Raw genomic sequence first — 72,089 nt, forward strand, 5'->3', positions numbered from 1 at the left:
GCAGTCACCTCTCCAGTCATCACCCAGACACATCCCCTGGTGTTACTGTATAATGTCTCATTCCCAGCAGTCACCTCTCCAGTCATCACCCAGACACGTCCCCCGGTGTTACTGTATAATGCCCTATTCCCAGCAGTCACCTCTCTAGTCATCACCCAGACACGTCCCCTGGTGTTACTGTATAATTCCCCATTCCCAGCAGTCACCTCTCCAGTCATCACCCAGACACGTCCCCTGGTGTTACTGTAAAATGTCCCATTCCCAGCAGTCACCTCTCCAGTCATCACCCAGACACATCCCCTGGTGATACTGTATAATGTCCCATTCCCAGCAGTCACCTCTCCAGTCATCACCCAGACACATCCCCCGGAGTTACTGTATAATGCCCCATTCCCAGCAGTCACCTCTCCAGTCATCACCCGGACACGTCCCCTGGTGTTACTGTATAATGTCCCAATCCCAGCAGTCACCTCTCCAGTCATTACCCAGACACGTCCCCCGGTGTTACTGTATAATGTCCCAATCCCAGCAGTCACCTCTCCAGTCATCACCCAGACACGTCCCCTCATGTTACTGTATAATGTTCCATTCCCAGCAGTCACCTCTCCAGTCATCACCCAGACACGTCCCCTGGTGTTACTGTATAATGTCCCAATCCCAGCAGTCACCTCTCCAGTCTACACCCAGACACGTCCCCTCGTGTTACTGTATAATGTTCCATTCCCAGCAGTCACCTCTCCAGTCATCACCCAGACACATCCCCTCGTGTTACTGTATAATCTTCCATTCCCAGCAGTCACCTCTCCAGTCATCACCCAGACACGTCCCTGTGTTACTTTATAATGCCCCATTCCCAGCAGTCACCTCTCCAGTCATCACCCACACAAATCCCCTGGTGTTACTGTATAATGTCCCATTCCCGGCAGTCACCTCTCCAGTAATCACAGACACATCCCCTGGTGTTACTGTATAATGCCCCCTTCCCGGCAGTCACCTCTCCAGTCATCACCCGGACACATCCCCTGGTGTTACTGTATGATGCCCCATTCCCAGCAGTCCCCTCTCCAGTCATCACCCAGACACTTCCCCTGGTGTTACTGTATAATGTCCCATTCCCAGCAGTCACCTCTCCAGTCATCACCCAGACACTTCCCCTGGTGTTACCGTATAATGCCCCATTCTCAGCAGTCACCTCTACAGTCATCACTCAGACATGCCCCCTGGTGTTACTGTATAATGTCCCATTCCCAGCAGTCACCTCTCCAGTCATCACCCAGACACGTCCCCTGTGTTACTGTATAATGCCCCATTCCCAGCAGTCACCTCTCCAGTCATCACCCAGACACGTCCCCTGGTGTTACTGTGTAATGCCCCATTCCCAGCAGTCACCTCTCCAGTCATCACCCAGACACGTCCCCCGGTGTTACTGTATAATGTCCCATTCCCAGCAGTCACGTCTCCAGTCATCACCCAGACACGTCCCCTGGTGTTACTGTGTAATGCCCCATTCCCAGCAGTCACCTCTCCAGTCATCACCCAGACACGTCCCCCGGTGTTACTGTATAATGTCCCATTCCCAGCAGTCACGTCTCCAGTCATCACCCAGACACGTCCCCCGATGTTACTGTATAATGCCCCATTCCCAGAAGTCACCTCTCCAGTCATCACCCATACAAATCCCCTGGTGTTACTGTATAATGTCCCATTCCCGGCAGTCACCTCTCCAGTAATCACAGACACATCCCCTGGTGTTACTGTATAATGCCCCCTTCCCGGCAGTCACCTCTCCAGTCATCACCCGGACACATCCCCTGGTGTTACTGTATGATGCCCCATTCCCAGCAGTCCCCTCTCCAGTCATCACCCAGACACTTCCCCTGGTGTTACTGTATAATGTCCCATTCCCAGCAGTCACCTCTCCAGTCATCACCCAGACACTTCCCCTGGTGTTACCGTATAATGCCCCATTCTCAGCAGTCACCTCTACAGTCATCACTCAGACATGCCCCCTGGTGTTACTGTATAATGTCCCATTCCCAGCAGTCACCTCTCCAGTCATCACCCAGACACGTCCCCTGTGTTACTGTATAATGCCCCATTCCCAGCAGTCACCTCTCCAGTCATCACCCAGACACATCCCCTGGTGTTACTGTATAATGTCCCATTCCCAGCAGTCACCTCTCCAGTCATCACCCAGACACATCCCCTGGTGTTACTGTATAGTGTCCCATACCCAGCAGTCACCTCTCCAGTCATCACCCAGACACATTCCCTGGTGTTACTGTATAATGTCCCATACCCAGCAGTCACCTCTCCAGTCATCACCCAGACACATCCCCTGGTGTTACTGTATAATGTCCCATTCCCATCAGTCACCTCTCCAGTCATTACCCAGACACGTCCCCTGGTGTTACTGTATAATGCCCCATTCCCAGCAGTCACCTCTCCAGTCATCACCCAGACACATCCCCTCGTGTTACGGTATAATGTTCCATTCCCAGCAGTCACCTCTCCAGTAATCACCCAGACACGTCCCCGTGTTACTTTATAATGTCTGATTCCCAGCAGTCACCTCTCCAGTCATCACCCAGACAAATCCCCTGGTGTTACTGTATAATGTCCCATTCCCAGCAGTCACCTCTCCAGTCATCACCCAGACACGTCCCCTGGTGTTACTGTATAATGTCCCATTCCCAGCAGTCACCTCTCCAGTCATCACCCAGACACATCCCCTGGTGTTACTGTATAATGTCCCATTCCCAGCAGTCACCTCTCCAGTCATCACCCAGACACATCCCCTGGTGTTACTGTATAATGTCCCATTCCCAGCAGTCACCTCTCCAGTCAGCAGCTGAATGATCTTGGTGGTGAGTTCCAGGATCTTCTCATCATTGTGCCTCTTATGGGCCGGAACGACCCATTTGGCTTCTGAACAGGTTGGAATGAGGTAGAGGCACTGTGATGGGGCTCTGGGTCCTGCTCAGCCCTCCAGACACACGGGAATGGCTTCTGGGTGTCTCACACTCACCGGATGTGTTCACTACTGTGTTACCCTGCGAAATGGGGGAGACATCAATATTACTGTAAATACTCCCAGATCCCCTCACCTCCCCAGTCATGTCCCTGTATTATTACTATAGATATAAGTGATGTAACGGTGACACTCCCAGACCCCATCACCTCCCTAATCATGTATCTGTATTACTGTAGAAATAAGTGATGTCACTGTGACGCTCCCAGATCCCCTCACCTCCCCAGTCATGTCCCTGTATTATTACTATAGATATAAGTGATGTCACTGTGACACTCCCAGATCTCCTCACCTCCCCAGTCATGTCCCTGTATTATTACTATAGATATAAGTGATGTCACTGTGACACTCCCAGATCCCCTCACCTCCCCAGTCATGTCCCTGTATTATTACTATATATATAAGTGATGTCACTGTGACACTCCCAGATCCCCTCACCTCCCCAGTCATGTCCCTGTATTATTATGATAGATATTAGTGATGTCACTGTGACACTCCCAGATCCCCTCACCTCCCCAGTCATGTCCCTGTATTATTACTATAGATATTAGTGATGTCACTGTGACACTCCCTGATCCCCTCACCTCCCCAGTCATGTCCCTGTATTATTTCTATAGATATAGGTGATGACTTTGTGATGCTCCCAGACACCCTCCCCAGTCATGTCCCTGTATTATTACTATAGATATTAGTGATGTCACTGTGATGCTCCCAGATCCCCTCTCCTCCCCAGTCATGTCCCTGTATTATTACTATAGTTATAAGTGACGTGACTGTGATACTCCCAGATCCGCTCACCTCCCCAGTCATGTCCCTGTATTATTACTATAGATATAAGTGATGTCACTGTAACACTCCCAGATCCCCTCACCTCCCCAGTCATGTCCCTGTATTATTACTATAGATATAAGTGATGTCCCTGTGACACTCCCAGATCTCCTCACCTCCCCAGTCATGTCCCTGTATTATTACTATAGATATAAGTGATGTCACCGTGACACTCCAAGATCCCCTCACCTCCCCAGTCATGTCCCTGTATTATTACTATAGATATAAGTGATGTCACTGTGACACTCCCAGATCCCCTCACCTCCCCAGTCATGTCCCTGTATTATTACTATAGATATAAGTGATGTCACTGTGACACTCCCAGATCCCCTCACCTCCCCAGTCATGTCCCTGTATTATTATGATAGATATGTGATGTCACTGTGACACTCCCAGATCCCCTCACCTCCCCAGTCATGTTCCTGTATTATTACTATAGATATAAGTGATGTCACTGTGACACTCCCAGATCCCCTCATCACTTATATTTATAGAAATTACACACCCCTCTCCTGGCAAAAGATAAGACACACGTCATTTCCTTTGTAGGAGACAAAAGACACAGCCCTCCAGGCAGGAGAAACACGTCACAAATCCCTCCCTCAGTAGTGAACAAATAGACATCTCACCCAATAAGAGACAGACAGGTCAAATGCCTTGAGATAGGCAGGATACAGCAGGGCAGGGAGGTATGGAAGGCAGGGGGCAGCAGGGAAGAGGGAATGGGAGGCAGGGGCAGCAGGCGGAGAACAGCGGGGTATGGGAGGCTGGCAGAGGGCAGCAGGGGAGGGGGGTATGGGAGGCAGGGGCATCAGGGATGGGGGTTTGGAGGCAGGCAGGGGGCAACAAGGGAGGGGCGTTATTGGAGACAGGCAGAGGACAGCAAGGGAGGGGGGATATTGGAGGCAGAGGGCAGCAGGGGAGGGGAGATATTGGAGGCAGGGAAGGGGTGTATGGGAGGCAAGCAGGGGGCAGCGGAGGAGGAGGTTTGGGAGGCAGGGGGCAGCAGGGGAGGGTGGTATGGGAGGCAAGGGCAGCAGGGGAGGGGGGTGAGAGAGGCAGGCAGGGCGCAGCAGGTGAGGGGGGTGTGGGAGGCAGGGGAGGAGGTTATGGGAGGCAGGGGGCAGCAGGTGAGGGGGGTATGGGAGGCAGGGGGCAGCAGGGGAGGGGGTATGGGAGGCAGGCAGGGGCAGCAGGGGAGGGGGGTATGGGAGGCAGGCAGGGGCAACAGGGGAGGGGGGTATGGGAAGCAGGGGCAGCAAGGGTGGAGGGTATGGGAGGCAGGGGCAGCAGGTGTGGGTGGTATGGGAGGCAGGGGCAGCAGGTGAGGGGGTATGGGAGGCAGGGGCAGCAGGGGGGAATTACCTGTGTAGACCGCCCCCCGATGTGTATACTGCCACCCTATGTGTGTATACCACACACTGTGTGTGTATAGCGCCCCGTGTGTGTATACCACCCCCCTATGTGTATACCGCCCCCTATGTGTGTATACCCCAAATGTGTGTATACCGCCCCCTATGAGTATATACCGCCCCCTATGTGTGTATAGCGCCCCCCTATGTGTGTATAGCGCCCCCCTATGTGTGTATACCTCCCCCCTATGACGATGCTGAAGTTAGCTTCTTATTCGGCCAGCTTCTTATTCACTTCTTATTCAAGCTCTAGCTTCTTATTCACTTCTTATTCGAACTCCAGCTTCTTATTCAGATCATTCAGTTTTGCAAGGGTTAATGAGTCTTGGGCCACAAATTTGACACCTGAAGTCAGTGCCTCATACATCTAGCCTCAATACACCATGCAGCACGAGATGCCTATTACTTCCAGCCTCAATACGTCATGCAGTGTGAGATGCCTCATACATCATGCAGTGTGAGATGCCTCATACATCCATCCTCAATACGTCATGCAGCACGAGATGCCTTATACATCTAGCCTCAATACATCTTGCAGTGTGGGATGCCTCATACAACTAGCCTAAATACACCTTGCTGTGTGAGATGCCTCATACATCTATCCTTAATACACCTTGCAGTGGGAGATGCCTCATCCATCTAGCTTCAATACAACTTGCAGTGTGAGATGCCTCAATACACCATATAGTGCGAGATGCATCATACATCCAGCCTCAATACACCATGCAGTGTAATATGCCTCATATATCCAACCTCAATACACCATGCAGTGTGAGATGCCTCAATACACCACGCAGTGGAAGATGCCTCATACATCCAGCCTCAATAAGTCATGCAGCGTGAGATGCCTCATACATCCAGCCTCAACACACCTTGAAGTTTGAGATGCCTCATACATCTAGCCTCAATACACCATGCAGTGTGAGATGCCTCAATACACCATGCAGTGCGAGATGCATCATACATCCAGCCTCAATACACCATGCAGTGTGAGATGCCTCATTTATCCAACCTTAATACACCATGCCATGTAAGATGCCTCAATACACCATGCAGTGTGAGATGCCTCATACATCCAGCATCAATACACCATGTAGTTTGAGATGCCTTAATACACCATGCAGCGCAAGACGCCTCATACATCTGGCCTCAATATGTCATGCAGCACGATATTCCTCATACATCCAGCCTCAATACACCTTGCAGTGTGAGATGCCTCATACAGCTAGCCTCAATACACCTTGCAGTGTGAGATGCCTTATACATCTAGCCTCAATACACCCTGCAGTGTGAGATGCCTCATATATCTAGCCTCAATAAACCTTGCAGTGTGAGATGCTCCATACATCTAGCCTCAATACACCTTGCAGTATGAGATGCCTCATAGATCTAGCCACAATACACCTTGCAGTGTGAGATGCCTCATACATCCAGCCTCAATACACCATGCAGCGCAAGATGCCTCATACATCCAGCCTCAATACATCATGCAGCACGAGATGCCTTATACATCCATCCTCAATACACCATGCAGTGTGAGGTGCCTCATACATCTAGCCTCAATACACCTTGCATTGTGAGATGCCTCATACATCCAGCCTCAATAAACCATGCAGTGTAATATGCCTCATATATCCAACCTTAATACACCATGCAGTGTGAGATGCCTCAATACACCACGCAGTGGAAGATGTCTCATACATCCAGCCTCAAAAAGTCATGCAGCGCGAGATGCCTCATACATCCAGCCTCAATACACCTTGCAGTGTGAGATGCCTCATACATCTAGCCTCAATACACCTTGCAGTGTGAGATGCCTCATATATCTAGCCTCAATACACCATGCAGTGTGAGATGCCTCATACATCTAGCCTCAATACACCTTGTAGTGTGAGATGCCTCATACATCTAGCCGCTATACACCATGCAGTGTGAAATGCCTCATACATCTAGCCTCAATACACCATGCAGCACGAGATGCCTCTTACTTCCAGCCTCAATACGACATGCAGTGTGAGATGCCTCATACATACATCCTCAATACGTCATGCAGCACGAGATGCCTTATACATCTAGCAGTGTGGGATGCCTCATACAACTAGCCTCAATACACCTTGCTGTGTGAGATGCCTCATACATCTATCCTTAATACACCTTGCAGTGGGAGATGCCTCATCCATCTAGCTTCAATACAACTTGCAGTGTGAGATGCCTCAATACACCATATAGTGCGAGATGCATCATACATCCAGCCTCAATACACCATGCAGTGTAATATGCCTCATAAATCCAACCTTAATACACCATGCAGTGTGAGATGCCTCAATACACCACGCAGTGGAAGATGCCTCATACATCCTGCCTCAATAAGTCATGAAGCGTGAGATGCCTCATATATATGTGGCACACAACCAAGTTTCAGTTAAAGAGAGGAAGAAACAGAGAGGCAGAGGATGTAGAGGAGGAAGACGAAAACAGAATAAAAACACCACGCAAAAAATAACATCTCATAAAACAGGTAAAGGCATATTTAATCTATCCAAAAGGACATTAACGGAAGAAGAAATATTATTGCTTGAAAAGGGACTAAATTATGCTCCGGTGGCCAAACCAAATCTTTTCCAGTTATTCGTGGATCTCAATCGTTACACTCGCACACTCAGTAGGAAACGATATTTTGCACTCAAAGCTCTAAAAAGGAGCCGAAGTGACGAGGTACCTATAATATTAGATGCAGATGATGATAAAGCGAGAGAGATCCTAGAATGTCTGGAACAAGAAGGGGCCACGGATACATCCAAGTTAGAAACAGAGATTCCACTTTTTGATATAAAAACAAATCCATTTAGGAAAACAGAATTCTATCCCCTGACATACAAGGGTCCATATGTAGATAGCTTTTATAAATCCACATTAGCCAGTTTTAGAGAGATATGTGAGAAATCAGAAGAGTCTAGGTATTGGGATAATTTGACCCCTGGGGAACGTAAGGCCCTGAAAACATTGCAAAGGGATACATCAATTGTAATAAAATCGGCAGATAAGGGTGGTGGGGTTGTGGTCTTAGATACGGAGCAATACACTTCGGAGTGTTATAGACAACTGCAGGATGAGAAATTCTATCGGAGAATAGGCTCTAACCCCACCACCCTGTTTCAGAAACAATTAACTGAATTATTAGATTTGGCTCAGGAAGATGGCTCTATATCTCGAGAGACTTTCAATTTTTTATTTTGTGCACACCCTATTACACCCACATTTTATGTTTTACCCAAAATTCACAAATTTATTAATCCACCGGGGCGACCTATAATTTCGGGGGTGGGATCACTCACTAATAATTTGTCTTTTTTTGTTGATCACTATTTGCAGGTACACGTGGAGGGTCTGAAATCATATATAAAAGATACACAGCAATTTTTAAATATCATAGATAAAATTATATGGAAAAATAAATATTATTTATTAACTTGTGATGTGGAGGCATTATACTCCAATATACCTCATGACAAAGGTATTTTGGCAGTGGATTATTATTTGAAACAGGGCAATCTTTCGGACTCTCTACGTGGCTTTGTGTTAAAAGCTATCCAATTTATTTTGTCACATAATTATTTTACATTTGACACTAATTTTTATTTACAGACACGAGGTGCGGCTATGGGGGCCAGATTCGCTCCGAGTTTCGCTAACCTATACATGGGACTATATGAGGAGGAGCATGTGTGGGGGGGCGAGCTCGGGGCGGATCTGGTCTACTATGGCCGATATATAGATGACTTATTTATTATTTGGGGGGGCACTTTAGAATCATTGCACACATTCACGAATGGACTTAATCAAAATGATTATGGATTGAAATTTACGTTTAATCACAGTAATACGAATATCAGTTTTCTGGATATAGAGCTATCTGTAGAGCAGGAGAAGCTGGTCACTAAAACATATATTAAGGAAGTGGACCAAAATCGATATTTGAATTATAGGAGTACTCACAAACAATGTTGGAAGGACAATATCCCCAGGGGACAGTTTGTCAGATTAAGACGTAATTGTACTTCTGTCACTACATATCAGGTACAAGCCAAATTATTGATGGAATCATTTTTGGAACAAGGATATCCTCAGGATTTATTGGATAAAGCATTCTTAGAAGTTGTGGATATGGATAGAGAACAATTGTTAATTCCAAAAAACAAGAATAGTTATGGAGTAAGTAGTGGTAAAAACGATAGGAGCACAGCTTTTGTTACACAATACAACAGTTGTGCACATAAAATTAGCCAAGTTGTTAAGAAAAATACATCATTATTACTTTTGGATGAGTTGTTAAAGCCGCATGTAAATCCTAAAGGAGCGGTGATCTTTAGGAAAGCAGATAATCTGCGTAAAAAATTAGTGCCCAGTCATTTTGTGAAGGAAAAGAAATCCCTTCACATTATACAAAACACATGGCTTCCTGTGAGGCCAATTGGATATCATAGATGTGGAAAAAATAATTGCCAATCCTGTAATATTGCGCCTAGGAAAAGTGTAAATTTTAAGTCCTTTGTAACAGGTGAAATATATCCGATCAAAGATTTCATTAACTGCCTCTCTACATATATCATATACTTAATTTCTTGTCAATGTGGGAAGCAATATGTGGGGCGTACTACGAGAACCCTGCATATCAGATGTATGGAACATAGGAGAAACATATTGAGAGGAGCAAAACACCTATTATCGGATCATGTGATACAGTGTCAAAATTCAAGATGGGAAAATATCACCATGATTGGAATTGAACATATAAAAACAACCAACAGAGGGGGGGACCGTTTCAATAGACTTCGCAGACGCGAAGCATATTGGATTTTTTTATTAGATAGTATGGTCCCACTGGGATTGAATGACACTGTAGAACTTAACGAAGTATAGATAGACAGTATCTGGGTATTTTTATTTGTATATGTTTAATTCCATAAATGCTAGTATTATCAGTATTTACATATTAATTTATTCAGAATTTATTTATATAGAAATATAATTCCTTGCGCCCCCGATAGAGGGAGGGGGGGTGAGGGAATGTGATGGTAAACATATGTATATCGATATATCTGTACATATGTATAGGTATAGTGAATAAAGAAAAAATACATCTACATGTTGACAGAAAAAGGTATCGGGTGAATCTGGATATTAAGGATATGATGATAAAAATTTTCTAAACATATTCTTTAGGATATGACTATGAACTGTGTTATAGTCTATAAGAGGTAGTATAGTCCTTTTAATGTATTTATATGTATACAAGAAACACTAAAGCAATAAATATTAGGGATGACCAGTAGGTGGTGCCATATAGATAGTATCCTTATTTAATGGATACTTATGTGTGTGTCCTTTTATATATGAAGTACATAGTAATAGTTTAAATATTTATATTTTATGTTTAAGATATTGATAATTTGTGTAAATGGATCATAATAATGGAGGGTTAAGCTGTATGGAAGTTTTTAGGTTTTACTTTTATAAATTAAGCTTTTGATCAATACGGTGCTATATATAAAGCAAAGTGAGATGAAAGTGAGGCTTGAGCAGCAATAAGATTGTGCCTATATCAGCTGTGCAATGAGACCTATATAAGGAGGCAAAAAGAAGGAGAGGCTATGACACTGAGGAAGCCGCCGATACTTGCGAGTAGGCGGAGAAACGCGTCTGTCACTAATTTGCTTATACATCACAGTGGACGAACTCTTATCAGCTGGTCGGTATAACCACTCTCCCGTAGAAGGGAACGTCTAAATCATCTTACATCCATGGACTCCGGATAAGGCCGTAAGTGTGAGCATCGGCCGGGAGGACGAGCAATTTCACAGTGGTTTAAAGTAAAGACATATGTTCCACTTCTAACAGGTGATTTGTGGGTTAATTAACCAGGAGGAGTATCACACGCACTGTGATTGATTAGAGACTTTTGCATGGTACAAAACGAATGATTGCTTACCATCAATTGCTTGCTATTGACTTTTGCTTCTAAATCAGAGTTTGCATGAACTGTCATAACAACATATCAAGCTACAAGTAAGGTGCTGCTTTTTAAAATATTTTTTGGTAGCTGCCAATCCCAGCTTATAAGAATTGTTATTACTAAGCTACAAGCGAGTTACTGCTTCCAATAATTCTTCTAAAAAACTGCTACAAATACTTGTGACGGTAATCAAATCAATTGACACATGGACATCTACATTGTAGCAAGATTTTGAAAGGATATTTAATACAGGTGTTACCATTCCGGATAGGAGACACTGTGTATAATATGTGCCTTGTGGGAAATATCGGATCCGTGTGAAATTAAATACATCTACAGTCTATGAATAAATTGGGAAATATATTTTATCATAGTAGAAGCAGACATATATATATATGTCCATGCAAATTCGTGTTCAAAAGTATTATCTTGTTTTAGTGTGATTGTGATTTTATGGTGTAAATTTGTTATTATCGGCCGGCATTAAGTACAAATGTGTTGAACTATTGCTATTATTATATATGCAAAAAAAAAATCCACATCAAATGTGAATAGCGCTCTCTTGGTTGTTTTTTATTGTGTTTTGTTTATAGGGGCATATGTACCAATAGCCCCTGAGAGAGCTGCATACACATTTGCATAAATCACAGCGCTAGGAATTGGTTGTTTTATGCAGTGTAATATGCCTTATAAATCCAACCTTAATACACCATGCAGTGTGAGATGCCTCAATACACCACGCAGTGGAAGATGCCTCATACATCCTGCCTCAATAAGTCATGAAGCGTGAGATGCCTCATACAGCCAGTCTCAATACACCATGCAGCACGAGATGCCTCTTACTTCCAGCCTCAATACGTCATGCAGCGAGATGCCTTATACATCCATCCTCAATACACCTTACAGTGTGAGATGCCTCATACATCTAGCCTCAATACACCTTGCAGTGTGAGATGCCTCATACATCTATCCTCAATACACCTTGCAGTGTGAGATGCCTCATACATCTAGCTTCAATACACCATGCAGTGTGAGATGCCTCAATACACCATGCAGTGTGAGATGCCTTATACATCCAGCCTCAATGCGTCATGCAGTACAATATGCCTCATATATCCAACCTTAATACACCATGCAGTGTGTGATGCCTCAATACAACATGCAGTGTGAGATGCCTCAAACATCAAACCTCTATACACCATGCAGTGTGAGATGCCTCATACATCCAGCCTCAATACACCATGCAGAGTGAAATGCCTCATACATCTAGCCTCAATACACCTTGCAGTGTGAGATGCCTCATACATCCAGCCTCAATACGCCACACAGCAGGAGATGCCTCATACATCCAGCCTCAATACACCATGCAGCGCGAGATGCCTCATACATCTAGCCTCAATACACCTTGTAGTGTGATATGCCTCATACATCTAGCCTCAATACACCTTGCAGCGCGAGATGCCTCATGCATACATACATACATACATACATACATACACTTGTACTTTGTAGTTAAATTGTGTTTTTCCCACAGATATGTCAGCAGAGGAAAATCACAAATTCTGGTCTGGGTTCATTGAATTGTATCACGAGAATGAGTGCCTGTGGTGTGGAAATAGTGTGGACTATGCCAACAAGACAAAGAGGAATCGAGCGTATGAGCAGCTGATCAGATACAGTAGAGCCAGGAACAGCGCTGCAGACCTAGATTGGGTAAAGACCAAAAATTTCCGAACAGTGTTTTTGTAGGAGCACAGTAAGTACATGGAATCGCAACGTTCAGGAGCCGGGACGGATGAGGTTTACAAGCCAACGCTGTGATATTATGACCTCATGAAATTCACTTTGGAGCAAGAGCCAAGGATAAGGTCACAGTGTAATCTGGATTCTCCCACTCTTGTGGAAGAGAAGGCATCGGAGAGTCTGGATCTGGTAAGTACACACACGTTTGTATTGTATTGTACCCACACATTTTTACATGGAGTTAATTTTTGTTTTATATTGCAGGATATTACAACAGAGCTGGAAGTGGAGCCTTCCATGAGCGAGGCAACTGAAGTGGATGACCCAACCCCACAGCCATGGCCCCTGAAACAGCGGAGGTCATCCAGAAACTTGCTTCTGCCCCGCCCATCTCACAACAGTTTTTACTCACGCGGAGGTTCTTAGTAGGCCCCTGAACTTGGAGCAATTTGTTGGCAATTACATTGTGGTGGAGATGCGACTGATGAAGAAGGGTCAAAAGAAGATCTACAAGCGTCTGGTTCTTGATGCAACCTCATGCACAATGAATCTCTTGTTGAGGCGTGTGAGATAACACCACCTGCCAGGCGCTGTCTCCCAAATGTGCTCCCAACTACCCACATCACCAACCCATGCATTATGTGTCGGGAAACCCTCCTCAAAAGATGAGCTATTTTCCGCCGGGGCCCACCCCCTCCTCCCATTCCAGCGCGTCGTCCAGTGGAATGTACTTAGACATGCTGAGTACACATCTGTCTGTTTGTCTGTGACCCCTCCCCCTTTCCAGCACCTGATACATAATTATCTTGAGGAATGACTGAGCAACTACCATTGTTTGTCTACTTGTCTGCGCAATGCATTGAATGGGAGCAGCATTTGGAAGGCATGCGGTTCCTTGTAGTGTCAATGGGAGATCCTGGGGGTGGCTCCTGGGTAAGTTTGCTCTCTGTCTGGATGTGTTTTAGTAATAGCCGTTATCATGAGGCCTACTGTGACAAATTATATGGCCCTATGTGGGCACTGCTATTATGTAGTGTTAGGACTACTGATATCGGAGAAGCCGTGAAGTGGCTCAGCAGCTTAAACATGTGTTTGCATATTTTTAGTGTGCTGAAGGGAAATGTAGGGGTGGGATTTGCAACTCCCCCCCCCCTCTGTCTGTGTGACTGAAATCTCTTAAATGGGCTCCCACCTGCCTGTCTTCCAGGCAGTGTGGTCCACCGTCATGCTGAAGGCTTAGAGGAAGCAGAACCTGAGTGCTGTTCCTGTGAACCTGCAGTTGCTGGTTTCTTGGGTTTACTTCTACAACCTTTGAAGGTTGTAGAAGAACCTTTGGTCTTATTTTTACATTTTGCTGTCCAAAGGGATTGCAGAGTAGGAGCAGAGTAGGTCTTCCCAGGTGGAGGAGCTGCGGAAGGTATGTAGACTTACCCGCCATAGCCTTGGATATCCACGTATCCAGGTCATCTCCAAACAGGGCCTCACCTGTGAATGGTAGGCTTTCCACACCTTTTCTGGAATCCGTATCCACAGTCCACTGACGTAGCCATAAGCCCCTGCGTGCTGACACTGCCATGGCCGTGGTGTGTGCATTTAGCAAGCCTATCTATTTTATGGTCTCAACCATAAAACTTGCAGAGTCATGTATACAGTGTAAGAGTAAAAGAATCTCACCCTTGGGTAAAACATTTAAACCCTTCAGTAGGTTACCTGACCATTTTGCAATGGCTCTTGTGATCCAAGCACAAGCTATAGTAGGTCTCTGGGCTACTCCTGTAGCTGTGTACATAGATTTGAGAGTGCTCTCAATCTTGCGGTCAGCCGCGTCTTTTAAGGAGGCGCTTTTGTGGACAAATGGCAGGGGTATGAGACGCTGGCATGGGACTTGAATCTCTATTCATCAGGTCATTCATAGACTGTCTTAATTGTTGCGTCTCTTTCTCAGTATGGGACAATTTATAAGAAATATCTGAGATCATCCCTTTTAGAGAATCCAACCATGCTGACTCGGATCCACTAGTCAGAGAATGTGTACTACCCTGAGTACATTTTAGTGATCCCCCTGAAGAAAACACTCTGTAGTACATGAAACACACTCCTTGCCTGCCACTGTAATGTTTAAGTATACACACACACAGAAGAAAAGTTAAGCCCAGTTAACCCAAACAGAGCCCTTCTAGAGGGACAGAGTATGATGGAGCCAGCCACACACGCCCTTTTTGCTAAAGCTGAGCTTAGCTGGGTCGCAGACTAAATACCCTTAATAGGGTACTAGTAATCTTATACTGCGCCCCCCTGCTATGACCCCCTAGTACCGCTGAGGTAATCTGGCATCCTTGTGGAGGAGCTGCGTGTCTCTGTCAGGCTGTTCAGTGAGAGCTGCAGAGGGAAAATAGCGCTGGTGAGCCCCACCCCCGTAATATGGCACGGTCTGAGTCTGGTAGGAGGAGCATAGAGGGAGGAGCCAGCCCACACTATTCATTTCTTAAAGTGCCCAAGGCTCCTAGTGGACCCGTCTATACCCCATGGTACTGATGAGGACCCCAGCATCCTCTAGGACGTAGGAGAAAAACACAGAACCTTTAAACAAACATAATTTATTTAAAACCAACAAATGATAAAACTATTTACATGGAAAGATACGTTCCCTTCCCACCCCCCACCCCCGGTAATATCATCCCACTATTTAAATGAGCTGTCAAAATGGCACCGGAAATCTTTTCCTTTTAAACTACTTTATTTCATATCTTTAGTACACACATTTTGGCCATATTTGAAACTTAAAAAATACTCAATGCACAACAGCCTATGGGGGTCATTCAGACCCAGCCGCGATAGTGGCCCGCAGCAGTTTACTGGTGGTGGCAGCATCCGTGCCGACACACACATCCCTGAGGGGCTAACACAGGCCGGTACCATCTTCCGGGGGGCTGCGTGATGTCACATCTGCGTTCATCTCTGATTAACCCCCTATAAGCTTCCAGAGTGCACCTCATATCTCATCTTTTCCAAGTTACTACAAATGATATGAGATCGGTAGCAGCACTACTTTCAGGATTATTACACAGAACACACATAAAGGCTGACACAACAAATAACAGTAACACATACAAGGGATTCATTAGAAATAAGGAAGAATAATCATTAAGTCTAATTATCAACTGGTTCTGTGTGGGACCCATACACCTCTTTACTGCCCCCAGCGGCCCCTGGTACTGCACTGTGGCCACCCGCCCTGTCTACCCCCCACTACTGCCACCCACCCTGTCTCCCCCCACTACTGCCACCCTCCCTGTCTCCCCCCTACTGCCATCGCCCTGTCTACCCTCCACTACTGCCACCACCCTGTCTCCCCCCCCCCCACACTACTGCCACCCACCCTGACTCCCTGTAAACACAGTGCTACTTGGGGACAAAATTACCCACAGATTGTCTCTAGCAGCCCCCACTACAGCAATAGTGCCACCCACCCTGTCTCCCCCCACTACTGCCACCCACCCTGTCTCCCCCCTGACATCTCAGCACTGCTTGGAGAATCTTGGTACTGCTGGTAACAGTCTTCATCTGCAGATGGAAGTAACCAGGGCAGTAAGGAGGCAGAAGCTGCTTCTGGTACCATGGACCCTGGTCATGTAGGGCTGGGAGAGTCAGTAAGATTATGTAATAGATTCACCATCTTACAGGCAGCCGGTGAAGGGAGCAGAGAATGGGTGTTATGTGGCAGGAACGGGCTGGTTAGGTAACAGCCTGGCTGCTGCATTCTGTACAAGCTCTGCAATTCTTTTGCTGGGAGACCCAGGTAGAGGACATTGCAGTAATCTATGTGTGATGCTACAAGTGCATGTATGACTGTAGATAGATCTTCTGAGGGAAATAAGTGCTGGAATCTGGCTATGTTCCTCAGATGAGGATCTGATTGTGGCGGATACCTGATGTCTAAGTGTCACTCCACAATGCAGGACACAAAGATTCCGCACATGATCTGCATTTTGTAACTCTGAACCCCCAAGTGTGTCTGGTTGGTAGGTAAAGCTGAGCTGTAGACCTGCCCTTTGTTGTTGAGCTTCTATCATAAGGACCTGTTTCACCAGGACTGAATCACAGCGAACTGGCATCTCCCACACCTGGAGCTCAGCTAGACATTTAGGATTGATATTGGGTTCTCAGTACCCGGAGCAAAAGACAGGTCATCTGCATAGCAGTGGTAGATGAGGGCATGACATCTGTTTATTTCACCCTGCAATAGCATGTATATTGTAAAAAGCATAGGAGATAGGATAAGAACCTTGAGGAACATTACATGGCAATGAGAAGTATACTCCAGACTAAAATGGTTCCTCACCTGAGTGATGTCTATTGTGTGCAACAAGAGCTAATTTATTTCTCACCGAGTATGGAAATGGCTTCTCACCTGTGACTTGTCTGATGTCTAACAAGATAGGATTTCTGTGCAAAACTTTTCTCACACTCAGAACATGGAAATGGCCTCTCACCTTTGTGAGTTCGCTGATGTTTAACAAGATAGGATTTCTGTGCAAAACATTTCCCACACTCAGAGCAAGAAAATAGCCTCTCACCTGTGTGACTTCTCTGATGTGTAACAAGATGTGATTTGTGTGCAAAACATTTCCCACACTCAGAGCAAGAAAATGGCTTCTCACCTGTGTGACTTCTCTGATGTGTAACAAGAACTGATTTGCGTGCAAAACATTTCCCACACACAGAGCAAGAAAATGGCTTCTCACCTGTGTGACTTCTCTGATGTATAACAAAATCTGATTTGTATGCAAAACATTTCCCACACTCAGAACATGGAAATGGCTTCTCACCTGTGTAAGTTCTCTGATGTGTAACAAGTTGTGATTTCTGGGTAAAACATTTCCCACACTCAGAAAATGGAAATGGCCTCTTACCTTGACTTAGCTGATGTTTAACAAGATGGGATTTCTGTGTAAAACATTTCCCACACGCAGAGCAAGAAAATGGCTTCTCACCCGTGTGACTTCGCTGATGTGTAATAAGATATGATTTCCGTGTAACACATTTCCCACACGCAGAGCAAGAAAATGGTTTCTCACCTGTGTGACTTCTCTGATGTATAACAAGATCTGATTTGTGTGTAAAACATTTCCCACACGTAAAACATGGAAATGGCTTCTCACCTGTGTGAGTTCTCTGATGTTTAACAAGATCTGATTTCCGTGCAAAACATTTCCCACACTCAGAACATGGAAATGGCTTCTCACCTGTGTGACTTCTCTGATGTAGAACAAGATCTGATTTGTGTGCAAAACATTTCCCACACTCAGAACACTGAAATGGCTTTTCACCTGTGTGACTTCGCTGATGTGTAACAAGATGTGATTTCCAGGTAAAACATTTCCTGCACTCAGAGCAAGAAAATAGCTTCTCACCTGTGTGAGTTCTCTGATGTATAACAAGATCTGATTTCCGTGCAAAACATTTCCCACACTCAGAACATGGAAATGGCCTCTCACCTGTGTGACTTCTCTTATGACTAACAAGTTTTGATTTCTGTGCAAAACATTTCCCACACTCAGAACATGGAAATGGCTTTTCACCTGTGTGACTTCGCTGATGTATAACAAGTTGTGATTTCAAGGTAAAACATTTCCCACACTCAGAGCAAGAAAATAGCTTCTCACCTGTGTGACTTTTCTGATGTAGAACAAGATCAGATTTGTGTGCAAAACATTTCCCACATTCAGAACATGGAAATGGCTTCTCACCTGTGTGACTTCGCTGATGTCTAACAAGTTCTGATTTCCAGGTAAAACATTTCCCACACTCAGAACATGGAAATAGATTCTCACCTGTGTGACTTCTGTTATGTCTAACAAGATCTGAGTTGTGTGCAAAACATTTCCCACACTCAGGACATGGAAATGACTTCTCACCTGTGTGATTTCGCTGATGTGTAACAAGTTGTGATTTCCAGGTAAAACATTTCCTACACTCAGAACATGGAAATGGTGATGCACCTGTGTGAATTGTCTTATGTGCATCAAGAGTTGTTTTGTATGTAAAACATTTTTCACACTCAGAACATGGAAATGGCCTCTCACCTGCCTTACCTGTCTGTGGGTAAATAGGCTTTGTGTTCTGTGTAAAACATTTGGCATCTATAGAACACGGAAACACTGTATCTACTCTCAGAGCTGTAACAGATGCACCAATATTAGAGTGATCAGGAGAACATTTCCCAGGATCAGAGGGATCAGCTGATAGAGCTGGATGTATACTTGGGGTAATGGGGTTAGCCCCTGGAGAATCCTGTCTACTGTCATTATCTTTTATTTCACAATCTGGGGATAACATTAGATGTCCTTCTGAGATATTCCTGCTTGTATGTCCATCTGCTGGAAATAAAATACATTATGGAAATGTGACATTTTCTGTAACAATATTAATCTTGTAAACAATAGAAGACGACTCTCTGGGACACTTAATTGTAAATGTGTGTGTATAATAAACATAACTTTGAATGAAGGCTTTATAATATTGTATCATTGTGTCCACCCTCCTGAGAACACTCACAATAACAAATGTAATATTATAATAATAAGACTTAGATATATCTCTCTCTTGTACTGGTAACTAACCATGAAGTATAAATGGAGATGTAGTCACTCGCCAAGTCCTATGTCAGCATCAATGTAAAACAATGGATGGGGAACATATCGTATGAATTGGAGATTCTAGATGAACAATAACATCAGTCATTTGAGCTGATGGATCAGAGAAGAGGAGAGTTATGGTAGACTTACCATGGTGAACTCTCTTTCTGCGAGGTACACTGGGTTCCACAAAGAAACATTGGGGTGTAGAGTGGATCTTGATCCAGAGAGGCACCAACAGGCTAAAGCTTTAGGCTGTCCCAGGATGCATTAGGGCCTCCTCTATAAACCCCTGGTCCAGGCACTGAGAGCTCAGTTTTGTTAACCAGTCTAATGCAGGAGCAGGCAAGAGAGAAGGCAGATGTTAGTCACATAGAACCACATTCTGACGACAGGAGAAGGGACCATCGGTTAATGCCATACAAACCCAAAGAAGCTAAGTGCATCAGGGTGGGCGCCCTGTGGAATCCAGTGTACCTCGCAGAAAGTTAACCATGGTAGGTCTACCATAACTCTACTTTTCTGCAGCAGGGTACACTGTGTCCCACAGGGTAACATCGGGGATGTCCTAAAGCAGTTCCTCAAGAGAGGGGACGCGCCTTAGCATGTATGAGAACCTGGCATACAAAGGAGGCATCCTAGGAGGTGGAAGTATCAAAGGCATAGAACCTAATGAACATGTTCTCTGAGGACCACGTAGCTGCCTTGCACATTTGTTCTGCAGGCGGGCCGCCCAAGAAGGTCCAACAGGCCGAGTAGAATGGACTTTAATAGCAGCAGGAGCTGGGAGTCCAGCCTGCGCATGAGCTTGTGCAATCACCATTCTAATCCATCTGGCCAAGGTTTGCTTATTTGCAGGCCAGCCATGTTTGTGGAAACCAAACAGCACAAAAAGGGTATCTGACCTCCTGATAAAGGCAGTCCTCTCCATGTAGATACAGAGAGCCCTTACCACATCCAAAGACCACTCTTTGGAGGACAATTCAGAATAGAGAAAGTCTGGAACCACAATCTCTTGGTTAAGGTGAAACAATGGCACCACCTTAGGTAAATATCCGGGACGAGTTCATAGAACTACCCGGTCACAATGAAATATCAGAAAGGGTGGACGACAGGACAATGCGCCTAAGTCCGACACCCTCCTAGCAGAGGCAATAGCCAGTAGAAACAGGACCTTGGCCGTGAGCCATTTAAGGGCCACCGACTCAAGAAGTTCAAATGGAGACTCTTGCAGGGCATTCAGGACAACAGACAGATTCCATGGAGCCACAGGAGGGACATAAGGAGGCTGAATCCGTAACACACCCTGAGTGAATGTATGAACGTCAGGTGTAGACACAATATTTCTCTGAAACTATACTGACAAGGCAGATATGTGAACCTTGAGGGAGGCCAGGCAAAGGCCTAAGTCCGGGCCTCGGTGCAAAAAATCCAGAATTCTGGAAGTTCTGAATCTGTATGCATCAAAATTCTTAACAGCACACCAGGTGAAGTAAGAATTCCAGACCCTATGATAAATCTGGGCAGATGCCGGCTTGCGGGCCTTCAACATAGTTTGTATAACCGCCTCAGAGAATCCTTTGGCCCTCAGGAGTGATGCTTCAAGACCCACGCCGTCAAAGCCAGTCTGGCCAGGTCAGGGTAGAGACAAGGGCCCTGTACGAGGAGGTCTGGGCATTGAGGAAGTAGAGTAGGACACTCTGTCGATAGACCCTGCAAGTCTGAAAACCAATGTCGTCTGGGCCACGCTGGAGTGACTAGAAGTGGCATTCCTCCTTCTTGCTTGAACTTCCGTAGTACCCTGGGCAGGAGGGACACTGGAGGGAACACGAAAGGCAGCCAAAAGTTCCATGGAATAGCCAGTGCGTCCACGAACGCTGCTTGAGGATTCCAGGTCATTGATCGGAAGACTGGAACCTTGTGATTCTGTCGAGATGCTATCAGGTCTACATCTGATAGACCCCACAAGTCCACTAGTAGTTGAAAGACTTCTGGATGAAGAGTCCACTCTCTGGCGTGTACGTCCTGGCAACTGAGGAAGTCCGCTTCCCAGGTCAGGACACCCGAAGTGAACAATGCCGATATTGCTGGCAGATGGCGTTCCGCCCAATGAAGGATTTTTGACACTTCCATCATTGCCATGTGGCTTCGAGTGCCGCCTTGATGGTTTATGTAGGCCACCGTGGTGGCATTGTCTGACCGTACTTGAACAGGCCTGTTTTGTACTAGAGGCAGGGCGAGAGATAAAGCATTAAACACCGTCCGCAACTCCAGAATGTTTATCAGGAGTAGTGATTCCTCCTTGGTCCGTTTAGACAGAGGGAATTTCTTCCCTGGATTAGACCAAGGCTCCTGCCTGACGTCCACCCAATAGTAAGAATGGGGTAATATGTTTAAACGGCAAAAGGTGGCTAAAAATCTATCAGTTTTCTTAGTTACATTAGTGGAATCCTCTTCATCTGTGATTTGTAGGATCTGCTTAACAGCAACCACTAAGTCAGGGACATCAACTAGCAATGGAGAATCCTCATCAGAAACGCCTGATTCAGTGTCGGACAGGACAGTATGATCCTCCTCCTTTTCAGATGAAACATCTGAGAGATTTGTGGATTGTGAGGAGGAAGCAGCCCGCTTAGATGACCCAGAGACACGGGAGTGACCTGGAGTAGATTTGTGTCTGCCCAAAGATTGATTTAACTGCTGCAACTGGTTAGACAAATTCTCCCAAGGCGGATTAACCATAGGGATAATTTGTGTCTGCAGTGGCACAGGTGGTCCCATTGGGGTCGCAATGCATTCCACTAGAGCAGTGGTTCTTAAACTCAGTCCTCAGGACCCCACACAGTTCACATTTTGCAGGTCACCTAGCAGGAACACAGGTGTAGTCATTACTGACATTTGAAAACATCCACAGGTTGAGCTGATTATTTCACTTGCGATTTTGTGAGGAGACCTGGAAAACATGAACTGTTTGGGGTCCTGAGGATCGAGTTTGAGAACCTGTGCACTAGAGTACCCAGTAGGGCTGTGAACGCAGCCCAGGGTGGCTCCTGATTGGTTACAGGTGCTGCAGACTGACTGGGAGATGTATGACACAGTACACAGACCATCATACACAGATTCCCCCTCTGGTAAATCATTGGCACATGCTCTGCATGAGGCAGGAGCGTCCACAGACTTACTGCCCTTCTTATTAGACATTATACTAAATGCAGCAACAGAGCGGTTTAGTACGATGAAGCCAGAGTATAATACCTGCGAATAAATCCAATGGTATGTGACTGAGTCCCCAGTGCACAACACCTGCGAATAAATCTGGTAATATGTGACAGAGTACACAGTAGAATACATGCAATGGGTAAATACTGTGACGCACTATATAAATGACCCTGACGCACCTCGTCCCTTAGGGTACAGAATAAAGTGATAGATATATCTGGGAAACACTGAAAGTGAAACCACACAGCAGATACAGGCAAACACAGTTACTTTTGCAATGTAGAAAAATAAGATTTTAAACCTACCGGTAAATCTTTTTCTCCTAGTCCGTAGAGGATGCTGGGGACTCCGTAAGGACCATGGGGTATAGACGGCTCCACAGGAGACATGGGCACTTTAAGACTTTAGAATGGGTGTGCACTGTCTCCTCCCTCTATGCCCCTCCTCCAGACCTCAGGACTGTGCCCAGAGGAGACTGACAGTACGAGGAAAGGATTTTTGTTAATTTAAGGGCGAGATACATACCAGCCCACACCATACACATCGTACAACATGGTATATACTAAACCAGTTAACAGCATGAACAACAGCATCAGCCCGAGACTGATCTCAACTGTAACATAACCCTTATGTAAGCAACAACTATATACAAGCCATGCAGAATTTTTCCGCGCTGGGACAGGCGCCCAGCATCCTCTACGGACTAGGAGAAAAAGATTTACCGGAAGGTTTAAAATCTTATTTTCTCTTACGTCCTAGAGGATGCTGGGGACTCCTTAAGGACCATGGGGATTATACCAAAGCTCCAGACCGGGCGGGAGAGTGCGGAAGACTCTGCAGCACTGATTGAGCAAACATGAGGTCCTCATCAGCCAGGGCATCAAACTTGTAGAATCTTGCAAAAGTGTTTGAACCCGACCAAGTAGCAGCTCAGCAAAGCTGTAATGCCAAGACGCCTCGGGCAGCCGCCCAAGAAGAGCCCACCTTCCTAGTGGAATGGGCCTTTACCGAATTTTGGAACCGGCAATCCAGCCGTAGAATGAGCCTGCGGAATCGTGTTACAGATCCAGCGAGCAATAGTCTGTTTAGACGCAGGAGCACCAACCTTGTTGGCTGCATACAGGACAAACAGTGCCTCTGTTTTCCTAACCTTAGCCGTTCTGGCGATATAAATCTTTAAGGCCCTGACTACCTCCAGGGACTTGGAATCCTCCAAGGCACCCGTTGCCACAGGCACCACAATAGGTTGGTTCATATGAAACGATGAAACCACCTTAGGCAGAAAATGAGGACGAGTCCTCAAGTCTGCTCTATTCGCATGGATAATCAGATAGGGGCTCTTGTAAGACAAAGCCGCCAATTCGGACACCTGCCTTGCAGATGCCAAGGCCAATACCATGACCACTTTCCAAGTGAGAAACTTCAATTCAACTGTTTGAAGAGGTTCAAATCAGTGTGATTTAAGGAACTGTAACACCACGTTAAGGTCCCATGGTGCCACTGGGGGCACAAAAGGAGGTTGGATGAGCCACACTTCCTTTACAAAAGTCTGGACTTCTGGGAGAGAAGCCAATTCCTTCTGAAAAAATATAGATAAAAACGAAATCTGCACCTTAATGGAGCCTAACTTCAGGCCCATATCCACACCTGACTGCAGAAAATGGAGTAAACAACCCAGTTGAGAATCATCCTTAGGGCATTCCTGGCTTCACACCAAGACACATATTTTCTCCCGATACGGTGATAGTGTTTCGCCGTTACCTCCTTCCTAGCTATAATAAGAGTAGGGACGACTTCATTCGGAATACCTTTCCTAGCTAGGATTTTGTGTTAAACCGCCATGCCGTCAAACGTAACCGTGGTAAGTCTTGGAACACACAGGGCCCCTGTAGTAACAGGTTCTCCCTGAGAGCAAGAGGCCACGGATCTTCTGTGATCATTTCCTGAAGATCTGAAATCCAGGCCCTTCGAGGTCAATCTGGAACAATGAGTATTGTCTGCACTCTTGTTCGTCTTATGATTCTCAATATCCTTGAGATGCGAGGAAGTGGAGGGAACACAGAGACTGATTGAAACACCCACGGTGTCACCAGGGCGTCCACTGCAACTGCCTGAGGGTCCCTTGACCTGGACCAATACGTCCGAAGCTTTCTGTTGAGGCGTGACGCCATCATGTCTATTTGAGGAAGTCCCCAATGACTTGTCACCTCTGCAAAGACGTCTTGATGAAGTCCCCACTCTCCTGGATGGAGATCGTGTCTGCTGAGGAAGTCTGCTTCCCAGTGGTCTACTCCCGGAATGAATACTGCTGTCAGAGCGCTTACATGATTTTCCGCCCAGCGAAGAATCCTGGTGGCTTCTGCCATTGCTGTTCTGCTTCTTGTCCCGCCCTGGCGGTTTACATGCGCCCCGGCTGTGACGTCTGACTGTAACAGAACAGGTAGGTTGCGAAGAAGATTCTCCGCCTGTCGGAGGCCGTTGTATATGGCCCTTAATTCCAGCATATTGATGTGTAGACCAGCCTCCTGGCTTGACCATATTCCCTGAAAATTGTTTCCCTGTGACTGCTCCCCATCCTCGGAGGCTCACGTCCGTGGTCACAAGAACCCAATCTTGAATGCCGAACCTGCGACCCTCTAGAAGGGGAGTACTCTGGAGCCACCACAGGAAAGAGAGAGAGAGAGAGAGAGAGAGACTGGCCCTGGGGGACAGGGTATCTTCCGATGTATCTGCAGATGGGACCCTGACCACTTGTCCAGAAGGTCCCACTGAAAAGTCCTTGCATGGAACCGCTGAATGGAATGGCCTCGTAGGCCGCCACCATCTTTCCCAATACTTGAGTGTATTGATGGACTGACACTCTTTTTGGCTTTAACAGGTCTTTGATCATGTTCTGGAGTTCCTGGGCTTTTTCTACCGGGAGAAAAACACCTTTGTTTTCCCGTATCCAGAATCATGCCCAAAGAAGACAGCCGAGTCGTCGGAACCAACTGCGACTTAGGTAGATTTAGAATCCAGCTGTGCTGTTGTAGTACTCTCAGGGAGAGAGACACGGTCTTTAATAAACTCGCATTTATCAGGAGATCGTCCAAGTATGTGATACTTGTGACCCCTTGCTTGCGCAGGAGCACCATCATTTCCGCCATTACCTTGGTGAAAACTCTCGGGGCCGTGCAAAGCCCAAACGGCAACGTCTGAAACTGGTAATGACAATCCCGTACAGCGAATCTTAGGTACACCCGATGAGGAGGATATATGGGGACATGAAGGTATGCATCCTTTATGTCTAGTGACACCATAAAATCCCCCCCTTTCCAGGCTGGATATCCTTGCCTCGAGAGATTCCATCTTGAATTTGAACCTCTTTAAATATAGGTTTAGAGTTTTTAGATTCAGAATTGGTCTGACCGAGCCATCCGGCTTTGGGACCACAAACAGGATTGAATAAAACCCTTTTCCCTGTTGCACTAGGGGAACCATGATAATCACTTGCTGTTGACACAGCTTTAGTGTGGCAGCCAAAACTATTTTCCTCTCCGGGGAAGTAGCTGGCAAGGCCGATTTGAAAATCGGTGTAGAAGCCCCTCTTTGATGAATTTGGTAGAGGCCAGGGAGGACATTTTTCCTGTGAACTAGCCGTAGCCGGTGTTCTATTCCCTCTACCTCTGGCGAGGAAAGAAAGCCACGGCCCCTTCTGAACTTACGCAACCGAAAGGACTGCATCTGTTATTAGGGTGATACCTTTTGCTGTGGGGGAACGTAAGGCAAAAAAGACGACTTACCCGCAGTAGCTGTGAAAACCAGGTCCGCGAGGCCCTCCCCAAATAAAACTTCACCCTTGCGAGGTAAAGCCTCCATATGACACATTGAGCCAGCATCACCTGTCCATTGACGGGTCCACAGGGACCTACTAGCAGAAACTGCCATGGCATTAGCTCTTGAACCCAAAAGCCCAATATCTCTTGCAGCCTCTCTCATATATAGTGCTGCGTCCTTGATGTGACCCAAGGTCAACACCATACTATCTTTATCTAGGGTGTCAACGTCATAAGACAAGTTATCAGCCCAAGCTGTAATTGCGCTACCCACCCATGCCGACGCTACTGCAGGTCTAAATAGGGCTCCCGTAGTCGCATAAATTGATTTTAAGGTAGATTCCTGCCTATGATCCGCAGCATCCTATAGGGCCGCCGTATCAGGGGACGGTAATGCTACCTTTTTGGACCAGCGCGTTAAGGCCTTGTCCAGCGTGGGCGAGGATTCCCGTCGTAACCTGTCCTCTGAGGGGAAAGGATACGCCATAATAATTCCCTTGGGAACCTGCAGTCTAATGTCAGGAGTCTCCCAAGTTTTTTTTTTTAATAAAACGGTCAGCTCATGAGATGAGTTAGGTTACTTTTCTTAAACATGTGCACCCTCGTGTCAGGGACAGAGGGGTCCTCTGTGATATGCAAAACACCTTTTATTGCAATAATCATATATTGAATACTTTCGCAACTCATGGGTGCAACCTTGCATCATCCTGGTCGACACTGGAGTCGGAATCCGTGTCGGTATCAGTGTCTGCTAACTGGGTAAAGGGACGTTTATGGGACCCTGAAGGGTCCTGGGACACAGTAAAAGCCATGGGTTAATTTCCTGCTTGTCTTTGGACTCTGCTTTGTCCAATCTGTAATAAAGCCACATTAGCATAACAAAACATTCCACATGTCCACCCAATCAGGTGTCTGCTGTGCCGACGGAGACACCACCACCATCTGCTCTGCATCCTCCCTAGACAAGCCTTCCGCTTCAGACATGTCGACACACACGTACTGACACCACCACACACCCTGGGATAAATAAATATGGGGACTGACCCACAATAAGGCCCTTTGGAGAGACAGAGAAAGAGTATGCCAGCACACACCCAGCGTCACTAGATACTGAAAACAAATTCCCAGCCTGTACAGCGCTTTTTATATATAATTTGCACCAAATAAATGTGCCCCCCCCTCGTTTTTGCCCGTTATTGTTCAGCAGGGGAGAGTCTGGGAGCACTTCTCTGCAGTATGCTGTGGAGAAAATGGCGCTGGTTAGTGCTGGAGGATCAAGCCCCGCCCCCTCAACGGCGGACTTCGGTCCCGCTCAATTTCTTTATACTGGCGGGGGTTTTATAACATACTGCCTCCGCAGTATCTGAGACCTGTGCCAGTGCTGTTTTTGAGATAATAATTGCTGCCCAGGGCGCCCCCCCTGCGCCAGGCACCCCGTACAGTGCCTTGTGTGTGTGTGTGTGTGTGTGTGTGTGATGGGAGCAATGGCGCGCAGCGTTACCGCCGCGCGTGTACCTAACTGAAGATCTGAAGTCTTCTGCCGACTTTGAAGTCTTCTTTCTTCCCATACTCACCCAGCTTCTATCTTCCGGCTCTGGGAGGGGGACGTCGGCGCGGCTCCGGGACGAACGACGAGGATGAGACCTGTATTCCGACCCTCTGAAGCTAATGGTCCAGTAGACTAAGAAGCAGAGCCTATCAGTTAAGTAGGTCTGGTTCTCTCCCCTCAGTCCCACGATGCAGGGAGCCTGTTGCCAGCAGTGCTCCCTGAAAATAAAAAACCTAACAAAATTATTTTTACAGAGAAACTCAGGAGAGCTCCCTGTAATGCACCCAGTCTCCTCTGGGCACAGGATCTAACTGAGGTCTGGAGGAGGGGCATAGAGGGAGGAGCCAGTGCACACCCATTCTAAAGTTCTTTATAGGTGTCCATGTCTCCTGCGGAGCCCATCTATACCCCATGGTCCTTAGGGAGTCCCCAGCATCCTCTAGGACGTAAGAGAAATTATGATAATAAAACTGCACTGAAATACATACACATACATATATAAATACACACACATATATCAGAATACTCGCACAAGATATCCTGTAATAGGTATACTCTTTCTTAAGTAACGCTGTCTGTATAGAGACATGTAGAATACTCAAGTGTTTGTAAAGTCACAGCGCTGTATACAAGCGGCTTTACAAGGGAGACCTTGCCCTGCAGTCCAGGAGACCATCCGCAGCCTATACTTAGAATATGGCGCCCAGCGTCTCAGTCAGGGAGTGAGGGAGAGTGTGAGACAGCTCCAGGGTGGGAAATCTATGTGGAGATGGCGCCCTGGGCCTAGTGAGGGCTACAGGTCAAGCACCGGTTCCCCTATGCTGGACTTCCACCACCGGTACTACAGAGCCTTATTAAATGGGGCGTTAATACACCCGACCTGTACTCTTACGCCCTGGCGGTCTAGTGGGGTGCCTGCTCGGTGACAGTGTTCACGCCAGCATGCGACCCGTCTCCCTAGGTCGCGGATGGAACGCGATTTAATTGTGGGTCCCGCCTGGGGGACCCTCTTACCTCTTCCCCATAGCAGCCACGTGATCCAGGAGAGCGGTCTACGACCGTGTGCCTAAAGCCGGAGCGTCTCCACCACAAGTACCCGGGAACAGGCTGCGGGAGTATGCGACGCCACTTGGGAGGTGATGGAGCTGCAGCGCTGAAGTGTCACCATGACATACAGCGCTGACAGCCCAGTTGAAGAAATCTTCTTAGAAAAGCTTTTCAGGGCTGCCCAGCGCAGCTCTCCTGTTAGTGACCTGCTGCTGCAGGCGCCAACTCAAAACTGAGCTCTCAGTGCCTGAAGGCGGGGTTATAGAGGAGGCCCCAATGCATCCTGGGACAGCCTAAAGCTTAAGCCTTTGGTGCCTCTGGAACAAGATACACTCTACACCCCGATGTTTTCCCTGGGGAAACCAATGTATCCTGTTGCAGAAATAAATGATTATACTTTTTAATATGTCCTGTGTCAGTCTCCATATTTATCACATTGTGTACCAGAACCTGGTCGCTTGAATTTTTCTACTGACAGCAATTTCATGGTCTGATCACACCCCTCTGATAGGGTCCTGGTCGCCTTTTCCCGCTACTCCTCCTTTACCACCTTGGAGATTGCAGGATTATATATTAATGGATGCTGAAGGCACCAGAATTATGCAAGATGCCCTGTCCTCCTTAGACGTGAACGTGAAGATACTTCCATTAGGAACCATTGGTGTGCCCTTAAGGCCATGGATCAGAAGCCAGAGAAGGCCGTCATCCAAGTGCCAGGGGACAGGTAATCAGCAGGGAAGGTGCAGGATCCTCAATGCTGGTTCCCATACACAAGCTCTATAAATGTATTATATACCTAAGGCGACGGTAGCAAGACTCAGATGCTGCCAACTCAGTAACAGGAGCCGTTCATTAGCCGGAGAGCAGGTGTATAATAGGGGCTGATGTCTCCTGATGTATGAGATACACCAGAGAGTGTGGGAGGAGACTGGTCAGATCTCTGGGCTGGTAACACACAGTGACATGATGTGAGGGGGAGAGCAGGAGTATAATAGGGACTGATGTCTCCTGATGTATGAGATATACCAGAGAGTGTGGGGAGGAGACTGGTCAGATCTCTGGGCTGGTAACACACAGTGACATGATGTGAGGGGAGAGCAGGAGTATAATAGGGGCTGATGGCTCCTGATGTATGAGATACACCAGAGAGTGTGGGGAGGAGACAGGTCAGATCTCAGGGCTGGTAACACAGTGAAATGATGTGAGGGGAGAGCAGGAGTATAATAGGGGCTGAAGGCTCCTGACTCCCCCACTAGGCAGATACATTTCCCTCAATAGTCTGTACTGACAGAGGAGGGTGTAGGATAAGAGATTGCTGTAGTGACTGAGCAAGGAGAATATGTGACTATTTTCTGTAATAAGTGTTTATTACTCACCTGTGCCGATATCTGTAGGGATCTCCTCCTCCTTACACTGCTGATCACCCCTCACATACGTCTCTTCTTCTCCCTCTATATCTTCTGCCTTTATATCAGTCACATACGTCTCTTCTTCTCCCTCTATATCTTCTGTCTTCATATCAGTCACATACGTCTCTTCTTCTCCCTCTATATCTTCTGCCTTTATATCAGTCACATACGTCTCTTCTTCTCCCTCTATATCTTCTGCCTTCATATCAGTCACATACATCTCTTCTTCTCCCTCTATATCTTCTGCCTTTATATCAGTCACATACGTCTCTTCTTCTCCCTCTATATCTTCTGTCTTCATATCAGTCACATACGTCTCTTCTTCTCCCTCTATATCTTCTGCCTTCATATCAGTCACATACGTCTCTTCTTCTTCCTCTATATCTTCTGCCTTTATATCAGTCACATACGTCTCTTCTCCCTCTATATCTTCTGCCTTTATATCAATCACATACATCTCTTCTTCTCCCTCTATATCTTCTGCCTTTATATCAGTCACATACGTCTCTTCTTCTCCCTCTGTATCTTCTGCCTTTATATCAGTCACATACGTCTCTTCTCCCTCTGTATCTTCTGCCTTTATATCAGTCACATACGTCTCTTCTTCTCCCTCTATATCTTCTGCCTTTATATCAGTCACATACATCTCTTCTTCTCCCTCTGTATCTTCTGCCTTTATATCAGTCACATACGTCTCTTCTCCCTCTATATCTTCTGCCTTTATATCAGTCACATACGTCTCTTCTTCTCCCTCTATATCTTCTGCCTTTATATCAGTCACATACGTCTCTTCTTCTCCCTCTATATCTTCGGCCTTTATATCAGTCACATACGTCTCTTCTTCTCCCTCTATATCTTCTGCCTTTATATCAGTCACATACATCTCTTCTTCTCCCTCTATATCTTCTGCCTTTATATCAGTCACATACGTCTCTTCTTCTCCCTCTATATCTTCTGCCTTTATATCAGTCACATACGTCTCTTCTTCTCCCTCTATATCTTCTGCCTTTATATCAGTCACATACGTCTCTTCTTCTCCCTCTATATCTTCTGCCTTTATATCAGTCACATACGTCTCTTCTTCTCCCTCTATATCTTCTGCCTTTATATCAGTCACACACGTCTCTTCTTCTCCCTCTGTATCTTCTGCCTTTATATCAGTCACATACGTCTCTTCTTCTCCCTCCATATCTTCAGCCTTTATATCAGTCACATACGTCTCTTCTTCTCCCTCTATATCTTCTGCCTTTATATCAGTCACATACGTCTCTTCTTCTTCCTCTATATCTTCTGCCTTTATATCAGTCACATATGTCTCCTCTCCCTCTATATCTTCTGACTTTATATCAGTCACATACGTCTCTTCTTCTCCCTCTATATCTTCTGCCTTTATATCAGTCACATATGTCTCTTCTTCTCCCTCTATATCTTCTGCCTTTATATCAGTCACATACGTCTCTTCTTCTCCCTCTATATCTTCTGCCTTTATATCAGTCACATACGTCTCTTCTTCTCCCTCTATATCTTCTGCCTTTATATCAGTCACATACGTCTCTTCTTCTCCCTTTATATATTCTGTTTTAATATCAGACAAATGTTCTACCTAAAAAAAACAACAACATTTATGTTAAGAACATACCGTTGTTAAATATCTTTCTGCGAGGTACACTGGGCTCCACAAGGATCAACATCGGGGTGTAGAGTAGGATCTTGTTCCGAGGCACCAGCAGGCTCAAAGCTTTTACTGTTCCCAAGATGCACAGCGCCGCCTCCTCTATAACTCCGCCTCCGTGCACAGGAGCTCCGTTTTCGTTACCCAGCCCAATGCAGTAGCAGGTACTAGAGACGACAATCGCTCGTAGCCAATTACACCACATACTCACCACAGGAGAGGGTGTCAGCAGCTAATTCCACACCAACCCAAAGAAGCTAAGTGCGTCAGGGCGGGCGCCTTGTTAAGCCCAGTGTACCTCGCAGAAAGAGATTTAACAAAGGTAAGTTCTTACCATAAATCTTGTTTTCTGCTGCAGGGTACACTGGGCTCCACAGGGAATAACATCGGGGATGTCCTAAAGCAGTTCCTTATGGGAGGGGACGCACTGTAGCGGGCACAAGAACCCGGCGTCCAAAGGAAGCATACTGGGAAACGGATGTATTAAAGGCACAGAACCTTATGAATGTGTTCACTGAAGACAACGTAGCCGCCTTGCACAATTTTTCAAGGGTTGCACCACGGTGGGCCGCCCATGAAGGTCCAACCAACCGAGTAGAATGGGCTTTGATGGTAGCAGGAGCCGGACGACCAGCCTGTACATAAGCATGTGCAATCACCATTCTAATCCATCTGGCCAGTGTCTGCTTGGAAGCAGGCCAGCCACGTTTGTGAAAACCAAACAGTACAGAAAGAGAATCAGTCTTCCTAAGGGAGACGGTTCTCTTTACATAGATATGGAGAGCCTGTACCACATCCAAAGATCGCTCTTTGGAAGACAATTCAGGAGAATTAAATGCCGGAACCACAATCTCCTGGTTAAGGTGGAAGGAAGACACCACCTTGGGTAAATAACCTAGGCGCGTTCTAAGAACCGTCCTGTCACAGTGAAAAATCAAATGGGGAGACTTACAGGATAAGGCACCCAAGTCCGAGACCCTTCTAGCTGAAGCAATAGCCAGAAAGAATAGCACCTTAAGGGAAAGACACTTAAGGTCAGCAGAGGCAAGAGGTTCAAACAGAGTCTCTTGCAAGGCCTCCAAAACCACCGACAGATCCCAAGGGGCCACAGATAGCACATAAGGAGGCTGAATCCGCCACACGCCCTGAGTGAAAGTATGAACATCAGGCAGGGCAGCAATCTTTCTCTGAAACCAAGCCGACAAGGCAGAAATGTGAACCTTGAGGGAGGCCAGACGAAGGCCTAAGTCCAGGCCCTGTTGTAGGAAGGCCAATAGTTTGGCCGTACTGAACTTGAAAACGTCATGATTGTGAGACACACACCAAGTAAAGTAAGCATTCCAGAGCCTATGGGAAATCCGAGCAGAAGCTGGCTTACGGGACTTGCACATAGTTTGAACGACCGCCTCAGAAAAACCCTTGGCCCTCAGGATGGAAGCTTCAAGATCCATGCCGTCAAAGCCAGACGGACCAAGTCCTGGTAAACACAAGGGCCTTGAACGAGAAGGTCCGGTTGTTGTGGAAGTAGAAGGTGATGATCTAGCGAGAGGCCCTGTAGATCAGAGAACCAGTGCCGCCTGGGCCACGCTGGAGCGAATAGAAGTAGGTTTCCTCCTTCTTACTTGAACTTCCGTATTACTCTGGGCAGTAATGACACCGGAGGGAACACATACGGCAGCCGAAAGTTCCATGGGATTGACAGAGCATCCACGAACGCTGCTTGAGGATCCCTTGTCCTTGCTCTGAAGACCGGAACCTTGTGACTGTGTTGTGACGCCATCAGGTCCACATCTGGAAGGCCCCACGAGAAGATGAAACACTTCTGGATGGAGGCTCCATTCTCCGGCGTGTACGTCCTGACAACTGAGAAAGTCCGCTTCCCAGTTTAGGACCCTGGAATGAACACTGCGGATATGGCTGGCAGATGGCGTTCTGCTCACTGAAGAATCCTTGATACTTCCCTCATTGCCATGCGGCTGCGAGTGCCGCCTTGATGATTGATGTAAGCCACCGTGGTGGCTTTGTCCAATTGTACTTTAACAGGTCTGTTCTGTATCAAACACTGGGCCATTGTCAACGCATTGAGCACCGCCCGCAGTTCCAGAATACCGTATAAACTCGAGTATAAGCCGACTTTTTCAGCACATTTTTCTATGCTGAAAAAGCCCCCCTCGGCTTATACTCGAGTCAGCTCACGGCTGCAGCAGACGCCGTGGGCTGTGTGGGCGTCCACTGCAGCCAGCTCCAGGGACAGACACTAGAGGTCATTATTGACCTCTAGTGTCTGTGCGGCGCTGCTATGGGAGAGACGTCATGACGTCTCTCCCATAGAGGAGTGGGCAGGCGAGCGGGCGGGCGGAGCAGCAGCAGAAGAAGAAGCGGTTGTGAAGCAGGAGCGGGGCAGTGGTAAGTATTGTTTTTATTATTTTGTGTGTGTGTGTTTGTAAATGGCGATGGGGGCACAGCGACAGGGGGCAAATAAAGAGGGGGCACAACTACTGGGGGAAAGAAAGAGGGGGCACAACTACTGGGGGAAAGAAAGAGGGGGCACAACTACTGGGGGCAAAGAAACAATGGGGCATGTTTTTATCTGGCACTGTGGGGTATATGTGGCACTGGGGGCACAGCCCTAGCAACAAGCATTACCCCCTGGCAACAAGCATAACACCTACCGCATGAAACCCCTGGCAACGAGCATGACACCCTGAGCATGAAAACCCCTGGCAACGAGCATGACACCCTGAGCATGAAAACCCCTGGCAACGAGCATGACACTGAGCATGAAAACCCCTGGCAACGAGCATGACACCCTGAGCATGAAAACCCCTGGCACTGTGCATTTTCCACCCTAGTCTTATCCTTGAGTCAGTCATTTTTCCCAGTTTTTTGTGGTAAAATTAGGTGCCTCGACTTATATTCGGGTCGACTTATACTCGAGTATATATGGTATTTATCGGGAGTAGAAACTCCTCCTAAATCCACTGACCCTGTAGGGATTGTTGTTCCAACACCGTGCCCCAACCTCTCAGACTGGCATCCGTTGTCAGCAGGACACAGTTGGATATCCAGAAGGGACGGCCCCTACTCAATTGATGGTCCTGAAGCCACCAGCTCAGTGACAGGCGGACCTCCGGAGACAAGGAGATCATGTGAGATCTGATCCGGTGAGGCAGGCCGTCCCACTTGAACAGAATCAACTTCTGCAGAGGGCGAGAATGGAATTGAGCAAACTCCACCATGTCGAAAGCCGACACCATGAGACCTAGCACTTGCACTGCCAAATGAATCGACACTTGCGGACGAGATAGGAAGCATCGAATCCTGTCCTGAAGTTTTAGTACCTTCTCCTGAGACAAGAACCACCGCTGGTTGTGAGTGTCCAATAACGCTCCCAGGAGTACCATGCTCTGAACAGGAACCAGGGATGATATCTTCCAGTTGACAGGCAAACCGTGGGCTGTCATGACCTGGACAGTCAGATCTAGATGACACAGGAGAATTTCTGGGTAATTTGCCAGGATCAACAAATCGTCTAGGTAAGGCAGAATCCTGACCCCTTGACGGCGGAGTGTAGCCGTCATGACCGCCATCACTTTGGTGAAAACTCGGGGAGCCGTTGTCAAACCAAAGGGTAATGCCCGAAATTGGTAATGCAGGTTGCCCACCGCAAACCTCAGGTACTGCTGATGAGACACTGCAATAGGAATATGCAGGTAGGCATCCTGTATGTCCAGGAAGAACATATAGTCCCCAGGCTCCAAGGTCAGAATAATAGAGCACAGAGCTTCCATACGAAACTTGTTGACCCGCACACACCTGTTCAAGGACTTCAGATTAAGAATGGGCCGTGAGGACCCGTTCGGTTTCGGGACTAGAAACAGCGGTGAATAGTACCCCTTGCCTCTCTGAGCCAAAGGCACCTGTTCTACCACTCCTGTGGTCTGGAGGGAATGTACCACCGAATGCAGTGTGTTTGCTTTTACCGGGTCGAGAGGAACATTTGTCAACAAAATCGATGAGGGGGACGATTCTTGAAGGGTATGGCGTAACCTTGAGCGACGACTTCCCTTACCCAGGTATCTGAAGTGGTCTTCAACCATTCCAGGGCAAAACCTAGAAGTCGACCCCCCACCCTGGGTTCCCCAGAGGGAGGCCTGCCCCGTCATGCGGCAGGCTTGTCAGTTTTGGAAGAAGGCTGACGGGCAGCCCAGGCTCACTTCGGTCTGGGATTTGCAGGTCTGGAAGCACGAGCTTGCTTTGGGTACGCCTGACCTTTTCCTTTACCTGGAGGACGAAAGGGCCAAGGGAAAGTACTTTTAGCCTTCTGTGCGGAAGGAGCCGTACTAGGTAGGCAAGCTGTTTTAGCAGTAGCCAGATCAGCCACAATCTTATTGAGGTTTTCTCCAAAGAGAATGTCTCCCTTGAAAGGAAGCACCTCCAGGGTTTTCTTGGAATCCATATTCACCGACTAGGATCTCAACCAAAGGATACGTCTGGCCAAGACGGACGTAGTAGCAGCCTTGGCCACCAGCACCCCGGCATTGGAGGCCGCCTCCTTAAGGTACAGAGAAGCCGTGGTAGTATATGAGAGACATTGTCGAGCATGCTCAGGTAAGTTGGAAGGCAGCTCCAGCTCAAGCTCCTGAGCCCACGCCTCAACAGCTTCAGTAGCCCAAGCTGCTGTAATGGTTGGCCTATGCACAGCCCCCGTTAGGGTATAAATCGCTTTTAAACAACCCTCCACACGTCTATCCGTCGGTTCCTTCAGAGAGGTGACGGTAGTTACTGGCAGAGCAGAAGAATTTTGTTCGCGCGTTTTCCCAGGATTCCTGACGAATGTCAGCCAGGTGTTGAGAATGAGGTAAAAATAAGATTTTACTCACCGGTAAATCTATTTCTCGTAGTCCGTAGTGGATGCTGGGACTCCGTAAGGACCATGGGGAATAGCGGCTCCGCAGGAGACTGGGCACAACTAAAGAAAGCTTTAGGACTACCTGGTGTGCACTGGCTCCTCCCTCTATGACCCTCCTCCAGACCTCAGTTAGGATACTGTGCCCGGAAGAGCTGACACAATAAGGAAAGGATTTGGAATCCCGGGTAAGACTCATACCAGCCACACCAATCACACCGTACAACTCGTGATACAATACCCAGTTAACAGTATAAAATACAACAGAGCCTCTCAACAGATGGCTCTCAACAATAACCCTTTTGTTAAACAATAACTATATACAAGTATTGCAGACAATCCGCACTTGGAATGGGCGCCCAGCATCCACTACGGACTACGAGAAATAGATTTACCGGTGAGTAAAATCTTATTTTCTCTAACGTCCTAAGTGGATGCTGGGACTCCGTAAGGACCATGGGGATTATACCAAAGCTCCCAAATGGGCGGGAGAGTGCGGATGACTCTGCAGCACCGAATGAGCGAACTCTAGGTCCTCCTCAGCCAGGGTGTCAAACTTGTAAAATCTTGCAAATGTGTTTGACCCCGACCACGTAGCTGCTCGGCAAAGTTGCAAAGCCGAGACCCCTCGGGCAGCCGCCCAAGAAGAGCCCACCTTCCTCGTGGAATGGGCTTTCACTGATCTAGGATGCGGCAGTCCAGCCGCAGAATGTGCAAGCTGAATCGTGCTACAGATCCAACGAGCAATAGTCTGCTTAGAAGCAGGAGCACCCAGCTTGTTGGGTGCATACAGGATAAATAGCGAGTCAGTTTTCCTGACTCTAGCCGTCCTGGAAACATAAATTTTCAGGGCCCTGACTACGTCCAGCAACTTGGAATCCTCCAAGTCCCTAGTAGCCGCAGGCACCACAATAGGTTGGTTTAAATGAAAAGCTGAGACCACCTTAGGCAGGAATTGGGAACGAGTCCTCAATTCCGCCCTATCCATATGGAAAATCAGATAAGGGCTTTTACATGACAAAGCCGTCAACTCTGACACACGCCTGGCCGAGGCCAAGGCCAACAGCATGACCACCTTCCACGTGAGATATTTTAGCTCCACGGTTTTAAGTGGCTCAAACCAATGCGACTTTAGGAAATCCAACACCACGTTGAGATCCCAAGGTGCCACTGGAGGCACAAAAGGGGGCTGAATATGCAGCACTCCTTTAACAAAAGTCTGAACTTCAGGCAGTGAAGCCAGTTCTTTTTGGAAGAAAATCGACAGAGCCGAAATCTGGACCTTAATGGAACCCAATTTGAGGCCCATAGTCACCCCTGACTGTAGGAAGTGCAGGAATCGACCCAGCTGAAATTCCTCCGTTGGGGCCTTTTCGGCCTCACACCACGCAACATATTTTCGCCATATGCGGTAATAATGTTTTGCGGTCACATCCTTCCTGGCTTTGATCAGCGTAGGAATGACTTCCTCCGGAATGCCCTTTTCCTTTAGGATCCGGTGTTCAACCGCCATGCCGTCAAACGCAGCCGCGGTAAGTCTTGGAACAGACAGGGCCCCTGCTGCAGCAGGTCTTGTCTGAGCGGTAGAGGCCATGGGTCCTCTGAGATCATCTCTTGAAGTTCTGGGTACCAAGCTCTTATTGGCCAATCCGGAACAATGAGAATAGTTCTTAAACTTCTTCTTATTATTATCCTCAGTACCTTGGGTATGAGAGGAAGAGGAGGGAACACATAAACCGACTGGTACACCCACGGTGTCACTAAAGCGTCGACCGCTATCGCCTGAGGGTCCCTTGACCTGGCGCAATATTTTTTTAGCTTTTTGTTGAGGCGGGACGCCATTATGTCCACCTGTGGTCTTTCCCAACGGTTTGCAATCAGCCGGAAGACTTCTGGATGAAGTCCCCACTCTCCCGGGTGGAGGTCATGCCTGCTGAGGAAGTCTGTTTCCCAGTTGTCCACTCCCGGAATGAACACTACTACTGACAGTGCTAACACGTGATTTTCCGCCCATCGGAGAATCCTTGTGGCTTCTGCCATCGCCATCCTGCTTCTTGTGCCGCCCTGTCGGTTTACATGGGCGACCGCCGTGATGTTGTCTGACTGGATCAGCACCGGCTGGCCTTGAAGCAGGGGTCTTGCCTGACTTAGGGCATTGTAAATGGCCCTTAGTTCCAGAATATTTATGTGTAGGGAAATCTCCTGGCGTGACCACAGTCCAAGGAAATTTCTTCCCTGTGTGACTGCCCCCCAGCCTCGAAGGCTGGCATCCGTGGTCACCAGGACCCAGTCCTGTATGCCGAATCTGCGGCCCTCCAGAAGATGAGCACTCTGCAGCCACCACAGCAGAGACACCCTGGTCCTTGCAGACAGGGTTATCAGCCGATGCATCTGAAGATGCGATCCGGACCACTTGTCCAACAGATCCCACTGAAAGATCCTTGCATGGAACCTTCCGAATGGAATTTCTTCGTAAGAAGCTACCATTTTCCCAGGACTCGTGTGCAGTGGTGCACCGACACCTGTTTTGGTTTTAGGAGGTCTCTGACTAGAGATGACAGCTCCTTGTCCTTCTCCTCCGGGAGAAACACCCTTTTTCTGTTCTGTGTCCAGAACCATCCCCAGGAACAATAGACGCGTTGCAGGAACCAGCTGCGACTTTGGAATATTCAGGATCCAGCCGTGCTGTTGTAGCACTTCCCGAGCTAGTGCTACTCCGATCAACAACTGTTCCCTGGACCTCGCCTTTATAAGGAGATCGTCCAAGTACGGGATAATTATAACTCCCTTTTTTCGAAGGAGTATCATCATTTCGGCCATTACCTTGGTAAATACTCTCGGTGCCGTGGACAGACCAAACGGCAACGTCTGGAATTGGTAATGACATTCCTGTACCACAAATCTGAGGTACTCCTGGTGAGGAGGGTAAATGGGGACATGCAGGTAAGCATCCTTGATGTCCAGTGATACCATGTAATCCCCTTCCTCCAGGCTTAAAATAACCGCCCTGAGCGATTCCATCTTGAACTTGCATCTTTTTATATACGTGTTCAAGGATTTTAAATTTAAAATGGGTCTCACCGAACCGTCCGGTTTCGGTACCACAAACATTGTGGAATAGTAACCCCTTCCTTGTTGAAGGAGGGGTACCTTGACTATCACCTGCTGCGAATACAGCTTGTGAATTGCCTCCAGCACTGCCTCCCTGTCCAAGGGAGTCGTTGGCAAGGCAGATTTGAGGAAACGGCGAGGGGGAGACGTCTCGAATTCCAGCTTGTATCCCTGAGATACCACTTGTAGAATCCAGGGATCCACCCGCAAGCCCACCGATCGCTGAAGTACTTGAGACGGGCCCTCACCGCACCTGGCTCCGCCTGTGCAGCCCCAGCGTCATGCGGTGGACTTAGAGGAAGCGGGGGAGGACTTTTGTTCCTGGGAACTGGCTGTATTTTGCAGCTTTTTCCCTCTACCTCTGCCTCTGGGCAGAAAGGACGCGCCTCTAACCCGCTTGCCTTTCTGGGGCCGAAAGGACTGTACCTGATAATACGGTGCTTTCTTTGGCTGTGAGGGAACATGGGGTAAAAAAGCTGATTTCCCAGCTGTCGCTGTGGAAACTAGGTCAGAGAGACCATCCCCAAACAATTCCTCACCCTTGTAAGGCAAAACTTCCATGTGCCTTTTAGAATCTGCATCCCCTGTCCACTGCCGAGTCCATAAACCCCTCCTGGCAGAAATGGACATTGCACTTATTCTAGATGCCAGCCGGCAAATATCCCTCTGTGCATCTCTCATGTATAAGACTGCGTCTTTAATATGCTCTATGGTTAGCAATATAGTGTCCCTGTCTAGGGTATCAATATTTTCCGACAGGGAATCTGACCACGCAGCTGCAGCACTGCACATCCATGCTGAAGCAATAGCTGGTCTCAGTATAATACCTGTATGTGCGCTTTATCCACCCTAGGGGATGTCTCCCAGCGTAACCTGTCCTCTGGCAGGAAGGGGTAAGCCATTAGTAACTTTTTAGAAATTACCAGTTTCTTATCAGGGGAAGCCCACGCTTCTTCACATACTTCATTTAATTCATCAGATGGGGGAAAAATGACTGGTAGTCTTTTCTCCCCAAACATTATACCCTTTTTTGTGGTACCTGGGGTAATATCAGAAATGTGCAACACATTTTTCATTGCCGCAATCATTTAACGGGTGGCTCTATTGGAATGTACACTCGTCTCCTTCTCGTCGACACTGGAGTCGGTATCCGTGTCGACATCTGTGTCTGTCATCTGAGGTAGCGGGCGTTTTAGGGCCCCTGATGGCTTTTGAGACGCCTGGGCAGGCACGAGCTGAGAAGCCGGCTGTCCCACATCTGTTATGTCGTCAAATCTCTTATGTAAGGAGTCGACACTATCACGTAATTCCTTTCACATGACCATCCATTCAGGTGTCGGCCCCGCGGGGGGCGACATCACATTTATCGGCACCTGCTCCGCCTCCACATAAGCCTCCTCATCATACATGTCGACACAGCCGTACCGACACACCGCACACACACAGGGAATGCTCTGACTGAGGACAGGACCCCACAAAGCCCTTTGGGGAGACAGAGAGAGAGTATGCCAGCACACACCAGAGCGCTATATAACACAGGGATTAACACTATAACTGAGTGAATTTTCCCAATAGCTGCTTATATATATAATATTGCGCCTAAATTTAGTGCCCCCCTCTCTTTTTTACCCTATGTAGTCTGGAAACTGCAGGGGAGAGCCTGGGAGCGATCCTTCCAGCGGAGCTGTGAGGGAAAATGGCGCCAGTGTGCTGAGGGAGATAACCCCGCCCCTTTTTCGGCTGACTTCTCCCGCTCTTTTATATGTATATCTGGCAGGGGTATTTTACACATATATAGTCTCTATGACTATATTATGTGTTCTTTGCCAGCAAGGAACTCTATATTGCAGCCCAGGGCCCCCCCCCCCCAGCGCCCTGCACCCATCAGTGACCGGAGTGTGAGGTGTGCATGGGGAGCAATGGCGCACAGCTGCAGTGCTGTGCGCTACCTTGATGAAGACCGAAGTCTTCTGCCGCCGGTTTCCTGGAATGTCTTCTTGCTTCTGGCTCTGTAAGGGGGACGGCGGCGCGGCTCCGGGACCGGACGACCGAGGCTGGGCCTGTGTTCGATCCCTCTGGAGCTAATGGTGTGCAGTAGCCTAAGAAGCCCAAGCTAGCTGCAAGCAGGCAGTTTCTCTTCTTCTCCCCTTAGTCCATCGTAGCAGTGAGTCTGTTGCCAGCAGATCTCACTGAAAATAAAAAACCTAAAATAAACTCTTTTTCTAAGAGCTCAGGAGAGCCCCTAGTGTGCATCCAGCTCAGCCGGGCACAAAATTCTAACTGAGGTCTGGAGGAGGGTCATAGAGGGAGGAGCCAGTGCACACCAGGTAGTCCTAAAGCTTTCTTTAGTTGTGCCCAGTCTCCTGCGGAGCCGCTATTCCCCATGGTCCTTACGGAGTCCCAGCATCCACTTAGGACGTTAAAGAAACTTGTTTAACCACCTTCTTACGTTTAAACCTATCCAGTTTCTTACAGCCGCAGGATCATCAGACACCTGAAGAATGAGCCTAATTGCCTCAATCAGATCAGGGACATCCACCAATGCCTTCCCTTCCCCATCAGCTAACAGAAGGGCACCGGAGCCTCCGCTGTAGTTACCCAGCAAACCAGGGCGCTGGAGTATACAGCGCCGCTGGGGGAGTGATGGAGTTGCAGCAAAAGATGTCTATTTGACATACATAAAAGCTGCAGCCCTTGAAGTCTTCAAAATTTCTTCTTTTCTTCTGAAATTTATCTTAGATAATGGGCTGGAGGAACAGCCCTCCTGTTGATTGCCTCCTTACTGCATGGCACCAGCTTACAAACTGAGCTTCTGTGCCCGGGGTTATAGAGGAGGCGGCGCTGTGCATCTTGGGAACAGTCAAAGGTTTGAGCCTGTTGGTGCCTCAGATCAAGTTCCTACTCTACACACCGATGTTAATCCTTGTGGAGCCTAGTGTACCCCGCAGCAGAAAATAAGAATTTACTTACCGATAATTCTATTTCTCGTAGTCCGTAGTGGATGCTGGGGACTCCGTCAGGACCATGGGGAATAGCGGCTCCGCAGGAGACAGGGCACAAAATTAAAAGTTTGACCACTAGGTGGTGTGCACTGGCTCCTCCCCCTATGACCCTCCTCCAAGCCTCAGTTAGGATACTGTGCCCGGACGAGCGTACACAATAAGGAAGGATTTTGAATCCCGGGTAAGACTCATACCAGCCACACCAATCACATTGTACAACTTGAGATCTGAACCCAGTTAACAGCATGATAACAGAGGAGCCTCTGAAAAGATGGCTTCCAACAATAATAACCCGATTTTTGTAACAATAACTATGTACAAGTATTGCAGACAATCCGCACTTGGGATGGGCGCCCAGCATCCACTACGGACTACGAGAAATAGAATTATCGGTAAGTAAATTCTTATTTTCTCTGACGTCCTAAGTGGATGCTGGGGACTCCGTCAGGACCATGGGGATTATACCAAAGCTCCCAAACGGGCGGGAGAGTGCGGATGACTCTGCAGCACCGAATGAGAGAACTCCAGGTCCTCCTCAGCCAGGGTATCAAATTTATAGAATTTTGCAAACGTGTTTGCCCCTGACCAAGTAGCAGCTCGGCAAAGTTGTAAAGCCGAGACCCCTCGGGCAGCCGCCCAAGATGAGCCCACCTTCCTTGTGGAATGGGCTTTCACATTTTTAGGCTGCGGTAGTCCCACCGCAGAATGCGCCAGCTGAAAAGTGCTACAAATCCAGCGCGCGATAGACTGATAGACTGCTTAGAAGCAGGTGCACCCAGCTCAAGCTCCTGAGCCCACGCCTCAACAGCTTCAGTAGCCCAAGGTGCTGTAATGGTTGGCCTATGCACAGCCCCCGTTAGGGTATAAATCGCTTTTAAACAACCCTCCACACGTCTATCCGTCGGTTCCTTCAGAGAGGTGACGGTAGTTACTGGCAGAGCAGAGGAAACTACCATGCGTGCCACATGAGAATCTACAGGCGGAGGAGTTTCCCAATTTTTACAAAGCTCCGCAGAGGGAGGATAGCGAGCCATCACTTTCTTATGCGATGTGAATTTTGTTCCTGGATTTTCCCAGGATTCCTGACGAATGTGAGCCAGGTGTTGAGAATGAGGTAAAAGTTGTTTAACCACCTTCTTACATTTAAACCTATCCGGTTTCTTAGATACAACCTCATGCTCATTAGGTACCTGAAGAATGAGCCTAATTGCCTCAATCAGATCAGGGACATCCACCAATGCCTTCCCTTCCCCATCAGCTAACAGAAGGACACCGGAGGCTCCGCTGTAGTTACCCAGCAAACCAGGGCGCGGGAGTATACAGCGCCGCTGGGGGAGTAATGGAGTAATGGAGCTGCAGCAAAGGATGTCTATTTGACATACATAAAAGCTGCAGCCCTTGAAGTCCTAAAAATGTCTCCTTCTGAAATTTAGCTTAGAAAATGGCCTGGAGGAGCAGCCCTCCTGTTGATTGCCTGCTTACTGAATGGCACCAGCTTACAAACTGAGCTTCTGTGCCCGGGGTTATAGAGGAGGCGGCGCTGTGCATCTTGGGAACAGTCAAAGCTTTGAGCATGTTGGTGCCTCAGATCAAGATCCTACTCTACACCCCGATGCTAATCCTTGTGGAGCCCAGTGTACCCTGCAGCAGAAAACACTATAATGACATTTGCATACAGTCAGATTAAACTGAGGTGAAACAGTATAATATCAGTGTATAAGACACACAGCTTCTCTACAGATCATACAGTGACAGTCACTTTGGTATATTGGGGAGACCCTAAATCCCACCTACCTGATCCTCCTGTGGGATCCTGTGATTCTCCTCTGTACAATCCTGGGAATACAGAGGACGGGGACATCTCTCTGGGGTATCTCTGTTACTGGGCCCATCTGTAGGAGACACACAGTGACTGAGTACAGTGTATATATGTGATTATCAGGTGTTGTGTGTATATAGGGACCCCCATACCTGCTCTCCCCTGTACAATACATGACAGTCTCCTCTTACCCAGTGATGTGAGGGGCCGGTGATTCTCCATCATCACGTCCTTGTACAGACCCCTGTGTTCCTCTATATACTCCCCCTCCTGCATGGAGACATAGACAGTGACATCCTGACACCTTATAGGAACCTGACACACACAGTGATACAGTCATCACCCAGACACATCCCCTGGTGTTACTGTATAATGCCCCATTCCCAGCAGTCACCTCTCCAGTCATCACCCAGACACGTCACCTGGTGTTACTGTATAATGCCCCACTCCCAGCAGTCACCTCTCCAGTCATCACCCAGACACATCCCCTGGTGTTACTGTATAATGATCCATTCCCAGCAGTCACCTCTCCAGTCATCATCCAGACACGTCCCCCTGTGTTACTGTATAATGTCCCATTCCCAGCAGTCACCTCTCCAGTCATCACCCAGACACATCCCCTGGTGTTACTGTATAATGCCCCATTCCCAGCAGTCACCTCTCCAGTCATCACCCAGACACATCCCCTGGTGTTACTGTACAATGCCCCATTCCCAGCAGTCACCTCTCCAGTCATCACCCAGACACATCCCCCGGTGTTGCTGTATAATGCACCATTCCCAGCAGTCACCTCTCCAGTCATCACCCAGACACATCCCCCGGTGTTACTGTATAATGTCCCATTCCCAGCAGTCACCTCTCCAGTCATCACCCAGACACGTCGCCTGGTGTTACTGTATAATGTCCCATTCCCAGCAGTCACCTCTCCAGTCATCACCCAGACACATCCCCTGGTGTTACTGTATAATGCCCCATTCCCAGCAGTCACCTCTCCAGTCATCACCCAGACACATCCCCTGGTGTTACTGTATAATGTCCCATTCCCAGCAGTCACCTCTCCAGTCATCACCCAGACACGTCGCCTGGTGTTACTGTATAATGTCCCATTCCCAGCAGTCACCTCTCCAGTCATCACCCAGACACATCCCCCGGTGTTACTGTATAATGCACCATTCCCAGCAGTCACCTCTCCAGTCATCACCCAGACACATCCCCCGGTGTTACTGTATAATGTCCCATTCCCAGCAGTCACCTCTCCAGTCATCACCCAGACACATCTCCTGGTGTTACTGTATAATGCCCCATTCCCAGCAGTCACCTCTCCAGTCATCACCCAGACACGTCCCCTGGTGTTACTGTATAATGTCCCATTCCCAGCAGTCACCTCTGCAGTCATCACCCAGACACGTCCCCCTGTGTTACTGTATAATGTCCCATTCCCAGCAGTCACCTCTGCAGTCATCACCCAGACACGTCCCCCTGTGTTACTGTATAATGTCCCATTCCCAGCAGTCACCTCTGCAGTCATCACCCAGACACGTCCCCCTGTGTTACTGTATAATGTCCCATTCCCAGCAATCACCTCTCCAGTCATCACCCAGACACGTCCCCCGGTGTTACTGTATAATGTCCCATTCCCAGCAGTCACCTCTCCAGTCATCACCCAGACACATCCCCTGGTGTTACTGTATAATGTCCCATTCCCAGCAGTCACCTCTCCAGTCATCACCCAGACACGTCCCCTGGTGTTACTGTATAATGTCCCATTCCCGGCAGTTACCTCTCCAGTCATCACCCAGACACGTCCCCTGGTGTTACTGTATAATGCCCCATTCCCGGCAGTCACATCTCCAGTCATCACCCAGACACGCCCCCTGGTGTTACTGTATAATGCCCCATTCCCGGCAGTCACATCTCCAGTCATCACCCAGACACGCCCCCTGGTGTTACTGTATAATGCCCCATTCCCGGCAGTCACCTCTCCAGTCATCACCCAGACACGTCCCCTGGTGTTACTGTATAATGCCCCATTCCCAGCAGTCACATCTCCAGTCATCACCCAGACACGCCCCCTGGTGTTACTGTATAATGCCCCATTCCCGGCAGTCACCTCTCCAGTCATCACCCAGACACATCCCCTGGTGTTACTGTATAATGCCCCATTCCCAGCAGTCACCTCTCCAGTCATCACCCAGACACATCCCCTGGTGTTACTGTATAATATCCCATTCCCAGCAGCCACCTCTCCAGTCATCACCCAGGCACATCCCCGGGTGTTACTGTATAATGCCCCATTCCCAGCAGTCACCTCTCCAGTCATCACCCAGACACATCCCCTGGTGTTACTGTATAATGCCCCATTCCCAGCAGTCACCTCTCCAGTCATCACCCAGACACATCCCCTGGTGTTACTGTATAATGTCCCATTCCCGGCAGTCACCTCTCCAGTCATCACCCAGACACGTCCCCCGGTATTACTGTATAATGTCCCATTCCCAGCAGTCACCTCTCCAGTCATCACCCAGACACATCCCCTGGTGTTACTGTATAATGCCCCATTCCCAGCAGTCACCTCTCCAGTCATCACCTAGACACATCCCCTGGTGTTACTGTATAATGCCCCATTCCCAGCAGTCACCTCTCCAGTCATCACCCAGACACATCCCCCGGTGTTACTGTATAATGCCCCATTCCCAGCAGTCACCTCTCCAGTCATCACCCAGACACATTAACTGGTGTTACTGTATAATGTCCCATTACCAGGCGTCACCTCTCCAGTCATCACTCAGACACATCCCCTGGTGTTACTGTATAATGACCCATTCCCAGCAGTCACCTCTCCAGTCATCACCCTGACACATCCCCCAGTGTTACTGTATAATGTCCCATTCCCAGCAGTCACCTCTCCAGTCATCACCCAGACACGTCCCCTGGTGTTACTGTATAATGTCCCATTCCCAGCAGTCACCTCTCCAGTCATCACCCAGACACGTCCCCTGGTGTTACTGTATAATGCCCCATTCCCAGCAGTCACCTCTCCAGTCATCACCCAGACACGTCCCCTGGTGTTACTGTATAATGTCCCATTCCCAGCAGTCACCTCTCCAGTCATCACCCAGACACATCCCCAGGTGTTACTGTACAATGCCCCATTCCCAGCAGTCACCTCTCCAGTCATCACCCTGACACGTCCCCCGGTGTTACTGTATAATGTCCCATTCCCAGCAGTCACCTCTCCAGTCATCACCCAGACACATCCCCAGGTGTTACTGTATAATGCCCCATTCCCAGCAGTCACCTCTCCAGTCATCACCCAGACACATCCCCCGGTGTTACTGTATAATGCCCCATCACCAGCAGTCACCTCTCCAGTCATCACCCAGACACGTCCCCTGGTGTTACTGTATAATGTCCCATTCCCGGCAGTCACCTCTCCAGTCATCACCCAGACACATCCCCTGGTGTTACTGTATAATGTCCTATTCCCAGCAGTCACCTCTCCAGTCATCACCGAGACACGTCCCCTAGTGTTACTGTATATTGTCCCATTCCCAGCAGTCACCTCTCCAGTCATCACCCAGACACATCCCCTGGTGTTACTGTATAATGTCCCATTCCCAGCAGTCACCTCTCCAGTCATCACCCAGACACATCCACTGGTGTTACTGTATAATGTCCCATTCCCAGCAGTCACCTCTCCAGTCATCACCCAGACACGTCCCCCGGTGTTACTGTATAATGTCCCATTCCCGGCAGTCACCTCTCCAGTCACCACCCAGACACTTCCCCTGGTGTTACTGTATAACGCCCCATTCCCAGCAGGAAGGTGGCGTATGGGAGGCAGGCAGGGGGCGGGAGGGGGTATGGGAGGCAGGAAGGGGTGGGGGATATGGGAGGCAGGAAGGGGAGGGGGATATGGGAGGCAGGCAGGGGGCAGCAGGGGAGAAGGGTATGGGAGGCAGGCAGGGGGCAGCAGAGGGGGGGGGGTGACTATGGGTGACAGGCAGGGGGCAGCAGGGGTTGGGGGTATAGGAGGAAGGCAGGGGGCAGCAGGGGAGGGAGGTATGGGTGAAAGGCAGAGGGCAGCAGCGGAAGGGTTATGTGAGGCAGACAGGGGGCAGCAGGGGAGGGGGGTATGGGGGGCAGGCAGGGGGCAGCAGGGGAGGGAGGTATGGGAAGCAGGCAGGGGGCAGCAATGAAGGGGGGCTTGGGAGGCAGGCAGGGGGCAGCAGGGGAGGGGGGTTTGGGAGGCAGGCAGGGGGCAGCAGGGGAGGGGGTATGGGAGGCAGGCAGGGGGCAGCAGGGGAGGAGGGTATGGGAGGCAGGCAGGGGGCAGCAGGGGAGGAGGGTATGGGAGGCAGGCAGGGGGCAGCAGAGTGGGGGCTATGGGTGACAGGCAGGGGAGGGGTGTATGGGAGGCAGGCAGGTGGAAGCAGGTGAGGGTGGTATGGGAAGCAGGCAGGGGGCAGCAGGTGAGGCAGGGGGCAGAAGGGGAGGGAGGTATGGAAGGCAGGCAGGGGGCAGCAGGGTATGGGAGGCAGGCAGGGGGCAGCAGGGGTGGGGGTATAGGAGAAAGGCAGGGGGCAGCAGGGGAGGGGGGTATGGGAGGAAGGCAGGGGGCAGAAGGGGAGGTGGGGATGGGGGGCAGGCATGGGGCAGCAGGTGAGGGGGTATGGTAGGCCGGCAGGGGGCAGCAGGGAAGGGGGCGTATGGGAGGCAGGCAGGGGGCAGCAGTGAAGGGGGGGTTTGGGAGGCAGGCAGGGGGCAGCAGGGGAGGGTGGTATGGGAGGCAGGCAGGGGACAGCAGGTGAAGGGGCTATGGGAGGCAGGTAGAGGGCAGCACGGAAGGGGGATATGGGAGGCAGGCATGGGGCAGCAGGGAAGGGGGGTATGTGAGGCAGGCAGGGGCAGCGGAGGAGGGGGTATGGGAGGTAGGCAGGGGGCAGCAGAGGGGGGGACTATGGGTGACAGGCAGGGGGCAGCAGGGAAGGTGGTAAGTGAGGCAGGCAGGGGGCGGCAGGGGAGGGGGGTATGGGAGGCAGGCAGGGGGCGGCAGGGGAGGGGGGTATGAGAGAAAGGCCGGGGGCAGCAGTGGAGGGGGACTATGGGTGACAGGCAGGGGGCAGCACGGGAGGGGGTATGGGAGGCAGGCAGGGGGCGGCAGGGGAGGGGGGTATGGGAGGCAGCAGGGGAAGGGGGTATGGTAGGCAGGCAGGGGGCAGCAGAGAGGGGGACTATGGGTGACAGGCAGAGGGCAGCATGGGAGGGGGTATGGGAGGCAGGCAGGGGGCATCAGGTGAGGGGGTATGGGAGGTAGGCAGAGGGCAGCAGGGAAGGGGGGTGTAGGAGGCAGGAGGGGGCAGCATGGAAGGGGGGGGTATGTGAGGCAGGCAGGGGGCAGCAGGGGGGGGCTATGGGTGACAGGCAGGGAGCAGCAAGGAAGGGGGGTATGGGAGGCAGGCAGGGGGCAGCAGGGGAGGGAGGTATGGGAAGCAGGTAGGGAGCATCAGTGAAGGGGGGGCTTGGGAGGCAGGCAGGGGGCAGCAGGGGAGGGGGGTTTGGGAGGCAGGCAGGGGGCAGCAGGGGAGGGGGGTATGAGAGACAGGCAGGGGGCATCAGGGGAGTGGGGTATGGGAGACAGGCAGGGGGCAGCAGGGGAGCGGGGTATGGGAGGCAGGCAGGGGGCAGCAGAGGGGGGACTATGGGTGACAGGCAGGGGGCAGCAGGGGAGGGGTGTATGGGAGACAGGCAGGAGGAAGCAGGTGAGGGTGGTATGGGAAGCAGGCAGGGGGCAGCAGGTGAGGGGGGCATGGGAGGCACGCAGGGGGCAGCAGGGAAGGCGGCGTTTGGGAGGCAAGCAGAGGGCAGAAGAGGAGGGGGATATGGGAGGCAGGCAGGGGGCAGCAGGGAAGGGGGGGTATGTGAGGCAGGCAGAGGCAGCGGAGGAGGAGGGTATGGGAGGCAGGCAGGGGGCGGCAGGGGAGGGGGGCATGTGAGGCAGGCAGGGGGCGGCAGGGGAGGGGGGTATGTGAGGCAGGCAGGGAGCGGCAGGGGAGGGGGGTATGTGAGGCAGGCAGGGGGCGGCAGGGGAGGGGGATATGTGAGGCAGGCAGAGAGCAGCAGGGGAGGGGGTATGGGTGGCAGGTAGGGGGCGGCAGGGGAGGGGGGTATGGGAGGAAGGCAAGGGGCAGCAGTGTACGGGGGTACGGGAGGCAGGCAGGGGGAGGTAGAGGGGGGGACTATGGGTGACAGTCAGGGGGCAGCAGGGGGGTATGGGAGGCAGGCAGGGGGAGGTAGGGGGGGGACTATGGGTGACAGGCTGGGGGCAGCAGGGGGGTATGGGAGGGAGGCAGGGGGCGGCAGGGGAGGGGGGTATGGGAGGAAGGCAGGGGGCAGCAGTGTAGGGGGGTACGGGAGGCAGGCAGGGGGAGGTAGAGGGGGGGACTATGGGTGACAGTCAGGGGGCAGCAGGGGGGTATGGGAGGCAGGCAGGGGGCGGCAGGGGGGTATGGGTGACAGGCAGGGGGCTATGGGTGACAGGCAGGGGGCAGCAGGGGGGTATGGGTGACAGGCAGGGGGCAGCAGGGGGGTTTGGGAGGCAGGCAGGGGGCAGCAGGGGGGTATGGGTGACAGGCAGGGGGCAGCAGGGGGGTATGGGAGGCAGGCAGGGGGGGTATGGGAGGCAGGCAGGGGGCAACAGGGGGGTATGGGAGGCTGGCAGGGGGCAGCAGGGGGGTATGGGAGGCTGGCAGAGGGCAGCAGGGGGGTATGGGTGACAGGCAGGGGGCAGCAGGGGGGTATGGGTGACAGGCAGGGGGGGTATGGGAGGCAGGCAGGGGGCAGCAGGGGGGTATGGGTGGCTGGCAGGGGGGTATGGGAGGCTGGCAGGGGGCAGCAGGGGGTATGGGAGTCAGGCAGGGGGCAGCAGGGGAGGGGGGTATGGGAGTCAGGCAGGGGGCAGCAGAGGAGGGGGGTATGGGAGGCAGGCAGGGGGCAGCAGGGGAGGGGGGTATGGGTGGCTGGTAGGGGGCAGCAGGGGGGTATGGGAGGCTGGCAGGGGGCAGCAGGGGGGGTATGGGTGACAGGCAGGGGGGGTATGGGAGGCAGGCAGGGGGCAGCAGGGGGGTATGGGTGACAGGCAGGGGGCAGCAGGGGGGTATGGGAGGCAGGCAGGGGGGTATGGGAGGCAGGCAGGGGGCAGCAGGGGGGTATGGGAGGCAGGCAGGGGGGTATGGGAGGCAGGCAGGGGGCAGCAGGGGGGTATGGGAGGCTGGCAGGGGGCAGCAGGGGGTATGGGAGGCAGGCAGGGGGCAGCAGGGTAGGGGGGTATGGGAGTCAGGCAGGGGGCAGCAGGGGAGGGGGGTATGGGAGGCAGGCAGGGGGCAGCAGGGGGTATGGGTGACTGGCAGGGGGCAGCAGGGGGGTATGGGTGACAGGCAGGGGGCAGCAGGGAGGTATGGGTGACAGGCAGGAGGCAGCAGGGAGGTATGGGAGGCAGGCAGGGGGGCATGGGTGACTGGCAGGGGGCAGCAGGGGGGTATGGGTGACAGGCAGGGGGCAGCAGGGAGGTATGGGTGACAGGCAGGAGGCAGCAGGGGGTATGGGTGACTGGCAGGGGGCAGCAGGGGGGCATGGGTGACAGGCAGGGGGCAGCAGGGAGGTATGGGAAATAGGCAGGAGGCAGCAGGGGGGTATGGGAGGCAGGCAGGGGGCAGCAGGGGGGTATGGGTGACAGGCAGGGGGCAGGTGAGGGGGGCATTACCTGGCGGAGGCGAAAGCAGATCAGACCGGGGGCGGAGCTGTGTACAGGAAGTGGGCGGGGCAGTATTTCCGGGACACAGTCTGCATAGCGCATGGGATTATGGGTAGTGACAGCCGCAGTAACTCAGCAACAACGAAACCACTCTCTCGCCATAGGCCGTAGATTCCTATCACTCATCATGTAGCCCCGCCCCTTCTATCGTTCATAGGCCGAAGCTCCCGTCACTCAGACCCGGACACTTTTCTTTCCATAGGCCGCAGCCCCGCCCACTATGCCGCCCATAGGCAACATTATCCCGTCACTCAGCTAGCCCCGCCCCTGTCTCCCGCCACTAGTCGAACGTACCCGTCACTCATTCACAGTCTCCCGCCCATAGCTCGCAGCCCCGCCCACTAACCCTCCCATAGACCGCATCACAGTCCCCGCCCTCCTCTGCCTCCGGTCACTGTATACGTCATTATCTGCCGCTCACACAGACTAAGCCAAGATGGCGGCGCCCATAGGGAGCCAGCAACATGGCGCCTGCCCCCTCCTGATGCTGTCCTGTGTGTGTATGATATGTACAGATCCCCTGTCTGTGTGGAGTGTGTATGTGCTCCCCAGGTGGTGACCCTGACAGCGCACATGTTACACTTACCTCCTGCTTTTACTCAGGTGTACTAACTACTGGCTGTAAAGGACCCAATGGTGGAGATAAGTACATTGTGATACTGAGGAGGAGGACTGGAGTAATATAACCAGAATTGTACACAAGTGAGGTACATGAGGCACCATGCAGTGTAAGATGCCTCATACATCCATCCTCACTACTTCATGCAGCGCAAGATGCCTCATATATCTAGCCTTAATACATCTTGTAATGTGAGATGCCTCTATACACCATGCAGTATGAGATGCCTCATACATCTAGCCTTAATACACCATGGCAGTGTGAGATGCCTCATACATCCAGCCTCAATACACCATGCAGTGTGAGATGCCTCATACATCCAGCCACAATACACATTGCAGTGTGAGATGCCTCATACATCTAGCCTCAAACCATGCAGTGTGAGATGCCTCATACATGCAGCCTCAATACCATGCAGTGTGGGATGCCTCATACATCCAGCCTCAATACACCATGGCAGTGTGAGATGCCTCATACATCCAGCCTCAATACGCCATGCAGCGCGATATGCCTCATACATGCAGCCTCAATACACCATGCAGTGTGAGATGCCTCACACATCCAGCCTCAATACACCTTGCAGTGTGAGATGCCTCATACATCTAGCCTCAATACACCATGGCAGTGTGAGATGCCTTATGCATCCAGCCTCAATACACCATGCAGCACGAGATGCCTCATACACCCAGCCTCAATACGTAATGCAGCGCGAGATGCCTTATACATCCAGCCTCTATACACCATGCAGTGTGAGATGCCTCATACATCTAGCCTCAATACACCTTGCAGTGTGAGATGTTTCATACATCCAGCCTCAATACGTCATACAGAGCAAGATGCCTCATACATCCATCCGCAATATATCATGCAGCGCTAGATGCCTCATATAGCCAGCCTCAATACACCATGCAGTGTGAGATGCCTCATATATCTAGCCTCAATACACCATGCAGTGTGAGATGCCTCAATATGCGATGTAGCGTGAGATGCCTCATACATCCAGCCTCAATACATCATGCAGCACGAGATTTCTCATACATCTAGCCTCAATACACCTTTTAGGGTGAGATGCCTAATACATCTAGCCTAAATACACCTTGCAGTGTGAGATGCCATATCCATCCATCCTCAAAACACCTTGCAGTGTGAGATGCCTCATACATCCAGCCTCAATACACCTTGCAGTGTGAGATGCCACAGTACACCTTGCTTTGTGAGATGTCTCATACATCTAGCCTCAATACACCATGCAGTGTGAGATGCCTCATACATCCAACCTCAATCCACCATACAGCGCGAGATGCCTCATACATCCAGCCTCAATACGTCATACAGCGCCAGATGCCTCATACATCTAGCCTCAATATGCTATGTAGCGCGAGATGCCTCATACATCCTTCCTCAATACATCATGCAGCGCGAGATGCCTCACATAGCCAGCCACAATACAACATGCAGTGTAAGAATCCTCAAACATCCAGCCTCAATACGCCATGCAGCGCGAGATCTCTCATACATCCAGCCTCAATTCACCATGTAGTGTGAGATGCCTCATACATCCAGCCTCAATATGCCATGCAGCGTGAGATGCCTCATACATTCAGCCTCAATACGTCATACAGCGTAAGATGCCTCATACATCATGCAGCGTGAGATGCCTCTTAAATCCAGCCTCAATACACCATGCAGTGTGATATGCCTCATACATCTAGCCTCAATACACCGTGCAGTGTAAGATGCCTCATACATCTAGCCTCAATACACCTCGCAGTGTGAGATGCCTCATAAATCCAACTTCAATACACTCAGCAGTGTGAGATGCCTCATACATCTAGACTCAATACACCTTGCAGTTTAAGATGCCTCATAAATCCAGCCTCAATATGCCATGCAGCGTGAGATGCCTCATACATTCAGCCTCAATACGTCATACAGCGTAAGATGCCTCATACATCCAGCCTCAATACACCTTGCAGTGTGAGATGCCTCATACATCTAGCCTCAATAAACCATGCAGTGTGAGATGCCTCATACATCCAACCTTAATACAGCATGCAGCGTGAGATGCCTCATACATCCAGCCTCAATACACCTTGCAGTGTGAGATGCCTCATACATCTAGCCTCAATAAACCATGCAGTGTGAGATGCCTCATACATCCAGCCTCAATACGCCATGCAGCGCGAGATGCCTCATACATCCAGCCTCAATACGTCATGCAGCGCGAGATGCCTCATACATTCAGCCTCAATATGTCATACAGCGTAAGATGCCTCATACATCCTCTCTCGATACACATTGCAGTGTGAGATGCCTTATACATCCAGCCTCAATTCACCATGCAGTGCTATATGCCTCATACATCTAGCCTTATACATTCAGCCTCAATACGTCATACAGCGTAAGATGCATCATAAATCCAGCCTCAATACACCATGCTGTGTGAGATGCCTCATACATTCAACCTCAATACACCATACAGTGTGAAATGCCTCATACATCCAGCCACAATACAACATGCAGTGTAAGAATCCTCAAACATCCAGCCTCAATACGCCATGCAGCGCGAGATCTCTCATAAATCCAGCCTCAATTCACCATATAGTGTGAGATGCCTCATACATCCAGCCTCAATATGCCATGCAGCGTGAGATGCCTCATACATTCAGCCTCAATATGTCATACAGCGTAAGATGCCTCATACATCCACCCTCAATACATCATGCAGCGTGAGATGCCTCTTAAATCCAGCCTCAATACACCATGCAGTGTGATATGCCTCATACATCTAGCCTCAATACACCTCGCAGTGTGAGATGCCTCATAAATCCAACTTCAATACACGATGCCGTGTGCGATGCCTCATACATCTAGCCTCAATACACCTTTCAGTGTAAAATGCCTCATACATCTAGCCTCAATACACCTCGCAGTGTGAGATGCCTCATACATCCAGCCTCAAAACACCTTGCAGTGTGAGATGCCTCATACATCCAGCCTCAATACACCTTGCAGTTTGAGATGCCTCATAAATCCAGCCTCAATATGCCATGCAGCGAGATGCCTCATACATTCAGCCTCAATACGTCATACAGCGTAAGATGCCTCATACATCCACCATCAATACATCATGCAGCGTGAGATGCCTCAAATCTAGCCTCAATACAACATGCAGTGTGATATGCCTCATACATCTAGCCTCAATACACCTTGCAGTGTAAAATGCCTCATACATCTAGCCTCAATACACCTCGCAGTGTGAGATGCCTCATACATCCAGCCTCAAAACACCTTGCAGTGTGAGATGCCTCATACATCCAGCCTCAATACACCTTGCAGTTTGAGATGCCTCATAAATCCAGCCTCAATATGCCATGCAGCGAGATGCCTCATACATTCAGCCTCAATACGTCATACAGCGTAAGATGCCTCATACATCCACCATCAATACATCATGCAGCGTGAGATGCCTCATAAATACAGCCTCAATACGTCATGCTTCTCGAGATACCTCATACATCAAGCCTCAATACACCATGCAGTGTGAGATGCCTCATACATATTGCCTCAATACACCTTGCAGTGTGAGATGCCTCAATACACCATGCAGCACGAGATACCTCATACATCCAGCCTCAATACACCATGCAGCGCGAGATGCCTCACATATCCAGCCTCAATACACCTTGCAGTGTAAGATGCCTCATACATCTATCCTCAATACACCATGCAGAGTTTGATGCCTTATACATCCAGCCTCAATACACCATGCAGTGTGAGATGCCTCATACAGCCAACCTCAATACACCATGCAGTGTGAGATGCTTCCTACATCCAGCCTCAATATGTCATACAGTGCAAGATGCCTCATACATCCAGCCTCAATACGCCATGCAGCGAGAGATGCCTCATAAATCAGTCCTCAGTACGTCACGCAGCACGAGATACCTCATACAGCCAGCCTCAATACAGCATGCAGTGTGAGATGCCTCATATATATAGCCTCAATACACCATGCAGTTTGGAATGCCTCAATAGGCCATGCAGCATGAGATGTCTCATACATCCAGCCTCAATACATCTTGCAGTGTGAGATGACTCGTACATCTAGCCTCATTAAACCTTGCAGTGTGAGATGCCTCATACATCCAGCATCAATACACCATGCAGTGTGAGATGCCTCATACACCCAGCCTCAATACACCATGCAGTGTGAGATGTTTCATACATCCAGCCTCAATACGCCTTGTAGCACGAGATGACTCATACATCCAGCCTCAATACGTCATACAGCGCAAGATGCCTCATCCATCCATCCAAGTTACATCATGCAGCGTGAGATGCGTCATAGAGCCAGCCTCAATATACCATGCAGTGTGAGATGCCTCATATATCTAGCCTAAATACACCATGCAGTGTGAGATGCCTCAATATGCAATGCAGTGTGAGATGTCTTATACATCCAGCCTCAATACACCTTGCAGTGTGAGATGCCTCATACATCTAGCCTCAATAAACCATGCAGTGTGAGATGCCTCATACATCCAGCCTCAATACGCCATGCAGCGCGAGATGCCTCATACATCCAGCCTCAATACGTCATGCAGCGCGAGATTCCTTATACATCCTCTCTCAATACACATTGCAGTGTGAGATGCCTCATACATCCAGCCTCTATAAACCATGCAGTGTGATATGCCTCATACATCTAGCCTCATACATTCAGCCTCAATACCTCATACAGCGTAAGGTGCATCATAAATCCAGCCTCAATACACCATGCTGTGTGAGATGCCTCATGCATCCAACCTCAATACACCTTGCACTGTAAGATGCCTCATATATCTAGCCTCAATACACCTTGCAGTGTGAGATACCTTATACAGCCAGCCTCAATACACCATACAGTGTGTGATGTCTCATACATCTAGCCTCAATACAACTTGTAATGTGAGATGCCTCAATACACCTTGCAGTGTTAGATGCCTCATACATCTAGCCTCAATACACCTTGCAGTGTGAGATGCCTTATACATCCAGCCTCAATACACCATACAGTGTGTGATGCCTCATACATCTAGCCTCAATACACCTTGCAGTGTGAGATGTTTCATACATCCAGCCTCAATACATCATACAGAGCAAGATGCCTCATACATCCATCCTCAATACATCATGCAGCGCTAGATGCCACATATAGCCAGCCTCAATACACCATGCAGTGTGAGATGCCTCAATATGCCATGCAGCGTGAGATGCCTCATACATCCAGCCTCAATACATCATGCAGCATGAGATTCCTCATACATCTAGCCTCAGTACACCTTTTAGGGTGAGATGCCTAATACATCTAGCCTCAATACACCTTGCAGTGTGAGATGCCTCAGACATCTAGCCTCAATACACCTTGCAGTGTGAGATGCCACAGTACACCTTGCATTGTGAGATGTCTCATACATCTAGCCTCAATACACCATGCAGTGTGAGATGCCTCATACATCTAGCCTCAATACACAATGCAGCACGAGATGCCTCATTTATCCAGCCTCAATACGTCATACAGCGCCAGATGCCTCATACATCTAGCCTCAATATGCTATGTAGCGCGAGATGTCTCATACATCCTTCCTCAATACATCACGCAGCGCGAGATGCCTCACATAGCCAGCCACAATACAACATGCAGTGTAAGAATCCTCAAACATCCAGCCTCAATACGCCATGCAGCACGAGATCTCTCATACATCCAGCCTCAATTCACCATTTAGTGTGAGATGCCTCATACATCCAGTCTCAATATGCCATGCAGCGTGAGATGCCTCATACATTCAGCCTCAATACGTCATACAGCGTAAGATGCCTCATACATCCACCCTCAATACATCATGCAGCGTGAGATGCCTCATACATTCAGCCTCAATACGTCATACAGCGTAAGATGCCTCATACATCCACCCTCAATACATCATGCAGCGTGAGATGCCTCTTAAATCCAGCCTCAATACACCATGCAGTGTGATATGCCTCATACATCTAGCCTCAATACACCGTGCAGTGTAAGATGCCTCATACATCTAGCCTCAATACACCTCGCAGTGTGAGATGCCTCATAAATCCAGCTTCAATACACAATGCCGTGTGGGATGCCTCATACATCTAGACTCATTACACCTTGCAGTTTAAGATGCCTCATAAATCCAGCCTCAATATGCCATGCAGCGTGAGATGCCTCATACATTCAGCCTCAATACGTCATACAGCGTAAGATGCCTCATACATCCAGCCTCAATACACCTTGCAGTGTGAGATGCCTCATACATCTAGCCTCAATAAACCATGCAGTGTGAGATGCCTCATACATGCAGCCTCAATACACCATGCAGTGTGCGATGCCTCATACATCCAGCCTTAATACAGCAAGCAGCGTGAGATTCCTCATACATCCAGCCTCAATACACCTTGCAGTGTGAGATGCCTCATACATCTAGCCTCAATAAACCATGCAGTGTGAGATGCCTCATACATCCAGCCTCAATACGCCATGCAGCGCGAGATGCCTCATACATCCAGCCTCAATACGTCATGCAGCGCGAGATTCCTTATACATCCTCTCTCAATACACATTGCAGTGTGATATGCCTCATACATCCAGCCTCAATACACCATGCAGTGTGATATGCCACATACATCTAGCCTCATACATTCAGCCTCAATACGTCATACAGCGTAAGATGCATCATAAATCCAGCCTCAATACACCATGCTGTGTGAGATGCCTCATACATTCAACCTCAATACACCATACAGTGTGAAATGCCTCATACATCCAGCCACAATACAACATGCAGTGTAAGAATCCTCAAACATCCAGCCTCAATACGCCATGCAGCGCGAGATCTCTCATAAATCCAGCCTCAATTCACCATATAGTGTGAGATGCCTCATACATCCAGCCTCAATACACCTCACAGTGTGAGATGCCTCATACATCTAGCCTCAATACACCTTGCAGTGTGAGATGCCTTATACATCCAGCCTCAATACACCATACAGTGTGTGATGCCTCATACATCTAGCCTCAATACACCTTGCAGTGTGAGATGTTTCATACATCCAGCCTCAATACATCATACAGAGCAAGATGCCTCATACATCCATCCTCAATACATCATGCAGCGCTAGATGCCTCATATAGCCAGCCTCAATACACCATGCAGTGTGAGATGCCTCAATATGCCATGCAGCGTGAGATGCCTCATACATCCAGCCTCAATACATCATGCAGCATGAGATTCCTCATACATCTAGCCTCAGTACACCTTTTAGGGTGAGATGCCTAATACATCTAGCCTCAATACACCTTGCAGTGTGAGATGCCTCAGACATCTAGCCTCAATACACCTTGCAGTGTGAGATGCCACAGTACACCTTGCATTGTGAGATGTCTCATACATCTAGCCTCAATACACCATGCAGTGTGAGATGCCTCATACATGCAACCTCAATCCACCATGCAGTGTGAGATGCCTCATACATCTAGCCTCAATACACAATGCAGCACGAGATGCCTCATACATCCAGCCTCAATACGTCATACAGCGCCAGATGCCTCATACATCTAGCCTCAATATGCTATGTAGCGCGAGATGCCTCATACATCCTTCCTCAATACATCACGCAGCGCGAGATGCCTCACATAGCCAGCCACAATACAACATGCAGTGTAAGAATCCTCAAACATCCAGCCTCAATACGCCATGCAGCGCGAGATCTCTCATACATCCAGCCTCAATTCACCATTTAGTGTGAGATGCCTCATACATCCAGCCTCAATATGCCATGCAGCGTGAGATGCCTCATACATTCAGCCTCAATACGTCATACAGCGTAAGATGCCTCATACATCCACCCTCAATACATCATGCAGCGTGAGATGCCTCTTAAATCCAGCCTCAATACACCATGCAGTGTGATATGCCTCATACATCTAGCCTCAATACACCTCGCAGTGTGAGATGCCTCATAAATCCAGCTTCAATACACAATGCCGTGTGGGATGCCTCATACATCTAGACTCATTACACCTTGCAGTTTAAGATGCCTCATAAATCCAGCCTCAATATGCCATGCAGCGTGAGATGCCTCATACATTCAGCCTCAATACGTCATACAGCGTAAGATGCCTCATACATCCAGCCTCAATACACCTTGCAGTGTGAGATGCCTCATACATCTAGCCTCAATAAACCATGCAGTGTGAGATGCCTCATACATGCAGCCTCAATACACCATGCAGTGTGCGATGCCTCATACATCCAGCCTTAATACAGCAAGCAGCGTGAGATTCCTCATACATCCAGCCTCAATACACCTTGCAGTGTGAGATGCCTCATACATCTAGCCTCAATAAACCATGCAGTGTGAGATGCCTCATACATCCAGCTTCAATACGCCATGCAGCGCGAGATGCCTCATACATCCAGCCTCAATACGTCATGCAGCGCGATATTCCTTATACATCCTCTCTCAATACACATTGCAGTGTGAGATGCCTCATACATCCAGCCTCAATACACCATGCAGTGTGATATGCCTCATACATCTAGCCTCATACATTCAGCCTCAATACGTCATACAGCGTAAGATGCATCATAAATCCAGCCTCAATACACCATACAGTGTGAAATGCCTCATACATCCAGCCACAATACAACATGCAGTGTAAGAATCCACAAACATCCAGCCTCAATACGCCATGCAGCGCGAGATCTCTCATAAATCCAGCCTCAATACACCATGCAGTGTGATATGCCTCATACATCTAGCCTCAATACACCTTGCAGTGTAAGATGCCTCATACATCTAGCCTCAATACACCTCACAGTGTGAGATGACTCATACATCCAGCCTCAATATACCTTGCAGTGTGAGATGCCTCATACATCTAGCCTCAATAAACCATGCAGTGTGAGATGCCTCATACATGCAGCCTCAATACACCATGCAGTGTGAGATGCCTCATACATCCAGCCTCAATACACCTTGCAGTGTGAGATGCCTCATACATCTAGCCTCAATAAACCATGCAGTGCGAGATGCATCATACATCCAGCCTCAATTCACCGTGCAGTATGAGATGCCTCATACATCCAGTCTCAATACACCTTGCAGTGTAAGAAGCCTCATACATCTAGCCTCAATAAACCATGCAGTGTGAGATGCCTCATACATCCAGCCTCAATTCACCATGCAGTATGAGATGCCTCATACATCCAGTCTCAATACACCTTGCAGTGTGAGATGCCTCATACATCTAGCCTCAATACACCTTGCCGTGTGAGATGCCACATACATCCAGCCTCAAAACACCATGTATTGTGAGATGCCTCATAAATACAGCCTCAAAACACCTTACAGTGTGAGATGCCTCAAAAATCCATGCAGTGTAAGATGCCTCATACATCCAGTCTCAATACACCATGCAGTGTGAGATGCCTCATAAATCCAACTTCAATACACCATGCAGTGTGAGATGCCTCATACATTCAGCCTCAATACACCTTGCAGTGTGAGATGCCTCATACATCTTGCCTTAATACACCATGGCAGTGTGAGATGCCTCATACATCCAGCCTCAATACACCATGCAGTGTGAGATGCCTCATACATCCAGCCACAATACACATTGCAGTGTGAGATGCCTCATACATCTAGCCTCAAACCATGCAGTGTGAGATGCCTCATACATGCAGCCTCAATACACCATGCAGTGTGGGATGCCTCATACATCCAGCCTCAATACACCATGGCAGTGTGAGATGCCTCATACATCCAGCCTCAATACGCCATGCAGCGCGATATGCCTCATACATGCAGCCTCAATACACCATGCAGTGTGAGATGCCTCACACATCCAGCCTCAATACACCTTGCAGTGTGAGATGCCTCATACATCTAGCCTCAATACACCATGGCAGTGTGAGATGCCTTATGCATCCAGCCTCAATACACCATGCAGCACGAGATGCCTCATACATCCAGCCTCAATACGTAATGCAGCGCAAGATGCCTTATACATCCAGCCTCTATACACCATGCAGTGTGAGATGCCTCATACATCTAGCCTCAATACACCTTGCAGTGTGAGATGTTTCATACATCCAGCCTCAATACGTCATACAGAGCAAGATGCCTCATACATCCATCCTCAATATATCATGCAGCGCTAGATGCCTCATATAGCCAGCCTCAATACACCATGCAGTGTAAGATGCCTCATATATCTAGCCTCAATACACCATGCAGTGTGAGATGCCTCAATATGCGATGTAGCGTGAGATGCCTCATACATCCAGCCTCAATACATCATGCAGCACGAGATTCCTCATACATCTAGCCTCAATACACGTTTTAGGGTGAGATGCCTCTTAAATCCAGCCTCAATACACCATGCAGTGTGATATGCCTCATGCATCTAGCCTCAATACGCCATGCAGCGAGAGATGCCTCATAAATCAGTCCTCAGTACGTCACGCAGCACGAGATACCTCATACAGCCAGCCTCAATACAGCATGCAGTGCGAGATGCCTCATATATCTAGCCTCAATACACCATGCAGTTTGGAATGCCTCAATAGGCCATGCAGCATGAGATGCCTCATACATCCAGCCTCAATACATCTTGCAGTGTGAGATGACTCATACATCTAGCCTCATTAAACCTTGCAGTGTGAGATGCTGTGGCCGGAGAGACCAACCAGCCACACGTGAAATGGCGGCTGCGGCACTGAAGGTGTTAACCCTCGTGCCTTGCGCCATATTAAGGGACAATGGGCGCTGGGCGTCACTGTTAAACGTACTTACGGCGCTGGGTACGGACTGTTTAAAAGTTTGTTTAATGATGTGTTTTAACATGTCATATGTAGTGCTCTATGCACAATTGCAGGAATGCATGTTTAACTGTATTTTATATTCAAGATGTGGTCATCTGTATATTTAAAGAGGAAAATGCTAAGGGCTCTGTACTAGCAGTGAGGTGTGAAGGACAATACCTTTTGATGTGTAAGTTCCTTAGAGAGAGATGCTAATCATTGGGTTTATGGGCTTGGATTTGATATACGACCCCTGAATGGAAGTTAAAGGAAGGAAGACTGTTTGTTTGTATTGTAGCCATTCCTGTTGTAATCTTAAACACTGAGATTGCCTGCAGATGGGAATGACCAGACACATTTGTATTTTGAAGATATGTGATAAATTTATCAATAGTGAATGTTAATCTGATACCAAACGTTGTCTGGGTGACAGGAAGGAGGATATTGTTTTATTGCACTTATATCCTTGTAAAATGTAATTTATTGGTATTTTGTAAAATAACCTGATTGGTTGGAGAAGACAGGGAGGGCTTACCCCCCTGTGATACTGTGTGGAAAACTGACATAAAAAGGAGACCTGCGTGCCTCCAGGTTGTAGTTGTACCATCTTTATTCTGCTGGAACATCTTGCTGTATGCTGTTGCCCCTAGCAATAGGGAAGGGTTCTCTTTAGAACTATTGAGCAAATAAACATCTTTGCCTCAAGAAGACTGCTTCATCTTGTGACCAACAGGGTTAGGCCAAACCTAGCCCCGTCCTCCGGCTGTCCAGGGAAGTACCTAGCGTCTCCAAGCTCCGCCTTCCGCCAGCTACCGGTAGAGGCCTAGCAAGTGGCTAGTGGGGATTCGTCGACACCACACAGGTGTGGTAAAGCAGTGCGTCGGCACATACAGAGCAGAACCGTGGTTCCAAACGCCACGGCAGGTTAGGAGTTTGGTGGTGGCAGCGAGAACCAGCCCACAGCGCAGTGGGTGGAGTCAGTAACAGGCGGTTACTGACGGTAAGCGGGAATCCCCTATGTGGTCAGGCCTCGTGCGGCTTGACCTTCCATTCTGTGCGCAGTCAACGGGACGCGGAAGCTGCGAGTGCTTCCGTGCGGTTCCGTCCTGTCACAGAAATTGGTGGCATAGTGGTGGGATAATCCCAGGCGGCTTTTCATCACCTGATTGGAGAAGCCGAGTTACTCAGGAGAGGAGTAACTGCAGCGCAGGAGAACGCACAAGATGGCGGAATTCAGCGGAATGTCCAAGGAGGATCTGGAGATCGTATGCCAGGGGAAGGGTGTGGATATCCCTTCCAACGCGTCCAGAAGCGTCATGAAGGCGGCGCTCAGGAGCGTGGAGGAGTCTCATCGGGCGGAGGTGGAAAGCACTGACGGCGTCAGCATCGCAGAGGACGGCCCACCAGTGGACCTTCGTAAGGAACCGGTGAGAACCACAAGCCCCGCCCTCTCTCACAGCAGCAATGTTTCCCAGCAATCCCTAGCAGGGCCAGGATCCCAACGTCCCAGGGGGGGCGGCCCGGATACCCTAGCAGATCGGCTAGCGGAATTGGGGGAAAGGGCAACGGAGCAAGAGCGCTTGATCATCATCCAGATGTGGCGTGATGAGCGGGCACCACAGGCCGTGGTACCCCGGGAGCCGTTGTCAGCTGTTGTACACAGATCGGGACGTATTCAGTTTGCCAAGTTTGCAGACAGTGATGGGGACATTGATGGACATTTACAAGTTTTTGAAAGGACTTGCAAACTACACGATCTACCCAAGTCAGAGTGGGTGAGACACCTTGTGCCCACTCTGCATGGAGAGGCCTTGGAGGCCTATCGAGGAGTGGCGACGGAGGACTGTGGGAACTACGACGAAGTCGAGAAGGCCCTCCTCCAGCGATTCTTCATCACTCCAGAGTCTTACAGGAAGAAGTTCAGAGACTTGCCCAAGAATCCTAGCAGCACCCATGAGCAGTTCGCCACCCAGCTGCGGCAGTACGTGGTGAAGTGGGTGAAGGATTCAGAAGCCACTACATGGGACGCACTGATCGACCTGATCTGCAGGGAGCAGTTCTACCGCCGGTGCGCCCAAGAAGTGAAGGAGTGGGTGCTAGATCGGGAGCCACCCAGCTTAAAGATGGCTGCCCAGTTAGCAGACAAATATGTGGCAATTCGGCCACGGGGCCAGAAGCGCCCAGCGAGCAGCCAGCTCCAAAAGACTGTACCACCAGGGGGACCCCCCTCTTCAACTCATCACCCCCAAAGACAAGCATCTTCCAACCCGGGTGCTCTTGGCCAGCAACCGCACCGCAGCGTCCCTGCAACTGATCAGAGATCATCGGTGCCACGACTGGAGAAGAAGTGCTACGGCTGTGGGAAAATCGGACATCTGAGGATGAACTGTCCTGCATCCCAAGCACCCCAGACTCGTGCCCCAAATCCGAGTGCTGGAGCCCGGATCGCTTGTTTGACGAGAGGAGATGAGCCTACAGAGACTGTTCCCCCTCCAGTCAGTCCGATGGAGTGTGGCGAGAGACAGGTGCACTCTGCGGAGAGAGTCACCTGCATGGCCAAACAGCCCCTACACAACATGTGGAGGCACCTGCAGCCAGTCCACGTGGGACCCCTGCAGGGAGAAGGCCTAAGAGACTCTGGGGCCTCAATCACTGTGGTGAGCCCCCACCTTATAGATCCTGCTGCAGTATTGCAGGGTCGCACTGCCACGGTCACCCTGGCAGAAGGAACAGAAAAAGCGGTTCCCATGGCAAGAGTCTACCTGGACTGGGGAGCTGGACCAGAGTTGCGAGAAGTTGCCGTCATGGATGGTCTCCCAACTGATGTGGTCCTAGGAAATGATCTGGGTGGTGGGATCGTCACTATGTTTGTTGGCGCCATTCCCCGGAGTCAAGTTCCAAAACCACCGTTGACATCAGCTACTCCAGCACAGCCCAGCCCAGAGGAAAAGACTACAGCTGCTAGACAACTGCCAGCACAGCCAACCACAGCATCAACCAGCCCAGAGGAAAAGATCACAGCGGCTAGATCAGTACATCGACCCCGCATGCCTTTTGCCTCTGGTATGCCTACGTCCCCTAGCAACGCAGAGGATGTCGGTTCCATCTCGTTTGATCCTGTGGGGGTGCCCAATGATGCTCCTGACCCAAGTGGTTTGCCAACTCCGGCGGTGAGTATGAGAAACCACACTGACTTTTCCATGACTGACCCCTACCAGACTGACCCTAGTAGTCCCCACCTAGATCCCCCTGTAGAGCGTCCCAATTTAGGAGAGATTGAGGGCCACAGGCAGGAGTTTAGGGAGGCTCGACTCTCTGACCCATCCCCGAAAGGCATGAGGCGCCACTCTGGCAGCGGCCTTGACAGGGTTGGGGCGGGAAGTTTGACCTGGCGGGAAGGGTTAAGGTACAGGGTAGACAGGAAAGTGGGAGGGGATAGACCAGATAGGGAATGTGTCCAACTGGTCCCCTCAGGGAACGTTCCTGCGCAACCGGTGTTGGTTGCCAGTGAAACCCCTTTGGACAGCAACCCGGAGACAGACCGTACCCTGAAGTGCCTGACACAGAGCTTACCCTGGTCTGGAATGTCGGATGACGCCCAGACCAACTGTAAGGCTGGTGCCATGCGTTGGCAGCTGGGGCACTCCAGCGGTTGTGTTGTCTCTGGGCCTCTGCCCATAGGAGAACCCTTGCAGCAAGTTGCTGTGGACATAGCAGGTCCCCTGCCTGTGCGCAGTAGATCGGGGAAGACACGCAGCCTCCCTGTAGTGGATGCCACCCAGGATCCAGAGGCTGGTGGTCTGGCCGCCATCACTGTGGCACAGGTAGCGGATGAGGCGGAAGGAGTAGGCCTAGGTGACAGGGTAGGTTTCCCGAGACATAGGTCGACAGAAGAGGATTGGAGGGCAGGTCTGACAGTTAGGGCAGACAGTTGCCAGATAGGTATGACGGAGGTGCAGTGCCTGGGGCACCATGTGGGAGGAGACAGGGGTAGGCCCAACCCAGAGGGGGTGGAGGCAACCAGAGGCTGTCCCCGACCCACATCACCCAGACCGGTACTGACCTTAGAACCTGTAAGGCCCTACGGACATGTTGTCATTGACTTTAGTCCTGTAGTGAACCCCTTGACAGAGATGGCTAGGAAGGGCATTCCCAAGTCAGTGGACTTTGCACCTGCTTGCGAGTTGGCATTCCAGTCATTGAAGAAGGCTCGGGTACCCGCTCCAGTGCTGATGGCGCACATTCTTGACCAGGACTGTGTGTTACGAACTATTGCGCCACTGCACGGACTGGGAGCTGTACCGAGCCAGAAAGAGCCATATGGGCAGGAGCACCCTGTGGCCTGTTTGAGCAGGAAACTGCTATTGTGGGAGGTGGGGTATGCCACAATTGGGACACCGTGGGTGGCACTTGTTTGTAACCGTCCCCCCACCGTGGTGACTTACCACCTACCTGTTAGGTGGCTGCAACCTACCTTGGGGGAATTGGACAGACTTTTGTGGTGGAGCCTTGAACTTGGACTTCAGGTGGACTATTTGAACATTGTGCACCCACGAAGAGAGGCCCACTGCACTATGGATGAACTGTCTAGGCCAGAGCCTACAACCCCCAGGTAGCGTCCCCTTCACCCCAACGGACTGCGGGACCAGGACCCAAATCGTTGGGACATGGGTCCCTGGTTGACCCGCTTGAATGGGGGGGGAGGAGTGTGGCCGGAGAGACCAACCAGCCACACGTGAAATGGCGGCTGCGGCACTGAAGGTGTTAACCCTCGTGCCTTGCGCCATATTAAGGGACAATGGGCGCTGGGCGTCACTGTTAAACGTACTTACGGCGCTGGGTACGGACTGTTTAAAAGTTTGTTTAATGATGTGTTTTAACATGTCATATGTAGTGCTCTATGCACAATTGCAGGAATGCATGTTTAACTGTATTTTATATTCAAGATGTGGTCATCTGTATATTTAAAGAGGAAAATGCTAAGGGCTCTGTACTAGCAGTGAGGTGTGAAGGACAATACCTTTTGATGTGTAAGTTCCTTAGAGAGAGATGCTAATCATTGGGTTTATGGGCTTGGATTTGATATACGACCCCTGAATGGAAGTTAAAGGAAGGAAGACTGTTTGTTTGTATTGTAGCCATTCCTGTTGTAATCTTAAACACTGAGATTGCCTGCAGATGGGAATGACCAGACACATTTGTATTTTGAAGATATGTGATAAATTTATCAATAGTGAATGTTAATCTGATACCAAACGTTGTCTGGGTGACAGGAAGGAGGATATTGTTTTATTGCACTTATATCCTTGTAAAATGTAATTTATTGGTATTTTGTAAAATAACCTGATTGGTTGGAGAAGACAGGGAGGGCTTACCCCCCTGTGATACTGTGTGGAAAACTGACATAAAAAGGAGACCTGCGTGCCTCCAGGTTGTAGTTGTACCATCTTTATTCTGCTGGAACATCTTGCTGTATGCTGTTGCCCCTAGCAATAGGGAAGGGTTCTCTTTAGAACTATTGAGCAAATAAACATCTTTGCCTCAAGAAGACTGCTTCATCTTGTGACCAACAGGGTTAGGCCAAACCTAGCCCCGTCCTCCGGCTGTCCAGGGAAGTACCTAGCGTCTCCAAGCTCCGCCTTCCGCCAGCTACCGGTAGAGGCCTAGCAAGTGGCTAGTGGGGATTCGTCGACACCACACAGGTGTGGTAAAGCAGTGCGTCGGCACATACAGAGCAGAACCGTGGTTCCAAACGCCACGGCAGGTTAGGAGTTTGGTGGTGGCAGCGAGAACCAGCCCACAGCGCAGTGGGTGGAGTCAGTAACAGGCGGTTACTGACGGTAAGCGGGAATCCCCTATGTGGTCAGGCCTCGTGCGGCTTGACCTTCCATTCTGTGCGCAGTCAACGGGACGCGGAAGCTGCGAGTGCTTCCGTGCGGTTCCGTCCTGTCACAGATGCCTCATACATCCAGCATCAATACACCATGCAGTGTGAGATGCCTCATACATCCAGCCTCTATAAACCATGCAGTGTGATATGCCTCATACATCTAGCCTCATACATTCAGCCTCAATACCTCATACAGCGTAAGATGCATCATAAATCCAGCCTCAATACACCATGCTGTGTGAGATGCCTCATGCATCCAACCTCAATACACCTTGCACTGTAAGATGCCTCATATATCTAGCCTCAATACACCTTGCAGTGTGAGATACCTTATACAGCCAGCCTCAATACACCATACAGTGTGTGATGTCTCATACATCTAGCCTCAATACACCTTGTAATGTGAGATACCTCATACATCCAGCCTCAATACACCTTGCAGTGTTAGATGCCTCATACATCTAGCCTCAATACACCTTGCAGTGTGAGATGCCTTATACATCCAGCCTCAATACACCATACAGTGTGTGATGCCTCATACATCTAGCCTCAATACACCTTGCAGTGTGAGATGTTTCATACATCCAGCCTCAATACATCATACAGAGCAAGATGCCTCATACATCCATCCTCAATACATCATGCAGCGCTAGATGCCTCATATAGCCAGCCTCAATACACCATGCAGTGTGAGATGCCTCAATATGCCATGCAGCGTGAGATGCCTCATACATCCAGCCTCAATACATCATGCAGCATGAGAATCCTCATACATCTAGCCTCAGTACACCTTTTAGGGTGAGATGCCTAATACATCTAGCCTCAATACACCTTGCAGTGTGAGATGCCATATCCATCCATCCTCAAAACACCTTGCAGTGTGAGATGCCTCATACATCTAGCCTCAATACACCTTGAAGTGTGAGATGCCACAGTACACCTTGCATTGTGAGATGTCTCACACATCTAGCCTCAATACACCATGCAGTGTGAGATGCCTCATACATGCAACCTCAATTCACCATGCAGTGTGAGATGCCTCATACATCTAGCCTCAATACACCATGCAACACGAGATGCCTCATACATCCAGCCTTAATACGTCATACAGCGCCAGATGCCTCATACATCTAGCCTCAATATGCTATGTAGCGCGAGATGCCTCATACATCCTTCCTCAATACATCACGCAGCGCGAGATGCCTCACATAGCCAGCCACAATACAACATGCAGTGTAAGAATCCTCAAACATCCAGCCTCAATACGCCATGCAGCGCGAGATCTCTCATACATCCAGCCTCAATTCACCATGTAGTGTGAGATGCCTCATACATCCAGCCTCAATATGCCATGCAGCGTGAGATGCCTCATACATTCAGCCTCAATACGTCATACAGCGTAAGATGCCTCATACATCCACCCTCAATACATCATGCAGCGTGAGATGCCTCTTAAATCCAGCCTCAATACACCATGCAGTGTGATATGCCTCATACATCTAGCCTCAATACACCTCGCAGTGTGAGATGCCTCATAAATCCAACTTCAATACACGATGCCGTGTGCGATGCCTCATACATCTAGACTCATTACACCTTGCAGTTTAAGATGCCTCATAAATCCAGCCTCAATATGCCATGCAGCGTGAGATGCCTCATATATTCAGCCTCAATACGTC

At 49.3% G+C, this 72,089-nt stretch overlaps 1 protein-coding gene across 2 annotated transcripts; it reads right to left on the bottom strand.

Annotated features, from left to right (window-relative positions):
- Window positions 1-16,524: 16,524 nt before the first annotated feature.
- LOC134984182 (oocyte zinc finger protein XlCOF7.1-like) lies at window positions 16,525-53,148 on the bottom strand. Of its 2 annotated transcripts, none has more exons than XM_063949809.1 (5): window positions 52,980-53,148; window positions 45,409-45,487; window positions 45,189-45,290; window positions 30,672-32,303; window positions 16,525-19,404 (listed from the first exon to the last, which is right to left on the bottom strand). In XM_063949809.1, the coding sequence occupies exons 1-5, from the start codon at window positions 53,070-53,072 to the stop codon at window positions 17,435-17,437; spliced, it is 3,876 nt and encodes a 1,291-aa protein (XP_063805879.1). In that variant the 5' UTR covers window positions 53,073-53,148; the 3' UTR covers window positions 16,525-17,434. The 2 variants fall into 2 exon arrangements, with proteins under 2 accessions (XP_063805879.1, XP_063805878.1); XM_063949808.1 differs by having other exon boundaries at window positions 16,525-19,407.
- Window positions 53,149-72,089: the final 18,941 nt, after the last annotated feature.

This window comes from Pseudophryne corroboree, assembly GCF_028390025.1.
Source record: "Pseudophryne corroboree isolate aPseCor3 chromosome 3 unlocalized genomic scaffold, aPseCor3.hap2 SUPER_3_unloc_4, whole genome shotgun sequence".
NCBI classification, from domain to species: domain Eukaryota; kingdom Metazoa; phylum Chordata; class Amphibia; order Anura; family Myobatrachidae; genus Pseudophryne; species Pseudophryne corroboree.

Excerpts from the sequence above, each read along its gene's own strand:
- LOC134984182 (XM_063949808.1), bottom strand. The coding sequence starts at position 53,072 with ATGCGCTATGCAGACTGTGTCCCGGAAATACTGCCCCGCCCACTTCCT. Across the intron at positions 45,488-52,979 it reads TCTGCTTTCGCCTCCGCCAG|GAGGGGGAGTATATAGAGGA; the intron begins GTAATGCCCCCC and ends GTCTCCATGCAG. Across the intron at positions 32,304-45,188 it reads CCCACAGGAGGATCAGGTAG|AACATTTGTCTGATATTAAA; the intron begins GTGGGATTTAGG and ends TTTTTTAGGTAG.